This window comes from Bos taurus, chromosome 8 (genome assembly GCF_002263795.3).
Source record: "Bos taurus isolate L1 Dominette 01449 registration number 42190680 breed Hereford chromosome 8, ARS-UCD2.0, whole genome shotgun sequence".
NCBI classification, from domain to species: Eukaryota; Metazoa; Chordata; class Mammalia; order Artiodactyla; family Bovidae; genus Bos; species Bos taurus.
Window position 1 is genome coordinate 23172437 of NC_037335.1, and position 69971 is coordinate 23242407.

Genomic DNA, 69971 nt, shown 5'->3' on the forward strand with positions numbered 1-69971 from the left:
ATGAGACCACATTTCACGTTTTCACTATTTGTTCAAATGAAGTTCTGGTAGGAGTCAAGGGGAACAAGTATTGTTCTTGCTTGCACACACTATGTTAAAATACAATCTGACCCAAATGCTTTTTCTCCAAGTTCAGCTTTGGGGAGAACGACAAGAATGCCAGTCATAGTTCACAGTATCATCGGCTGTTTGAAAGAAATTTTCAAGCTGATTCCCAAAGGCATTGCCTACAGGAAAATATCCACAGTGTAGACACATTACAGGCTGTTTCCTTACTACCTGAGGGAGACAAGAAAAGAAGAATCAGGCAGTTCCTTGCAACTACTTGAGGATGACTGAAGAAAACGTGATGAGTGAGTCTTCCATTTGGGTCCAGGCCCAAGAGCCTCATCCTGATCTTCTAAATATTGGAAATGGAAAGTTGAAGACAGTCTTCCTAAAAATGAGCTTCAAAAACTATCTCACACATGCTGTGTGGGAGGACAAAAACAAAAACAAAAACAAATTGTTGTATCCACAAAGAGTTAAGAGAGAAAATTAATTGCAATTGATGAAACACTATATAAAATGTTTGACACATTACTATGCTTAGTCTATTAATAACACTACCAGTCACTTAATTAGTCTTCCTGCTATCCTGCTGATGAGGTAACATTTATGGTGCAGGAGAATAAATAACAGAGGATAAGATAGCAATTCAAGTAAACATTTGCTGTTCACCCTTTTATGTTAAAGTAGCAACACACGTGTGTACTTATTTAATGTATATTGTACAAGTGTGTGTGTATTTATATATGTGTATATATTTTTGTTCAGTCGCTTAGTTATATCTGACTGTGTATGACCCCATGAACTGTAGCATGCCAGGCTTCCCTGTCCTTCACTATCTCCCAAGTTTGCTCAAACTCATGTTCATTGAGTCAGTGATGCCAAGCAACCATCTCATCCTCTGTTGCCCCTTCTCCTCCTGCCCTCAACCTTCCACAGCATCAGGGTCATTTTCAAAGGGTCAGTTTCTTCTCAGCAGGTGGCAAAAGTATTAGAGCAGCAGCTTCAGCACCGGTGCTTTCAATGCATATTCAGGGTTGATCTCCTTTACACTGGTTTGATCTCCTTGCAGTCCAAAGGACTCTCAAAGCTCTTCTTCAGTACCACAGTTCAAAAACATCAATTCTTGGGTGCTCAGCTTTCTTTATGATGCAAATCACATCCATACATAACAACTGGAAAAACCCTAGTCTTGACTAGAGGGACCTTTGTTGGCAAAGTAATGTCTCTGCTTTTGAATATGCTATCTAGGTTGGTCACAACTTTCCTTCCAAGGAGTAAGCGTCTTTTAATTTTATGGTTGCAATCACCATCTGCAGTGATTTTGGAGCCCCCCAAAATAAAGTCGGACACTGTTGGAACTGTTTCCCCATATATTTGCCATGGAGGGATGATGACATGATCTTTGTTCTCTGAAAGTTGAGCTTGAAGCCAACTTTTTCACTCTCCTCTTGCATAAAGAGGCTCTTTATTTAGTTCCTCTTTACTTTCTGCCAAAGATATAGAGTCTCTTAAAGTAACTGACAGTGCAATGCACTGGATTTCAATGGACATTAAAGACTAAGCTATTTTTAAATTGATTTATGCGTTATTCATTTATTTAAACTTTTATGTGAGAAATAAATTATTTATGAAACAAAAGTCAACGTGGCGGTTTCAATCTCAACTTGATTTATGTGACAACACACATTAAAAATTGCAGAGCACCTTGGAGACATTCATTGCAAAACAAGCCTGCAGAGCAGTAGAGTTTCTGGCCCTGCCTTTGAGGCATTTAAAATACAAGGAAGCCGTGGGGAATGTCCAAGTTCTATGCATGCCCTCCATGTACCCATACAGTCTACCTGCGCTTCTCTGGGTCACTTCTTTAAATGTACCAGACAGCTCATGCTGTAGGGCCCCTCTATATGATGTGGGGCGGGGGGGGGGGGGGGTTGCCTTTTCTTTTTTTCACTTCGGGGAAAATGTACACCACTTTACATGTGAGAGTCTTACAATGTAAGCCTTCTTTATGCCAACAAAATCTGGGCAAATTCCACTTAACTTATAAAATTCTTACTAAAGTAAATGAAAAATTCGGACCTTCTAAATGTCCTCAGTTGCTTGTACACTCCAACCCCTTATTTCCAACAACGTAGTCCTCACAAAGAGGTTTCAGGAACATGAGTCAAAAATTACTTAAGACTGTCTTGGGGGTCGTTAGAAACTGTCAAACATGCTAATTCACGCAATTAAAAATAAGGGAAAAGTCATCTTGAAAATATTAAGTTTATATTCGTAAAAGATAGAAAAGTAAAACGATATTAAATACTTGTTTTGGTACACAGAAATATAGTTTTAATAAAGTTTAACAAATTGCTACAGCTATATACAAATATACTTTAATATTCTATGCTTAAGATTTAAAATACCTTCTATAAATTTATTATAAAATTGGAAAAGTGAAATATTTCATTTAAAATAAGTATATTTTATTATGAAAATATTCTATTATCGCCACGTCCAGGTTCCCCTGTGTGGACCACACTCATTCGTCGTCGGGTAGTCTCATCGCTCCGTCGGGTTTAACTCTGTCGCAAAGCTGTCCAATCGTCCCACCACCACCAGTAGTTTTTCGCCACCGTCACGTTTCACTTTGTCCGCAACGCGGACTCAGCGTCTCAAAGCCAAGCAGGGCTCCCTTGTATGAGAAACTCCCTCCCATCACCCCATAGACGATGGTCTCCCCGCTTCCGCTGTGCTTCACTTTGAGCACCAAGCCCGCCCATCGTCCGACAGCGAATAATCTCAGCCACCGCCGCATCTAAAGCGAGCGCCGCGCCGCCCCCGTTGCCCCACAGCCTCCCGTCTCCTCGTCGGCTTTCATTCTGTGCGCAACACTTTCCAGTCGTCTTATGGGCAACAGCCTCCCCCACCCCCACCCCGCAGCCCCGCCGGGTTTCACGTGGTGCAGGACTCTACCCCAGCGTCCTATCGCCAATATTCTCATCGCCTCCGCTGTTTTACACTCGCCGCAAGCCCTCCGACTTCTCAGCGCAAACATCGGTAGTTCAACCGCCACCTCAGGGTCCCCGTTTGTCCGGTCTCATCCCTACTGCAGGGCTGAAGTGCACTCCGTTCGCAACGCCTTCCCATCGTGCCCTAGGCAATACTCTGCTAGCCACCGCCGGGTTCTCTTCCGTCTGCAACGTTCCGACAAGGTCTCACCGCCAGTAGGCATCGTCCCAAAGCCAGTAGTCTCCAAGCTGTCTATCTCAACGCCGGTGCTGGCTTTCGTTTTGTCCGCAACGCAATCTATCCTCTGGAAACCAAGACTTCTAGCCACCGCCGACTTCCCCTTTTTGCCCAACGACCTCCCATGGTCCCAGCGCCGATAGATAGGCTCATCGGCAAAGCGGTGTTGCACTTCAACTCCAAGGACATCGCCCAAGGGCTCATCCCACCGTCCTGTTTCACTTTGTGCAGAACGCCGTCCCATCGTGCCATCGGGAATAGTCTCCTGGCCAGCTCCAGGCTCCCCAACCTGAGCAACGCCCTCGCACAGTCCCGGTAGACACCGTCTGTGCCGATACGTCTATACGATGAGACAGCGTCTCATCGCCGATGCTGGCTTTCACTTTGTCCGCAACGCGTTCGTCCACTCTTCTCAAAGCCACCACCAGTTTCCCCTTTATGCCCAACGTCCGCCCGTGGTCCCATCGCCTAGAGGCTCACTGCCGCCGCCGGTTTCCCCTTTGTGCACATCATTGCTGTCCTGCCTACCCATCGCCAATAGTCCCATCGCCACCGCGGTGGTTCACTTTTCTTCAAACTGCTCAGATCACCATGCTCAGATCACCCAAGGTCTCATCCCCACCGCCGGGTGTATATTTGACCTCAACAGCAAATAGCCTCATGGACACCGCGGGAATCGCCCGCGATAGGCGATACTGTCATTGCGGCCACTGTGTATCATTTTGTTCCGAACTCCCTCCCATAGTCCCACAGCGAAGAGTGTCGGATCCACCGCGGGATTCGACCGTCCATCCCGGCCCCCACTCCGCCCCCCAATCCCGGTAAAGCCAGTCGTCTCATCGCGGCCACTGTGCTCCACTTTGTGCCGAGCGCTCTCCCATCATCCCACAGCAACCGTCTCCTAGCCACCGCGGGATAGGTTGGTCATAACTTTCCTTCCAAGGAGTAAGCGTCTTTTAATCTTATGGCTGCAATCACCATCTGCAGTGATTTTGGAGCCCCCCAAAATAGAGTCGGACATTGTTGCAACTGTTTCCCCATATATTTGGCATGGAGGGATGATGTCATGATCTTTGTTCTCGGAAAGTTGAGCTTGAAGCCAACTTTTTCACTCTCCTCTTGCATAAAGAGGCTATTTAGTTCCTCTTCACTTTCTGCCAAAGTTATAGAGGCAACGAATAATTTAAATGACAAAGGAAAACTGAAAGGGAGAACTGAAAGTGGGAAATTCCTCTCCGAGGGCCATCCTATATAAGTAGCCCACACTCAAGGAGGAAGGCCATTCACTCTGCAAGCCCTTGAAGACTCAGCGTCAGCATCTACTAGCAGAACGGGCAGCCCTGTGCCTGTTTTCATCATGACCTACCGGTGCCTCCTCCGATGGTTCTCCTGTTGTGTTTCTCCACCACAGCTCTTTCCAGGAGCTACAGCTTGCTCCGATTCCAGCAAAGGCGGAGCGCTGAGGTGTGTCAGAAACTCCTGGGGCAGTTACATTCAACGCCTCAACATTGCCTCGAGGCCAGGATGGACTTCCAGGTCCCTGAGGAGATGAACCAAGCACAGCAGTTCCGGAAGGAAGATGCCATATTGGTCATCTATGAGATGCTCCAGCAGATCTTCAATATTCTCACCAGAGACTTCTCCAGCACTGGCTGGTCTGAGACCATCATTGAGGACCTCCTTGTGGAACTCTATGGGCAGATGAATCGTCTGCAGCCAATCCAGAAGGAAATAATGCAGGAGCAAACTTCACCATGGGGGACACAACCGTTCTTCACCTGAAGAAGTATTACTTCAACCTCGTGCAGTACCTGGAGTCCAAGGAGTACAACAGGTGTGCCTGGACAGTCGTGCGAGTGCAAATACTCACGAACTTTTCTTTCCTGATGAGACTAACAGCTTCCCTCCGTGACTGAACACCTCCCACCTGTGGCTCTGGGAAGGGACAATGTGACTTTGAGCTGAGATGCTTCAGCCAGCAGAGGCTCTTAAAGTAACTGACAGTGCAATGCACTGGATTTCAATGGACATTAAAGACTAAGCTATTTTTAAATTGATTTATGCGTTATTCATTTATTTAAACTTTTATGTGAGAAATAAATTATTTATGAAACAAAAGTCAACGTGGCGGTTTCAATCTCAACTTGATTTATGTGACAACACACATTAAAAATTGCAGAGCACCTTGGAGACATTCATTGCAAAACAAGCCTGCAGAGCAGTAGAGTTTCTGGCCCTGCCTTTGAGGCATTTAAAATACAAGGAAGCCGTGGGGAATGTCCAAGTTCTATGCATGCCCTCCATGTACCCATACAGTCTACCTGCGCTTCTCTGGGTCACTTCTTTAAATGTACCAGACAGCTCATGCTGTAGGGCCCCTCTATATGATGTGGGGCGGGGGGGGGGGGGGGGTTGCCTTTTCTTTTTTTCACTTCGGGGAAAATGTACACCACTTTACATGTGAGAGTCTTACAATGTAAGCCTTCTTTATGCCAACAAAATCTGGGCAAATTCCACTTAACTTATAAAATTCTTACTAAAGTAAATGAAAAATTCGGACCTTCTAAATGTCCTCAGTTGCTTGTACACTCCAACCCCTTATTTCCAACAACGTAGTCCTCACAAAGAGGTTTCAGGAACATGAGTCAAAAATTACTTAAGACTGTCTTGGGGGTCGTTAGAAACTGTCAAACATGCTAATTCACGCAATTAAAAATAAGGGAAAAGTCATCTTGAAAATATTAAGTTTATATTCGTAAAAGATAGAAAAGTAAAACGATATTAAATACTTGTTTTGGTACACAGAAATATAGTTTTAATAAAGTTTAACAAATTGCTACAGCTATATACAAATATACTTTAATATTCTATGCTTAAGATTTAAAATACCTTCTATAAATTTATTATAAAATTGGAAAAGTGAAATATTTCATTTAAAATAAGTATATTTATTATGAAAATATTCTATTATCGCCACGTCCAGGTTCCCCTGTGTGGACCACACTCATTCGTCGTCGGGTAGTCTCATCGCTCCGTCGGGTTTAACTCTGTCGCAAAGCTGTCCAATCGTCCCACCACCACCAGTAGTTTTTTCGCCACCGTCACGTTTCACTTTGTCCGCAACGCGGACTCAGCGTCTCAAAGCCAAGCAGGGCTCCCTTGTATGAGAAACTCCCTCCCATCACCCCATAGACGATGGTCTCCCCGCTTCCGCTGTGCTTCACTTTGAGCACCAAGCCCGCCCATCGTCCGACAGCGAATAATCTCAGCCACCGCCGCATCTAAAGCGAGCGCCGCGCCGCCCCCGTTGCCCCACAGCCTCCCGTCTCCTCGTCGGCTTTCATTCTGTCCGCAACACTTTCCAGTCGTCTTATGGGCAACAGCCTCCCCCACCCCCACCCCGCAGCCCCGCCGGGTTCACGTGGTGCAGGACTCTACCCCAGCGTCCTATCGCCAATATTCTCATCGCCTCCGCTGTTTTTACACTCGCCGCAAGCCCTCCGACTTCTCAGCGCAAACATCGGTAGTTCAACCGCCACCTCAGGGTCCCCGTTTGTCCGGTCTCATCCCTACTGCAGGGCTGAAGTGCACTCCGTTCGCAACGCCTTCCATCGTGCCCTAGGCAATACTCTGCTAGCCACCGCCGGGTTCTCTTCCGTCTGCAACGTTCCGACAAGGTCTCACCGCCAGTAGGCATCGTCCCAAAGCCAGTAGTCTCCAAGCTGTCTATCTCAACGCCGGTGCTGGCTTTCGTTTTGTCCGCAACGCAATCTATCCTCTGGAAACCAAGACTTCTAGCCACCGCCGACTTCCCCTTTTTGCCCAACGACCTCCCATGGTCCCAGCGCCGATAGATAGGGCTCATCGGCAAGCGGTTGTTGCACTTCAACTCCAAGGACATCGCCCAAGGGCTCATCCCCACCGTCCTGTTTCACTTTGTGCAGAACGGCCGTCCCATCGTGCCATCGGGAATAGTCTCCTGGCCAGCTCCAGGCTCCCCACCTGAGCAACGCCCTCGCACAGTCCCGGTAGACACCGTCTGTGCCGATACGTCTATACGATGAGACAGCGTCTCATCGCCGATGCTGGCTTTTCACTTTGTCCGCAACGCGTTCGTCCACTCTTCTCAAAGCCACCACCAGTTTCCCCTTTATGCCCAACGTCCGCCCGTGGTCCCATCGCCTAGAGGCTCACTGCCGCCGCCGGTTTCCCCTTTGTGCACATCATTGCTGTCCTGCCTACCCATCGCCAATAGTCCCATCGCCACCGCGGTGGTTCACTTTCTTCAAACTGCTCAGATCACCATGCTCAGATCACCCAAGGTCTCATCCCCACCGCCGGGTGTATATTTGACCTCAACAGCAAATAGCCTCATGGACACCGCGGGAATCGCCCGCGATAGGCGATACTGTCATTGCGGCCACTGTGTATCATTTGTTCCGAACTCCCTCCATAGTCCCACAGCGAAGAGTGTCGGATCCACCGCGGGATTCGACCGTCCATCCCGGCCCCCACTCCGCCCCCCAATCCCGGTAAAGCCAGTCGTCTCATCGCGCCCACTGTGCTCCACTTTGTGCCGAGCGCTCTCCCATCATCCCACAGCAACCGTCTCCTAGCCACCGCGGGATAGGTTGGTCATAACTTTCCTTCCAAGGAGTAAGCGTCTTTTAATCTTATGGCTGCAATCACCATCTGCAGTGATTTTGGAGCCCCCCAAAATAGAGTCGGACATTGTTGCAACTGTTTCCCCATATATTTGGCATGGAGGGATGATGTCATGATCTTTGTTCTCGAAAGTGAGCTTGAAGCCAACTTTTTCACTCTCCTCTTGCATAAGAGGCTATTTAGTTCCTCTTCACTTTCTGCCAAAGTTATAGAGGCAACGAATAATTTAAATTGACAAAGGAAAACTGAAAGGGAGAACTGAAAGTGGGAAATTCCTCTCCGAGGGCCATCCTATATAAGTAGCCCACACTCAAGGAGGAAGCCATTCACTCTGCAAGCCCTTGAAGACTCAGCGTCAGCATCTACTAGCAGAACGGGCCAGCCCTGTGCCTGTTTTCATCATGACCTACCGGTGCCTCCTCCCGATGGTTCTCCTGCTGTGTTTCTCCACCACAGCTCTTTCCAGGAGCTACAGCTTGCTCCGATTCCAGCAAAGGCGGAGCGCTGAGGTGTGTCAGAAACTCCTGGGCAGTTACATTCAACGCCTCAACATTGCCTCGAGGCCAGGATGGACTTCCAGGTCCCTGAGGAGATGAACCAAGCACAGCAGTTCCGGAAGGAAGATGCCATATTGGTCATCTATGAGATGCTCCAGCAGATCTTCAATATTCTCACCAGAGACTTCTCCAGCACTGGCTGGTCTGAGACCATCATTGAGGACCTCCTTGTGGAACTCTATGGGCAGATGAATCGTCTGCAGCCAATCCAGAAGAAATAATGCAGGAGCAAAACTTCACCATGGGGGACACAACCGTTCTTCACCTGAAGAAGTATTACTTCAACCTCGTGCAGTACCTGGAGTCCAAGGAGTACAACAGGTGTGCCTGGACAGTCGTGCGAGTGCAAATACTCACGAACTTTTCTTTCCTGATGAGACTAACAGCTTCCCTCCGTGACTGAACACCTCCCACCTGTGGCTCTGGGAAGGGACAATGTGACTTTGAGCTGAGATGCTTCAGCCAGCAGAGGCCTCTTAAAGTAACTGACAGTGCAATGCACTGGATTTCAATGGACATTAAAGGACTAAGCTATTTTTAAATTGATTTATGCGTTATTCATTTATTTAAACTTTTATGTGAGAAATAAATTATTTATGAAACAAAAGTCAACGTGGCGGTTTCAATCTCAACTTGATTTATGTGACAACACACATTAAAAATTGCAGAGCACCTTGGAGACATTCATTGCAAAACAAGCCTGCAGAGCAGTAGAGTTTCTGGCCCTGCCTTTGAGGCATTTAAAATACAAGGAAGCCGTGGGGAATGTCCAAGTTCTATGCATGCCCTCCATGTACCCATACAGTCTACCTGCGCTTCTCTGGGTCACTTCTTTAAATGTACCAGACAGCTCATGCTGTAGGGCCCCTCTATATGATGTGGGCGGGGGGGGGGGGGGGGTTTGCCTTTTCTTTTTTTCACTTCGGGGAAAATGTACACCACTTTACATGTGAGAGTCTTACAATGTAAGCCTTCTTTATGCCAACAAAATCTGGGCAAATTCCACTTAACTTATAAAATTCTTACTAAAGTAAATGAAAAATTCGGGACCTTCTAAATGTCCTCAGTTGCTTGTACACTCCAACCCCTTATTTCCAACAACGTAGTCCTCACAAAGAGGTTTCAGGAACATGAGTCAAAAATTACTTAAGACTGTCTTGGGGGGTCGTTAGAAACTGTCAAACATGCTAATTCACGCAATTAAAAATAAGGGAAAAGTCATCTTGAAAATATTAAGTTTATATTCGTAAAAGATAGAAAAGTAAAACGATATTAAATACTTGTTTTGGTACACAGAAATATAGTTTTAATAAAGTTAACAAATTGCTACAGCTATATACAAAATATACTTTAATATTCTATGCTTAAGATTTAAAATACCTTCTATAAATTTATTATAAAATTGGAAAAGTGAAATATTTCATTTAAAATAAGTATATTTATTATGAAAATATTCTATTATCGCCACGTCCAGGTTCCCCCTGTGTGGACCACACTCATTCGTCGTCGGGTAGTCTCATCGCTCCGTCGGGTTTAACTCTGTCGCAAAGCTGTCCAATCGTCCCACCACCACCAGTAGTTTTTCGCCACCGTCACGTTTCACTTGTCCGCAACGCGGACTCAGCGTCTCAAAGCCAAGCAGGGCTCCCTTGTATGAGAAACTCCCTCCCATCACCCCATAGACGATGGTCTCCCCGCTTCCGCTGTGCTTCACTTTGAGCACCAAGCCCGCCCATCGTCCGACAGCGAATAATCTCAGCCACCGCCGCATCTAAAGCGAGCGCCGCGCCGCCCCCGTTGCCCCACAGCCTCCCGTCTCCTCGTCGGCTTTCATTCTGTCCGCAACACTTTCCAGTCGTCTTATGGGCAACAGCCTCCCCCACCCCACCCCGCAGCCCCGCCGGGTTTCACGTGGTGCAGGACTCTACCCCAGCGTCCTATCGCCAATATTCTCATCGCCTCCGCTGTTTTACACTCGCCGCAAGCCCTCCGACTTCTCAGCGCAAACATCGGTAGTTCAACCGCCACCTCAGGGTCCCCGTTTGTCCGGTCTCATCCCTACTGCAGGGCTGAAGTGCACTCCGTTCGCAACGCCTTCCCATCGTGCCCTAGGCAATACTCTGCTAGCCACCGCCGGGTTCTCTTCCGTCTGCAACGTTCCGACAAGGTCTCACCGCCAGTAGGGCATCGTCCCAAAGCCAGTAGTCTCCAAGCTGTCTATCTCAACGCCGGTGCTGGCTTTCGTTTTGTCCGCAACGCAATCTATCCTCTGGAAACCAAGACTTCTAGCCACCGCCGACTTCCCCTTTTTGCCCAACGACCTCCCATGGTCCCAGCGCCGATAGATAGGCTCATCGGCAAAGCGGTGTTGCACTTCAACTCCAAGGACATCGCCCAAGGGCTCATCCCACCGTCCTGTTTCACTTTGTGCAGAACGCCGTCCCATCGTGCCATCGGGAATAGTCTCCTGGCCAGCTCCAGGCTCCCCAACCTGAGCAACGCCCTCGCACAGTCCCGGTAGACACCGTCTGTGCCGATACGTCTATACGATGAGACAGCGTCTCATCGCCGATGCTGGCTTTCACTTTGTCCGCAACGCGTTCGTCCACTCTTCTCAAAGCCACCACCAGTTTCCCCTTTATGCCCAACGTCCGCCCGTGGTCCCATCGCCTAGAGGCTCACTGCCGCCGCCGGTTTCCCCTTTGTGCACATCATTGCTGTCCTGCCTACCCATCGCCAATAGTCCCATCGCCACCGCGGTGGTTCACTTTTCTTCAAACTGCTCAGATCACCATGCTCAGATCACCCAAGGTCTCATCCCCACCGCCGGGTGTATATTTGACCTCAACAGCAAATAGCCTCATGGACACCGCGGGAATCGCCCGCGATAGGCGATACTGTCATGTGCGGCCACTGTGTATCATTTTGTTCCGAACTCCCTCCATAGTCCCCACAGGCGAAGAGTGTCGGATCCACCGCGGGATTCGACCGTCCATCCCGGCCCCCACTCCGCCCCCCCAATCCCGGTAAAGCCAGTCGTCTCATCGCGGCCACTGTGCTCCACTTTGTGCCGAGCGCTCTCCCATCATCCCACAGCAACCGTCTCCCTAGCCACCGCGGGACTAGGTTGTCATAACTTTCCTTCCCAAGGAGTAAGCGTCTCTTTAATCTTATGGCTGCAATCACCATCTGCAGTGATTTTGGAGCCCCCCAAAATAGAGTCGGACATTGTTGCAACTGTTTCCCCCTATATATTTGGCATGGAGGGATGATGTCATGATCTTTGTTCTCCGGAAAGTTGAGCTTGAAGCCAACTTTTCACTCTCCTCTTGCATAAAGAGGCTATTTAGTTCCTCTTCACTTCTGCCAAAGTTATAGAGGCAACGAATAATTTAAATGACAAAGGAAAACTGAAAGGGAGAACTGAAAGTGGGAAATTCCTCTCCGAGGGCCATCCTATATAAGTAGCCCACACTCAAGGAGGAAGGCCATTCACTCTGCAAGCCCTTGAAGACTCAGCGTCAGCATCTACTAGCAGAACGGGCCAGCCCTGTGCCTGTTTTTCATCATGACCTACCGGTGCCTCCTCCCGATGGTTCTCCTGCTGTGTTTCTCCACCACAGCTCTTTCCAGGAGCTACAGCTTGCCTCCGATTCCAGCAAAGGCGGAGCGCTGAGGTGTGTCAGAAACTCCTGGGGCAGTTACATTCAACGCCTCAACATTGCCTCGAGGCCAGGATGGACTTCCAGGTCCCTGAGGAGATGAACCAAGCACAGCAGTTCCGGAAGGAAGATGGCCATATTGGTCATCTATGAGATGCTCCAGCAGATCTTCAATATTCTCACCAGAGACTTCTCCAGCACTGGCTGGTCTGAGACCATCAGTTGAGGACCTCCTTGTGGAACTCTATGGGCAGATGAATCGTCTGCAGCCAATCCAGAAGGAAATAATGCAGGAGCAAAACTTCACCATGGGGGACACAACCGTTCTTCACCTGAAGAAGTATTACTTCAACCTCGTGCAGTACCTGGAGTCCAAGGAGTACAACAGGTGTGTGCCTGGACAGTCGTGCGAGTGCAAATACTCACGAACTTTTCTTTCCTGATGAGACTAACAGCTTCCCTCCGTGACTGAACACCTCCCACCTGTGGCTCTGGGAAGGGACAATGTGACTTTGAGCTGAGATGCTTCAGCCAGCAGAGGCTCTTAAAGTAACTGACAGTGCAATGCACTGGATTTCAATGGACATTAAAGACTAAGCTATTTTTAAATTGATTTATGCGTTATTCATTTATTTAAACTTTTATGTGAGAAATAAATTATTTATGAAACAAAAGTCAACGTGGCGGTTTCATCTCAACTTGATTTATGTGACAACACACATTAAAAATTGCAGAGCACCTTGGAGACATTCATTGCAAAACAAGCCTGCAGAGCAGTAGAGTTTCTGGCCCTGCCTTTGAGGCATTTAAAATACAAGGAAGCCGTGGGAATGTCCAAGTTCTATGCATGCCCTCCATGTACCCATACAGTCTACCTGCGCTTCTCTGGGTCACTTCTTTAAATGTACCAGACAGCTCATGCTGTAGGGCCCCTCTATATGATGTGGGGCGGGGGGGGGGGGGGTTGCCTTTTCTTTTTTTCACTTCGGGGAAAATGTACACCACTTTACATGTGAGAGTCTTACAATGTAAGCCTTCTTTATGCCAACAAAATCTGGGCAAATTCCACTTAACTTATAAAATTCTTACTAAAGTAAATGAAAAATTCGGACCTTCTAAATGTCCTCAGTTGCTTGTACACTCCAACCCCTTATTTCCAACAACGTAGTCCTCACAAAGAGGTTTCAGGAACATGAGTCAAAAATTACTTAAGACTGTCTTGGGGGTCGTTAGAAACTGTCAAAACATGCTAATTCACGCAATTAAAAATAAGGGAAAAGTCATCTTGAAAATATTAAGTTTATATTCGTAAAAGATAGAAAAGTAAAACGATATTAAATACTTGTTTTGGTACACAGAAATATAGTTTTAATAAAGTTTAACAAATTGCTACAGCTATATACAAATATACTTTAATATTCTATGCTTAAGATTTAAAATACCTTCTATAAATTTATTATAAAATTGGAAAAGTGAAATATTTCATTTAAAATAAGTATATTTTATTATGAAAATATTCTATTATCGCCACGTCCAGGTTCCCCTGTGTGGACCACACTCATTCGTCGTCGGGTAGTCTCATCGCTCCGTCGGGTTTAACTCTGTCGCAAAGCTGTCCAATCGTCCCACCACCACCAGTAGTTTTTCGCCACCGTCACGTTTCACTTTGTCCGCAACGCGGACTCAGCGTCTCAAAGCCAAGCAGGGCTCCCTTGTATGAGAAACTCCCTCCATCACCCATAGGACGATGGTCTCCCCGCTTCCGCTGTGCTTCACTTTGAGCACCAAGCCCGCCCATCGTCCGACAGCGAATAATCTCAGCCACCGCCGCATCTAAAGCGAGCGCCGCGCCGCCCCCGTTGCCCCACAGCCTCCCGTCTCCTCGTCGGCTTTCATTCTGTCCGCAACACTTTCCAGTCGTCTTATGGGCAACAGCCTCCCCCACCCCCACCCCGCAGCCCCGCCGGGTTTCACGTGGTGCAGGACTCTACCCCAGCGTCCTATCGCCAATATTCTCATCGCCTCCGCTGTTTTACACTCGCCGCAAGCCCTCCGACTTCTCAGCGCAAACATCGGTAGTTCAACCGCCACCTCAGGGTCCCCGTTTGTCCGGTCTCATCCCTACTGCAGGGCTGAAGTGCACTCCGTTCGCAACGCCTTCCCATCGTGCCCTAGGCAATACTCTGCTAGCCACCGCCGGGTTCTCTTCCGTCTGCAACGTTCCGACAAGGTCTCACCGCCAGTAGGCATCGTCCCAAAGCCAGTAGTCTCCAAGCTGTCTATCTCAACGCCGGTGCTGGCTTTCGTTTTGTCCGCAACGCAATCTATCCTCTGGAAACCAAGACTTCTAGCCACCGCCGACTTCCCCTTTTTGCCCAACGACCTCCCATGGTCCCAGCGCCGATAGATAGGCTCATCGGCAAAGCGGTGTTGCACTTCAACTCCAAGGACATCGCCCAAGGGCTCATCCCACCGTCCTGTTTCACTTTGTGCAGAACGCCGTCCCATCGTGCCATCGGGAATAGTCTCCTGGCCAGCTCCAGGCTCCCCAACCTGAGCAACGCCCTCGCACAGTCCCGGTAGACACCGTCTGTGCCGATACGTCTATACGATGAGACAGCGTCTCATCGCCGATGCTGGCTTTCACTTTGTCCGCAACGCGTTCGTCCACTCTTCTCAAAGCCACCACCAGTTTCCCCTTTATGCCCAACGTCCGCCCGTGGTCCCATCGCCTAGAGGCTCACTGCCGGCCGCCGGTTTCCCCTTTGTGCACATCATTGCTGTCCTGCCTACCCATCGCCAATAGTCCCATCGCCACCGCGGTGGTTCACTTTTCTTCAAACTGCTCAGATCACCATGCTCAGATCACCCAAGGTCTCATCCCCACCGCCGGGTGTATATTTGACCTCAACAGCAAATAGCCTCATGGACACCGCGGGAATCGCCCGCGATAGGCGATACTGTCATTGCGGCCACTGTGTATCATTTTGTTCCGAACTCCCTCCCATAGTCCCACAGCGAAGAGTGTCGGATCCACCGCGGGATTCGACCGTCCATCCCGGCCCCCACTCCGCCCCCCAATCCCGGTAAAGCCAGTCGTCTCATCGCGGCCACTGTGCTCCACTTTGTGCCGAGCGCTCTCCCATCATCCCACAGCAACCGTCTCCTAGCCACCGCGGGATAGGTTGGTCATAACTTTCCTTCCAAGGAGTAAGCGTCTTTTAATCTTATGGCTGCAATCACCATCTGCAGTGATTTTGGAGCCCCCCAAAATAGAGTCGGACATTGTTGCAACTGTTTCCCCATATATTTGGCATGGAGGGATGATGTCATGATCTTTGTTCTCGGAAAGTTGAGCTTGAAGCCAACTTTTTCACTCTCCTCTTGCATAAAGAGGCTATTTAGTTCCTCTTCACTTTCTGCCAAAGTTATAGAGGCAACGAATAATTTAAATGACAAAGGAAAACTGAAAGGGAGAACTGAAAGTGGGAAATTCCTCTCCGAGGGCCATCCTATATAAGTAGCCCACACTCAAGGAGGAAGGCCATTCACTCTGCAAGCCCTTGAAGACTCAGCGTCAGCATCTACTAGCAGAACGGGCAGCCCTGTGCCTGTTTTCATCATGACCTACCGGTGCCTCCTCCCGATGGTTCTCCTGCTGTGTTTCTCCACCACAGCTCTTTCCAGGAGCTACAGCTTGCTCCGATTCCAGCAAAGGCGGAGCGCTGAGGTGTGTCAGAAACTCCTGGGGCAGTTACATTCAACGCCTCAACATTGCCTCGAGGCCAGGATGGACTTCCAGGTCCCTGAGGAGATGAACCAAGCACAGCAGTTCCGGAAGGAAGATGCCATATTGGTCATCTATGAGATGCTCCAGCAGATCTTCAATATTCTCACCAGAGACTTCTCCAGCACTGGCTGGTCTGAGACCATCATTGAGGACCTCCTTGTGGAACTCTATGGGCAGATGAATCGTCTGCAGCCAATCCAGAAGGAAATAATGCAGGAGCAAAACTTCACCATGGGGGACACAACCGTTCTTCACCTGAAGAAGTATTACTTCAACCTCGTGCAGTACCTGGAGTCCAAGGAGTACAACAGGTGTGCCTGGACAGTCGTGCGAGTGCAAATACTCACGAACTTTTCTTTCCTGATGAGACTAACAGCTTCCCTCCGTGACTGAACACCTCCCACCTGTGGCTCTGGGAAGGGACAATGTGACTTTGAGCTGAGATGCTTCAGCCAGCAGAGGCTCTTAAAGTAACTGACAGTGCAATGCACTGGATTTCAATGGACATTAAAGACTAAGCTATTTTTAAATTGATTTATGCGTTATTCATTTATTTAAACTTTTATGTGAGAAATAAATTATTTATGAAACAAAAGTCAACGTGGCGGTTTCAATCTCAACTTGATTTATGTGACAACACACATTAAAAATTGCAGAGCACCTTGGAGACATTCATTGCAAAACAAGCCTGCAGAGCAGTAGAGTTTCTGGCCCTGCCTTTGAGGCATTTAAAATACAAGGAAGCCGTGGGGAATGTCCAAGTTCTATGCATGCCCTCCATGTACCCATACAGTCTACCTGCGCTTCTCTGGGTCACTTCTTTAAATGTACCAGACAGCTCATGCTGTAGGGCCCCTCTATATGATGTGGGGCGGGGGGGGGGGGGGTTGCCTTTTCTTTTTTTCACTTCGGGGAAAATGTACACCACTTTACATGTGAGAGTCTTACAATGTAAGCCTTCTTTATGCCAACAAAATCTGGGCAAATTCCACTTAACTTATAAAATTCTTACTAAAGTAAATGAAAAATTCGGACCTTCTAAATGTCCTCAGTTGCTTGTACACTCCAACCCCTTATTTCCAACAACGTAGTCCTCACAAAGAGGTTTCAGGAACATGAGTCAAAAATTACTTAAGACTGTCTTGGGGGTCGTTAGAAACTGTCAAACATGCTAATTCACGCAATTAAAAATAAGGGAAAAGTCATCTTGAAAATATTAAGTTTATATTCGTAAAAGATAGAAAAGTAAAACGATATTAAATACTTGTTTTGGTACACAGAAATATAGTTTTAATAAAGTTTAACAAATTGCTACAGCTATATACAAATATACTTTAATATTCTATGCTTAAGATTTAAAATACCTTCTATAAATTTATTATAAAATTGGAAAAGTGAAATATTTCATTTAAAATAAGTATATTTTATTATGAAAATATTCTATTATCGCCACGTCCAGGTTCCCCTGTGTGGACCACACTCATTCGTCGTCGGGTAGTCTCATCGCTCCGTCGGGTTTAACTCTGTCGCAAAGCTGTCCAATCGTCCCACCACCACCAGTAGTTTTTCGCCACCGTCACGTTTCACTTTGTCCGCAACGCGGACTCAGCGTCTCAAAGCCAAGCAGGGCTCCCTTGTATGAGAAACTCCCTCCCATCACCCCATAGACGATGGTCTCCCCGCTTCCGCTGTGCTTCACTTTGAGCACCAAGCCCGCCCATCGTCCGACAGCGAATAATCTCAGCCACCGCCGCATCTAAAGCGAGCGCCGCGCCGCCCCCGTTGCCCCACAGCCTCCCGTCTCCTCGTCGGCTTTCATTCTGTCCGCAACACTTTCCAGTCGTCTTATGGGCAACAGCCTCCCCCACCCCCACCCCGCAGCCCCGCCGGGTTTCACGTGGTGCAGGACTCTACCCCAGCGTCCTATCGCCAATATTCTCATCGCCTCCGCTGTTTTACACTCGCCGCAAGCCCTCCGACTTCTCAGCGCAAACATCGGTAGTTCAACCGCCACCTCAGGGTCCCCGTTTGTCCGGTCTCATCCCTACTGCAGGGCTGAAGTGCACTCCGTTCGCAACGCCTTCCCATCGTGCCCTAGGCAATACTCTGCTAGCCACCGCCGGGTTCTCTTCCGTCTGCAACGTTCCGACAAGGTCTCACCGCCAGTAGGCATCGTCCCAAAGCCAGTAGTCTCCAAGCTGTCTATCTCAACGCCGGTGCTGGCTTTCGTTTTGTCCGCAACGCAATCTATCCTCTGGAAACCAAGACTTCTAGCCACCGCCGACTTCCCCTTTTTGCCCAACGACCTCCCATGGTCCCAGCGCCGATAGATAGGCTCATCGGCAAAGCGGTGTTGCACTTCAACTCCAAGGACATCGCCCAAGGGCTCATCCCACCGTCCTGTTTCACTTTGTGCAGAACGCCGTCCCATCGTGCCATCGGGAATAGTCTCCTGGCCAGCTCCAGGCTCCCCAACCTGAGCAACGCCCTCGCACAGTCCCGGTAGACACCGTCTGTGCCGATACGTCTATACGATGAGACAGCGTCTCATCGCCGATGCTGGCTTTCACTTTGTCCGCAACGCGTTCGTCCACTCTTCTCAAAGCCACCACCAGTTTCCCCTTTATGCCCAACGTCCGCCCGTGGTCCCATCGCCTAGAGGCTCACTGCCGCCGCCGGTTTCCCCTTTGTGCACATCATTGCTGTCCTGCCTACCCATCGCCAATAGTCCCATCGCCACCGCGGTGGTTCACTTTTCTTCAAACTGCTCAGATCACCATGCTCAGATCACCCAAGGTCTCATCCCCACCGCCGGGTGTATATTTGACCTCAACAGCAAATAGCCTCATGGACACCGCGGGAATCGCCCGCGATAGGCGATACTGTCATTGCGGCCACTGTGTATCATTTTGTTCCGAACTCCCTCCCATAGTCCCACAGCGAAGAGTGTCGGATCCACCGCGGGATTCGACCGTCCATCCCGGCCCCCACTCCGCCCCCCAATCCCGGTAAAGCCAGTCGTCTCATCGCGGCCACTGTGCTCCACTTTGTGCCGAGCGCTCTCCCATCATCCCACAGCAACCGTCTCCTAGCCACCGCGGGATAGGTTGGTCATAACTTTCCTTCCAAGGAGTAAGCGTCTTTTAATCTTATGGCTGCAATCACCATCTGCAGTGATTTTGGAGCCCCCCAAAATAGAGTCGGACATTGTTGCAACTGTTTCCCCATATATTTGGCATGGAGGGATGATGTCATGATCTTTGTTCTCGGAAAGTTGAGCTTGAAGCCAACTTTTTCACTCTCCTCTTGCATAAAGAGGCTATTTAGTTCCTCTTCACTTTCTGCCAAAGTTATAGAGGCAACGAATAATTTAAATGACAAAGGAAAACTGAAAGGGAGAACTGAAAGTGGGAAATTCCTCTCCGAGGGCCATCCTATATAAGTAGCCCACACTCAAGGAGGAAGGCCATTCACTCTGCAAGCCCTTGAAGACTCAGCGTCAGCATCTACTAGCAGAACGGGCAGCCCTGTGCCTGTTTTCATCATGACCTACCGGTGCCTCCTCCCGATGGTTCTCCTGCTGTGTTTCTCCACCACAGCTCTTTCCAGGAGCTACAGCTTGCTCCGATTCCAGCAAAGGCGGAGCGCTGAGGTGTGTCAGAAACTCCTGGGGCAGTTACATTCAACGCCTCAACATTGCCTCGAGGCCAGGATGGACTTCCAGGTCCCTGAGGAGATGAACCAAGCACAGCAGTTCCGGAAGGAAGATGCCATATTGGTCATCTATGAGATGCTCCAGCAGATCTTCAATATTCTCACCAGAGACTTCTCCAGCACTGGCTGGTCTGAGACCATCATTGAGGACCTCCTTGTGGAACTCTATGGGCAGATGAATCGTCTGCAGCCAATCCAGAAGGAAATAATGCAGGAGCAAAACTTCACCATGGGGGACACAACCGTTCTTCACCTGAAGAAGTATTACTTCAACCTCGTGCAGTACCTGGAGTCCAAGGAGTACAACAGGTGTGCCTGGACAGTCGTGCGAGTGCAAATACTCACGAACTTTTCTTTCCTGATGAGACTAACAGCTTCCCTCCGTGACTGAACACCTCCCACCTGTGGCTCTGGGAAGGGACAATGTGACTTTGAGCTGAGATGCTTCAGCCAGCAGAGGCTCTTAAAGTAACTGACAGTGCAATGCACTGGATTTCAATGGACATTAAAGACTAAGCTATTTTTAAATTGATTTATGCGTTATTCATTTATTTAAACTTTTATGTGAGAAATAAATTATTTATGAAACAAAAGTCAACGTGGCGGTTTCAATCTCAACTTGATTTATGTGACAACACACATTAAAAATTGCAGAGCACCTTGGAGACATTCATTGCAAAACAAGCCTGCAGAGCAGTAGAGTTTCTGGCCCTGCCTTTGAGGCATTTAAAATACAAGGAAGCCGTGGGGAATGTCCAAGTTCTATGCATGCCCTCCATGTACCCATACAGTCTACCTGCGCTTCTCTGGGTCACTTCTTTAAATGTACCAGACAGCTCATGCTGTAGGGCCCCTCTATATGATGTGGGGCGGGGGGGGGGGGGGTTGCCTTTTCTTTTTTTCACTTCGGGGAAAATGTACACCACTTTACATGTGAGAGTCTTACAATGTAAGCCTTCTTTATGCCAACAAAATCTGGGCAAATTCCACTTAACTTATAAAATTCTTACTAAAGTAAATGAAAAATTCGGACCTTCTAAATGTCCTCAGTTGCTTGTACACTCCAACCCCTTATTTCCAACAACGTAGTCCTCACAAAGAGGTTTCAGGAACATGAGTCAAAAATTACTTAAGACTGTCTTGGGGGTCGTTAGAAACTGTCAAACATGCTAATTCACGCAATTAAAAATAAGGGAAAAGTCATCTTGAAAATATTAAGTTTATATTCGTAAAAGATAGAAAAGTAAAACGATATTAAATACTTGTTTTGGTACACAGAAATATAGTTTTAATAAAGTTTAACAAATTGCTACAGCTATATACAAATATACTTTAATATTCTATGCTTAAGATTTAAAATACCTTCTATAAATTTATTATAAAATTGGAAAAGTGAAATATTTCATTTAAAATAAGTATATTTTATTATGAAAATATTCTATTATCGCCACGTCCAGGTTCCCCTGTGTGGACCACACTCATTCGTCGTCGGGTAGTCTCATCGCTCCGTCGGGTTTAACTCTGTCGCAAAGCTGTCCAATCGTCCCACCACCACCAGTAGTTTTTCGCCACCGTCACGTTTCACTTTGTCCGCAACGCGGACTCAGCGTCTCAAAGCCAAGCAGGGCTCCCTTGTATGAGAAACTCCCTCCCATCACCCCATAGACGATGGTCTCCCCGCTTCCGCTGTGCTTCACTTTGAGCACCAAGCCCGCCCATCGTCCGACAGCGAATAATCTCAGCCACCGCCGCATCTAAAGCGAGCGCCGCGCCGCCCCCGTTGCCCCACAGCCTCCCGTCTCCTCGTCGGCTTTCATTCTGTCCGCAACACTTTCCAGTCGTCTTATGGGCAACAGCCTCCCCCACCCCCACCCCGCAGCCCCGCCGGGTTTCACGTGGTGCAGGACTCTACCCCAGCGTCCTATCGCCAATATTCTCATCGCCTCCGCTGTTTTACACTCGCCGCAAGCCCTCCGACTTCTCAGCGCAAACATCGGTAGTTCAACCGCCACCTCAGGGTCCCCGTTTGTCCGGTCTCATCCCTACTGCAGGGCTGAAGTGCACTCCGTTCGCAACGCCTTCCCATCGTGCCCTAGGCAATACTCTGCTAGCCACCGCCGGGTTCTCTTCCGTCTGCAACGTTCCGACAAGGTCTCACCGCCAGTAGGCATCGTCCCAAAGCCAGTAGTCTCCAAGCTGTCTATCTCAACGCCGGTGCTGGCTTTCGTTTTGTCCGCAACGCAATCTATCCTCTGGAAACCAAGACTTCTAGCCACCGCCGACTTCCCCTTTTTGCCCAACGACCTCCCATGGTCCCAGCGCCGATAGATAGGCTCATCGGCAAAGCGGTGTTGCACTTCAACTCCAAGGACATCGCCCAAGGGCTCATCCCACCGTCCTGTTTCACTTTGTGCAGAACGCCGTCCCATCGTGCCATCGGGAATAGTCTCCTGGCCAGCTCCAGGCTCCCCAACCTGAGCAACGCCCTCGCACAGTCCCGGTAGACACCGTCTGTGCCGATACGTCTATACGATGAGACAGCGTCTCATCGCCGATGCTGGCTTTCACTTTGTCCGCAACGCGTTCGTCCACTCTTCTCAAAGCCACCACCAGTTTCCCCTTTATGCCCAACGTCCGCCCGTGGTCCCATCGCCTAGAGGCTCACTGCCGCCGCCGGTTTCCCCTTTGTGCACATCATTGCTGTCCTGCCTACCCATCGCCAATAGTCCCATCGCCACCGCGGTGGTTCACTTTTCTTCAAACTGCTCAGATCACCATGCTCAGATCACCCAAGGTCTCATCCCCACCGCCGGGTGTATATTTGACCTCAACAGCAAATAGCCTCATGGACACCGCGGGAATCGCCCGCGATAGGCGATACTGTCATTGCGGCCACTGTGTATCATTTTGTTCCGAACTCCCTCCCATAGTCCCACAGCGAAGAGTGTCGGATCCACCGCGGGATTCGACCGTCCATCCCGGCCCCCACTCCGCCCCCCAATCCCGGTAAAGCCAGTCGTCTCATCGCGGCCACTGTGCTCCACTTTGTGCCGAGCGCTCTCCCATCATCCCACAGCAACCGTCTCCTAGCCACCGCGGGATAGGTTGGTCATAACTTTCCTTCCAAGGAGTAAGCGTCTTTTAATCTTATGGCTGCAATCACCATCTGCAGTGATTTTGGAGCCCCCAAAATAGAGTCGGACATTGTTGCAACTGTTTCCCCATATATTTGGCATGGAGGGATGATGTCATGATCTTTGTTCTCGGAAAGTTGAGCTTGAAGCCAACTTTTTCACTCTCCTCTTGCATAAAGAGGCTATTTAGTTCCTCTTCACTTTCTGCCAAAGTTATAGAGGCAACGAATAATTTAAATGACAAAGGAAAACTGAAAGGGAGAACTGAAAGTGGGAAATTCCTCTCCGAGGGCCATCCTATATAAGTAGCCCACACTCAAGGAGGAAGGCCATTCACTCTGCAAGCCCTTGAAGACTCAGCGTCAGCATCTACTAGCAGAACGGGCAGCCCTGTGCCTGTTTTCATCATGACCTACCGGTGCCTCCTCCCGATGGTTCTCCTGCTGTGTTTCTCCACCACAGCTCTTTCCAGGAGCTACAGCTTGCTCCGATTCCAGCAAAGGCGGAGCGCTGAGGTGTGTCAGAAACTCCTGGGGCAGTTACATTCAACGCCTCAACATTGCCTCGAGGCCAGGATGGACTTCCAGGTCCCTGAGGAGATGAACCAAGCACAGCAGTTCCGGAAGGAAGATGCCATATTGGTCATCTATGAGATGCTCCAGCAGATCTTCAATATTCTCACCAGAGACTTCTCCAGCACTGGCTGGTCTGAGACCATCATTGAGGACCTCCTTGTGGAACTCTATGGGCAGATGAATCGTCTGCAGCCAATCCAGAAGGAAATAATGCAGGAGCAAAACTTCACCATGGGGGACACAACCGTTCTTCACCTGAAGAAGTATTACTTCAACCTCGTGCAGTACCTGGAGTCCAAGGAGTACAACAGGTGTGCCTGGACAGTCGTGCGAGTGCAAATACTCACGAACTTTTCTTTCCTGATGAGACTAACAGCTTCCCTCCGTGACTGAACACCTCCCACCTGTGGCTCTGGGAAGGGACAATGTGACTTTGAGCTGAGATGCTTCAGCCAGCAGAGGCTCTTAAAGTAACTGACAGTGCAATGCACTGGATTTCAATGGACATTAAAGACTAAGCTATTTTTAAATTGATTTATGCGTTATTCATTTATTTAAACTTTTATGTGAGAAATAAATTATTTATGAAACAAAAGTCAACGTGGCGGTTTCAATCTCAACTTGATTTATGTGACAACACACATTAAAAATTGCAGAGCACCTTGGAGACATTCATTGCAAAACAAGCCTGCAGAGCAGTAGAGTTTCTGGCCCTGCCTTTGAGGCATTTAAAATACAAGGAAGCCGTGGGGAATGTCCAAGTTCTATGCATGCCCTCCATGTACCCATACAGTCTACCTGCGCTTCTCTGGGTCACTTCTTTAAATGTACCAGACAGCTCATGCTGTAGGGCCCCTCTATATGATGTGGGCGGGGGGGGGGGGGGGGTTGCCTTTTCTTTTTTTCACTTCGGGGAAAATGTACACCACTTTACATGTGAGAGTCTTACAATGTAAGCCTTCTTTATGCCAACAAAATCTGGGCAAATTCCACTTAACTTATAAAATTCTTACTAAAGTAAATGAAAAATTCGGACCTTCTAAATGTCCTCAGTTGCTTGTACACTCCAACCCCTTATTTCCAACAACGTAGTCCTCACAAAGAGGTTTCAGGAACATGAGTCAAAAATTACTTAAGACTGTCTTGGGGGTCGTTAGAAACTGTCAAACATGCTAATTCACGCAATTAAAAATAAGGGAAAAGTCATCTTGAAAATATTAAGTTTATATTCGTAAAAGATAGAAAAGTAAAACGATATTAAATACTTGTTTTGGTACACAGAAATATAGTTTTAATAAAGTTTAACAAATTGCTACAGCTATATACAAATATACTTTAATATTCTATGCTTAAGATTTAAAATACCTTCTATAAATTTATTATAAAATTGGAAAAGTGAAATATTTCATTTAAAATAAGTATATTTTATTATGAAAATATTCTATTATCGCCACGTCCAGGTTCCCCTGTGTGGACCACACTCATTCGTCGTCGGGTAGTCTCATCGCTCCGTCGGGTTTAACTCTGTCGCAAAGCTGTCCAATCGTCCCACCACCACCAGTAGTTTTTCGCCACCGTCACGTTTCACTTTGTCCGCAACGCGGACTCAGCGTCTCAAAGCCAAGCAGGGCTCCCTTGTATGAGAAACTCCCTCCCATCACCCCATAGACGATGGTCTCCCCGCTTCCGCTGTGCTTCACTTTGAGCACCAAGCCCGCCCATCGTCCGACAGCGAATAATCTCAGCCACCGCCGCATCTAAAGCGAGCGCCGCGCCGCCCCCGTTGCCCCACAGCCTCCCGTCTCCTCGTCGGCTTTCATTCTGTCCGCAACACTTTCCAGTCGTCTTATGGGCAACAGCCTCCCCCACCCCCACCCCGCAGCCCCGCCGGGTTTCACGTGGTGCAGGACTCTACCCCAGCGTCCTATCGCCAATATTCTCATCGCCTCCGCTGTTTTACACTCGCCGCAAGCCCTCCGACTTCTCAGCGCAAACATCGGTAGTTCAACCGCCACCTCAGGGTCCCCGTTTGTCCGGTCTCATCCCTACTGCAGGGCTGAAGTGCACTCCGTTCGCAACGCCTTCCCATCGTGCCCTAGGCAATACTCTGCTAGCCACCGCCGGGTTCTCTTCCGTCTGCAACGTTCCGACAAGGTCTCACCGCCAGTAGGCATCGTCCCAAAGCCAGTAGTCTCCAAGCTGTCTATCTCAACGCCGGTGCTGGCTTTCGTTTTGTCCGCAACGCAATCTATCCTCTGGAAACCAAGACTTCTAGCCACCGCCGACTTCCCCTTTTTGCCCAACGACCTCCCATGGTCCCAGCGCCGATAGATAGGCTCATCGGCAAAGCGGTGTTGCACTTCAACTCCAAGGACATCGCCCAAGGGCTCATCCCACCGTCCTGTTTCACTTTGTGCAGAACGCCGTCCCATCGTGCCATCGGGAATAGTCTCCTGGCCAGCTCCAGGCTCCCCAACCTGAGCAACGCCCTCGCACAGTCCCGGTAGACACCGTCTGTGCCGATACGTCTATACGATGAGACAGCGTCTCATCGCCGATGCTGGCTTTCACTTTGTCCGCAACGCGTTCGTCCACTCTTCTCAAAGCCACCACCAGTTTCCCCTTTATGCCCAACGTCCGCCCGTGGTCCCATCGCCTAGAGGCTCACTGCCGCCGCCGGTTTCCCCTTTGTGCACATCATTGCTGTCCTGCCTACCCATCGCCAATAGTCCCATCGCCACCGCGGTGGTTCACTTTTCTTCAAACTGCTCAGATCACCATGCTCAGATCACCCAAGGTCTCATCCCCACCGCCGGGTGTATATTTGACCTCAACAGCAAATAGCCTCATGGACACCGCGGGAATCGCCCGCGATAGGCGATACTGTCATTGCGGCCACTGTGTATCATTTTGTTCCGAACTCCCTCCCATAGTCCCACAGCGAAGAGTGTCGGATCCACCGCGGGATTCGACCGTCCATCCCGGCCCCCACTCCGCCCCCCAATCCCGGTAAAGCCAGTCGTCTCATCGCGGCCACTGTGCTCCACTTTGTGCCGAGCGCTCTCCCATCATCCCACAGCAACCGTCTCCTAGCCACCGCGGGATAGGTTGGTCATAACTTTCCTTCCAAGGAGTAAGCGTCTTTTAATCTTATGGCTGCAATCACCATCTGCAGTGATTTTGGAGCCCCCCAAAATAGAGTCGGACATTGTTGCAACTGTTTCCCCATATATTTGGCATGGAGGGATGATGTCATGATCTTTGTTCTCGGAAAGTTGAGCTTGAAGCCAACTTTTTCACTCTCCTCTTGCATAAAGAGGCTATTTAGTTCCTCTTCACTTTCTGCCAAAGTTATAGAGGCAACGAATAATTTAAATGACAAAGGAAAACTGAAAGGGAGAACTGAAAGTGGGAAATTCCTCTCCGAGGGCCATCCTATATAAGTAGCCCACACTCAAGGAGGAAGGCCATTCACTCTGCAAGCCCTTGAAGACTCAGCGTCAGCATCTACTAGCAGAACGGGCAGCCCTGTGCCTGTTTTCATCATGACCTACCGGTGCCTCCTCCCGATGGTTCTCCTGCTGTGTTTCTCCACCACAGCTCTTTCCAGGAGCTACAGCTTGCTCCGATTCCAGCAAAGGCGGAGCGCTGAGGTGTGTCAGAAACTCCTGGGGCAGTTACATTCAACGCCTCAACATTGCCTCGAGGCCAGGATGGACTTCCAGGTCCCTGAGGAGATGAACCAAGCACAGCAGTTCCGGAAGGAAGATGCCATATTGGTCATCTATGAGATGCTCCAGCAGATCTTCAATATTCTCACCAGAGACTTCTCCAGCACTGGCTGGTCTGAGACCATCATTGAGGACCTCCTTGTGGAACTCTATGGGCAGATGAATCGTCTGCAGCCAATCCAGAAGGAAATAATGCAGGAGCAAAACTTCACCATGGGGGACACAACCGTTCTTCACCTGAAGAAGTATTACTTCAACCTCGTGCAGTACCTGGAGTCCAAGGAGTACAACAGGTGTGCCTGGACAGTCGTGCGAGTGCAAATACTCACGAACTTTTCTTTCCTGATGAGACTAACAGCTTCCCTCCGTGACTGAACACCTCCCACCTGTGGCTCTGGGAAGGGACAATGTGACTTTGAGCTGAGATGCTTCAGCCAGCAGAGGCTCTTAAAGTAACTGACAGTGCAATGCACTGGATTTCAATGGACATTAAAGACTAAGCTATTTTTAAATTGATTTATGCGTTATTCATTTATTTAAACTTTTATGTGAGAAATAAATTATTTATGAAACAAAAGTCAACGTGGCGGTTTCAATCTCAACTTGATTTATGTGACAACACACATTAAAAATTGCAGAGCACCTTGGAGACATTCATTGCAAAACAAGCCTGCAGAGCAGTAGAGTTTCTGGCCCTGCCTTTGAGGCATTTAAAATACAAGGAAGCCGTGGGGAATGTCCAAGTTCTATGCATGCCCTCCATGTACCCATACAGTCTACCTGCGCTTCTCTGGGTCACTTCTTTAAATGTACCAGACAGCTCATGCTGTAGGGCCCCTCTATATGATGTGGGGCGGGGGGGGGGGGGGGTTGCCTTTTCTTTTTTTCACTTCGGGGAAAATGTACACCACTTTACATGTGAGAGTCTTACAATGTAAGCCTTCTTTATGCCAACAAAATCTGGGCAAATTCCACTTAACTTATAAAATTCTTACTAAAGTAAATGAAAAATTCGGACCTTCTAAATGTCCTCAGTTGCTTGTACACTCCAACCCCTTATTTCCAACAACGTAGTCCTCACAAAGAGGTTTCAGGAACATGAGTCAAAAATTACTTAAGACTGTCTTGGGGGTCGTTAGAAACTGTCAAACATGCTAATTCACGCAATTAAAAATAAGGGAAAAGTCATCTTGAAAATATTAAGTTTATATTCGTAAAAGATAGAAAAGTAAAACGATATTAAATACTTGTTTTGGTACACAGAAATATAGTTTTAATAAAGTTTAACAAATTGCTACAGCTATATACAAATATACTTTAATATTCTATGCTTAAGATTTAAAATACCTTCTATAAATTTATTATAAAATTGGAAAAGTGAAATATTTCATTTAAAATAAGTATATTTTATTATGAAAATATTCTATTATCGCCACGTCCAGGTTCCCCTGTGTGGACCACACTCATTCGTCGTCGGGTAGTCTCATCGCTCCGTCGGGTTTAACTCTGTCGCAAAGCTGTCCAATCGTCCCACCACCACCAGTAGTTTTTCGCCACCGTCACGTTTCACTTTGTCCGCAACGCGGACTCAGCGTCTCAAAGCCAAGCAGGGCTCCCTTGTATGAGAAACTCCCTCCCATCACCCCATAGACGATGGTCTCCCCGCTTCCGCTGTGCTTCACTTTGAGCACCAAGCCCGCCCATCGTCCGACAGCGAATAATCTCAGCCACCGCCGCATCTAAAGCGAGCGCCGCGCCGCCCCCGTTGCCCCACAGCCTCCCGTCTCCTCGTCGGCTTTCATTCTGTCCGCAACACTTTCCAGTCGTCTTATGGGCAACAGCCTCCCCCACCCCCACCCCGCAGCCCCGCCGGGTTTCACGTGGTGCAGGACTCTACCCCAGCGTCCTATCGCCAATATTCTCATCGCCTCCGCTGTTTTACACTCGCCGCAAGCCCTCCGACTTCTCAGCGCAAACATCGGTAGTTCAACCGCCACCTCAGGGTCCCCGTTTGTCCGGTCTCATCCCTACTGCAGGGCTGAAGTGCACTCCGTTCGCAACGCCTTCCCATCGTGCCCTAGGCAATACTCTGCTAGCCACCGCCGGGTTCTCTTCCGTCTGCAACGTTCCGACAAGGTCTCACCGCCAGTAGGCATCGTCCCAAAGCCAGTAGTCTCCAAGCTGTCTATCTCAACGCCGGTGCTGGCTTTCGTTTTGTCCGCAACGCAATCTATCCTCTGGAAACCAAGACTTCTAGCCACCGCCGACTTCCCCTTTTTGCCCAACGACCTCCCATGGTCCCAGCGCCGATAGATAGGCTCATCGGCAAAGCGGTGTTGCACTTCAACTCCAAGGACATCGCCCAAGGGCTCATCCCACCGTCCTGTTTCACTTTGTGCAGAACGCCGTCCCATCGTGCCATCGGGAATAGTCTCCTGGCCAGCTCCAGGCTCCCCAACCTGAGCAACGCCCTCGCACAGTCCCGGTAGACACCGTCTGTGCCGATACGTCTATACGATGAGACAGCGTCTCATCGCCGATGCTGGCTTTCACTTTGTCCGCAACGCGTTCGTCCACTCTTCTCAAAGCCACCACCAGTTTCCCCTTTATGCCCAACGTCCGCCCGTGGTCCCATCGCCTAGAGGCTCACTGCCGCCGCCGGTTTCCCCTTTGTGCACATCATTGCTGTCCTGCCTACCCATCGCCAATAGTCCCATCGCCACCGCGGTGGTTCACTTTTCTTCAAACTGCTCAGATCACCATGCTCAGATCACCCAAGGTCTCATCCCCACCGCCGGGTGTATATTTGACCTCAACAGCAAATAGCCTCATGGACACCGCGGGAATCGCCCGCGATAGGCGATACTGTCATTGCGGCCACTGTGTATCATTTTGTTCCGAACTCCCTCCCATAGTCCCACAGCGAAGAGTGTCGGATCCACCGCGGGATTCGACCGTCCATCCCGGCCCCCACTCCGCCCCCCAATCCCGGTAAAGCCAGTCGTCTCATCGCGGCCACTGTGCTCCACTTTGTGCCGAGCGCTCTCCCATCATCCCACAGCAACCGTCTCCTAGCCACCGCGGGATAGGTTGGTCATAACTTTCCTTCCAAGGAGTAAGCGTCTTTTAATCTTATGGCTGCAATCACCATCTGCAGTGATTTTGGAGCCCCCCAAAATAGAGTCGGACATTGTTGCAACTGTTTCCCCATATATTTGGCATGGAGGGATGATGTCATGATCTTTGTTCTCGGAAAGTTGAGCTTGAAGCCAACTTTTTCACTCTCCTCTTGCATAAAGAGGCTATTTAGTTCCTCTTCACTTTCTGCCAAAGTTATAGAGGCAACGAATAATTTAAATGACAAAGGAAAACTGAAAGGGAGAACTGAAAGTGGGAAATTCCTCTCCGAGGGCCATCCTATATAAGTAGCCCACACTCAAGGAGGAAGGCCATTCACTCTGCAAGCCCTTGAAGACTCAGCGTCAGCATCTACTAGCAGAACGGGCAGCCCTGTGCCTGTTTTCATCATGACCTACCGGTGCCTCCTCCCGATGGTTCTCCTGCTGTGTTTCTCCACCACAGCTCTTTCCAGGAGCTACAGCTTGCTCCGATTCCAGCAAAGGCGGAGCGCTGAGGTGTGTCAGAAACTCCTGGGGCAGTTACATTCAACGCCTCAACATTGCCTCGAGGCCAGGATGGACTTCCAGGTCCCTGAGGAGATGAACCAAGCACAGCAGTTCCGGAAGGAAGATGCCATATTGGTCATCTATGAGATGCTCCAGCAGATCTTCAATATTCTCACCAGAGACTTCTCCAGCACTGGCTGGTCTGAGACCATCATTGAGGACCTCCTTGTGGAACTCTATGGGCAGATGAATCGTCTGCAGCCAATCCAGAAGGAAATAATGCAGGAGCAAAACTTCACCATGGGGGACACAACCGTTCTTCACCTGAAGAAGTATTACTTCAACCTCGTGCAGTACCTGGAGTCCAAGGAGTACAACAGGTGTGCCTGGACAGTCGTGCGAGTGCAAATACTCACGAACTTTTCTTTCCTGATGAGACTAACAGCTTCCCTCCGTGACTGAACACCTCCCACCTGTGGCTCTGGGAAGGGACAATGTGACTTTGAGCTGAGATGCTTCAGCCAGCAGAGGCTCTTAAAGTAACTGACAGTGCAATGCACTGGATTTCAATGGACATTAAAGACTAAGCTATTTTTAAATTGATTTATGCGTTATTCATTTATTTAAACTTTTATGTGAGAAATAAATTATTTATGAAACAAAAGTCAACGTGGCGGTTTCAATCTCAACTTGATTTATGTGACAACACACATTAAAAATTGCAGAGCACCTTGGAGACATTCATTGCAAAACAAGCCTGCAGAGCAGTAGAGTTTCTGGCCCTGCCTTTGAGGCATTTAAAATACAAGGAAGCCGTGGGGAATGTCCAAGTTCTATGCATGCCCTCCATGTACCCATACAGTCTACCTGCGCTTCTCTGGGTCACTTCTTTAAATGTACCAGACAGCTCATGCTGTAGGGCCCCTCTATATGATGTGGGGCGGGGGGGGGGGGGTTGCCTTTTCTTTTTTTCACTTCGGGGAAAATGTACACCACTTTACATGTGAGAGTCTTACAATGTAAGCCTTCTTTATGCCAACAAAATCTGGGCAAATTCCACTTAACTTATAAAATTCTTACTAAAGTAAATGAAAAATTCGGACCTTCTAAATGTCCTCAGTTGCTTGTACACTCCAACCCCTTATTTCCAACAACGTAGTCCTCACAAAGAGGTTTCAGGAACATGAGTCAAAAATTACTTAAGACTGTCTTGGGGGTCGTTAGAAACTGTCAAACATGCTAATTCACGCAATTAAAAATAAGGGAAAAGTCATCTTGAAAATATTAAGTTTATATTCGTAAAAGATAGAAAAGTAAAACGATATTAAATACTTGTTTTGGTACACAGAAATATAGTTTTAATAAAGTTTAACAAATTGCTACAGCTATATACAAATATACTTTAATATTCTATGCTTAAGATTTAAAATACCTTCTATAAATTTATTATAAAATTGGAAAAGTGAAATATTTCATTTAAAATAAGTATATTTTATTATGAAAATATTCTATTATCGCCACGTCCAGGTTCCCCTGTGTGGACCACACTCATTCGTCGTCGGGTAGTCTCATCGCTCCGTCGGGTTTAACTCTGTCGCAAAGCTGTCCAATCGTCCCACCACCACCAGTAGTTTTTCGCCACCGTCACGTTTCACTTTGTCCGCAACGCGGACTCAGCGTCTCAAAGCCAAGCAGGGCTCCCTTGTATGAGAAACTCCCTCCCATCACCCCATAGACGATGGTCTCCCCGCTTCCGCTGTGCTTCACTTTGAGCACCAAGCCCGCCCATCGTCCGACAGCGAATAATCTCAGCCACCGCCGCATCTAAAGCGAGCGCCGCGCCGCCCCCGTTGCCCCACAGCCTCCCGTCTCCTCGTCGGCTTTCATTCTGTCCGCAACACTTTCCAGTCGTCTTATGGGCAACAGCCTCCCCCACCCCCACCCCGCAGCCCCGCCGGGTTTCACGTGGTGCAGGACTCTACCCCAGCGTCCTATCGCCAATATTCTCATCGCCTCCGCTGTTTTACACTCGCCGCAAGCCCTCCGACTTCTCAGCGCAAACATCGGTAGTTCAACCGCCACCTCAGGGTCCCCGTTTGTCCGGTCTCATCCCTACTGCAGGGCTGAAGTGCACTCCGTTCGCAACGCCTTCCCATCGTGCCCTAGGCAATACTCTGCTAGCCACCGCCGGGTTCTCTTCCGTCTGCAACGTTCCGACAAGGTCTCACCGCCAGTAGGCATCGTCCCAAAGCCAGTAGTCTCCAAGCTGTCTATCTCAACGCCGGTGCTGGCTTTCGTTTTGTCCGCAACGCAATCTATCCTCTGGAAACCAAGACTTCTAGCCACCGCCGACTTCCCCTTTTTGCCCAACGACCTCCCATGGTCCCAGCGCCGATAGATAGGCTCATCGGCAAAGCGGTGTTGCACTTCAACTCCAAGGACATCGCCCAAGGGCTCATCCCACCGTCCTGTTTCACTTTGTGCAGAACGCCGTCCCATCGTGCCATCGGGAATAGTCTCCTGGCCAGCTCCAGGCTCCCCAACCTGAGCAACGCCCTCGCACAGTCCCGGTAGACACCGTCTGTGCCGATACGTCTATACGATGAGACAGCGTCTCATCGCCGATGCTGGCTTTCACTTTGTCCGCAACGCGTTCGTCCACTCTTCTCAAAGCCACCACCAGTTTCCCCTTTATGCCCAACGTCCGCCCGTGGTCCCATCGCCTAGAGGCTCACTGCCGCCGCCGGTTTCCCCTTTGTGCACATCATTGCTGTCCTGCCTACCCATCGCCAATAGTCCCATCGCCACCGCGGTGGTTCACTTTTCTTCAAACTGCTCAGATCACCATGCTCAGATCACCCAAGGTCTCATCCCCACCGCCGGGTGTATATTTGACCTCAACAGCAAATAGCCTCATGGACACCGCGGGAATCGCCCGCGATAGGCGATACTGTCATTGCGGCCACTGTGTATCATTTTGTTCCGAACTCCCTCCCATAGTCCCACAGCGAAGAGTGTCGGATCCACCGCGGGATTCGACCGTCCATCCCGGCCCCCACTCCGCCCCCCAATCCCGGTAAAGCCAGTCGTCTCATCGCGGCCACTGTGCTCCACTTTGTGCCGAGCGCTCTCCCATCATCCCACAGCAACCGTCTCCTAGCCACCGCGGGATAGGTTGGTCATAACTTTCCTTCCAAGGAGTAAGCGTCTTTTAATCTTATGGCTGCAATCACCATCTGCAGTGATTTTGGAGCCCCCCAAAATAGAGTCGGACATTGTTGCAACTGTTTCCCCATATATTTGGCATGGAGGGATGATGTCATGATCTTTGTTCTCGGAAAGTTGAGCTTGAAGCCAACTTTTTCACTCTCCTCTTGCATAAAGAGGCTATTTAGTTCCTCTTCACTTTCTGCCAAAGTTATAGAGGCAACGAATAATTTAAATGACAAAGGAAAACTGAAAGGGAGAACTGAAAGTGGGAAATTCCTCTCCGAGGGCCATCCTATATAAGTAGCCCACACTCAAGGAGGAAGGCCATTCACTCTGCAAGCCCTTGAAGACTCAGCGTCAGCATCTACTAGCAGAACGGGCAGCCCTGTGCCTGTTTTCATCATGACCTACCGGTGCCTCCTCCCGATGGTTCTCCTGCTGTGTTTCTCCACCACAGCTCTTTCCAGGAGCTACAGCTTGCTCCGATTCCAGCAAAGGCGGAGCGCTGAGGTGTGTCAGAAACTCCTGGGGCAGTTACATTCAACGCCTCAACATTGCCTCGAGGCCAGGATGGACTTCCAGGTCCCTGAGGAGATGAACCAAGCACAGCAGTTCCGGAAGGAAGATGCCATATTGGTCATCTATGAGATGCTCCAGCAGATCTTCAATATTCTCACCAGAGACTTCTCCAGCACTGGCTGGTCTGAGACCATCATTGAGGACCTCCTTGTGGAACTCTATGGGCAGATGAATCGTCTGCAGCCAATCCAGAAGGAAATAATGCAGGAGCAAAACTTCACCATGGGGGACACAACCGTTCTTCACCTGAAGAAGTATTACTTCAACCTCGTGCAGTACCTGGAGTCCAAGGAGTACAACAGGTGTGCCTGGACAGTCGTGCGAGTGCAAATACTCACGAACTTTTCTTTCCTGATGAGACTAACAGCTTCCCTCCGTGACTGAACACCTCCCACCTGTGGCTCTGGGAAGGGACAATGTGACTTTGAGCTGAGATGCTTCAGCCAGCAGAGGCTCTTAAAGTAACTGACAGTGCAATGCACTGGATTTCAATGGACATTAAAGACTAAGCTATTTTTAAATTGATTTATGCGTTATTCATTTATTTAAACTTTTATGTGAGAAATAAATTATTTATGAAACAAAAGTCAACGTGGCGGTTTCAATCTCAACTTGATTTATGTGACAACACACATTAAAAATTGCAGAGCACCTTGGAGACATTCATTGCAAAACAAGCCTGCAGAGCAGTAGAGTTTCTGGCCCTGCCTTTGAGGCATTTAAAATACAAGGAAGCCGTGGGGAATGTCCAAGTTCTATGCATGCCCTCCATGTACCCATACAGTCTACCTGCGCTTCTCTGGGTCACTTCTTTAAATGTACCAGACAGCTCATGCTGTAGGGCCCCTCTATATGATGTGGGGCGGGGGGGGGGGGGGGGTTGCCTTTTCTTTTTTTCACTTCGGGGAAAATGTACACCACTTTACATGTGAGAGTCTTACAATGTAAGCCTTCTTTATGCCAACAAAATCTGGGCAAATTCCACTTAACTTATAAAATTCTTACTAAAGTAAATGAAAAATTCGGACCTTCTAAATGTCCTCAGTTGCTTGTACACTCCAACCCCTTATTTCCAACAACGTAGTCCTCACAAAGAGGTTTCAGGAACATGAGTCAAAAATTACTTAAGACTGTCTTGGGGGTCGTTAGAAACTGTCAAACATGCTAATTCACGCAATTAAAAATAAGGGAAAAGTCATCTTGAAAATATTAAGTTTATATTCGTAAAAGATAGAAAAGTAAAACGATATTAAATACTTGTTTTGGTACACAGAAATATAGTTTTAATAAAGTTTAACAAATTGCTACAGCTATATACAAATATACTTTAATATTCTATGCTTAAGATTTAAAATACCTTCTATAAATTTATTATAAAATTGGAAAAGTGAAATATTTCATTTAAAATAAGTATATTTTATTATGAAAATATTCTATTATCGCCACGTCCAGGTTCCCCTGTGTGGACCACACTCATTCGTCGTCGGGTAGTCTCATCGCTCCGTCGGGTTTAACTCTGTCGCAAAGCTGTCCAATCGTCCCACCACCACCAGTAGTTTTTCGCCACCGTCACGTTTCACTTTGTCCGCAACGCGGACTCAGCGTCTCAAAGCCAAGCAGGGCTCCCTTGTATGAGAAACTCCCTCCCATCACCCCATAGACGATGGTCTCCCCGCTTCCGCTGTGCTTCACTTTGAGCACCAAGCCCGCCCATCGTCCGACAGCGAATAATCTCAGCCACCGCCGCATCTAAAGCGAGCGCCGCGCCGCCCCCGTTGCCCCACAGCCTCCCGTCTCCTCGTCGGCTTTCATTCTGTCCGCAACACTTTCCAGTCGTCTTATGGGCAACAGCCTCCCCCACCCCCACCCCGCAGCCCCGCCGGGTTTCACGTGGTGCAGGACTCTACCCCAGCGTCCTATCGCCAATATTCTCATCGCCTCCGCTGTTTTACACTCGCCGCAAGCCCTCCGACTTCTCAGCGCAAACATCGGTAGTTCAACCGCCACCTCAGGGTCCCCGTTTGTCCGGTCTCATCCCTACTGCAGGGCTGAAGTGCACTCCGTTCGCAACGCCTTCCCATCGTGCCCTAGGCAATACTCTGCTAGCCACCGCCGGGTTCTCTTCCGTCTGCAACGTTCCGACAAGGTCTCACCGCCAGTAGGCATCGTCCCAAAGCCAGTAGTCTCCAAGCTGTCTATCTCAACGCCGGTGCTGGCTTTCGTTTTGTCCGCAACGCAATCTATCCTCTGGAAACCAAGACTTCTAGCCACCGCCGACTTCCCCTTTTTGCCCAACGACCTCCCATGGTCCCAGCGCCGATAGATAGGCTCATCGGCAAAGCGGTGTTGCACTTCAACTCCAAGGACATCGCCCAAGGGCTCATCCCACCGTCCTGTTTCACTTTGTGCAGAACGCCGTCCCATCGTGCCATCGGGAATAGTCTCCTGGCCAGCTCCAGGCTCCCCAACCTGAGCAACGCCCTCGCACAGTCCCGGTAGACACCGTCTGTGCCGATACGTCTATACGATGAGACAGCGTCTCATCGCCGATGCTGGCTTTCACTTTGTCCGCAACGCGTTCGTCCACTCTTCTCAAAGCCACCACCAGTTTCCCCTTTATGCCCAACGTCCGCCCGTGGTCCCATCGCCTAGAGGCTCACTGCCGCCGCCGGTTTCCCCTTTGTGCACATCATTGCTGTCCTGCCTACCCATCGCCAATAGTCCCATCGCCACCGCGGTGGTTCACTTTTCTTCAAACTGCTCAGATCACCATGCTCAGATCACCCAAGGTCTCATCCCCACCGCCGGGTGTATATTTGACCTCAACAGCAAATAGCCTCATGGACACCGCGGGAATCGCCCGCGATAGGCGATACTGTCATTGCGGCCACTGTGTATCATTTTGTTCCGAACTCCCTCCCATAGTCCCACAGCGAAGAGTGTCGGATCCACCGCGGGATTCGACCGTCCATCCCGGCCCCCACTCCGCCCCCCAATCCCGGTAAAGCCAGTCGTCTCATCGCGGCCACTGTGCTCCACTTTGTGCCGAGCGCTCTCCCATCATCCCACAGCAACCGTCTCCTAGCCACCGCGGGATAGGTTGGTCATAACTTTCCTTCCAAGGAGTAAGCGTCTTTTAATCTTATGGCTGCAATCACCATCTGCAGTGATTTTGGAGCCCCCCAAAATAGAGTCGGACATTGTTGCAACTGTTTCCCCATATATTTGGCATGGAGGGATGATGTCATGATCTTTGTTCTCGGAAAGTTGAGCTTGAAGCCAACTTTTTCACTCTCCTCTTGCATAAAGAGGCTATTTAGTTCCTCTTCACTTTCTGCCAAAGTTATAGAGGCAACGAATAATTTAAATGACAAAGGAAAACTGAAAGGGAGAACTGAAAGTGGGAAATTCCTCTCCGAGGGCCATCCTATATAAGTAGCCCACACTCAAGGAGGAAGGCCATTCACTCTGCAAGCCCTTGAAGACTCAGCGTCAGCATCTACTAGCAGAACGGGCAGCCCTGTGCCTGTTTTCATCATGACCTACCGGTGCCTCCTCCCGATGGTTCTCCTGCTGTGTTTCTCCACCACAGCTCTTTCCAGGAGCTACAGCTTGCTCCGATTCCAGCAAAGGCGGAGCGCTGAGGTGTGTCAGAAACTCCTGGGGCAGTTACATTCAACGCCTCAACATTGCCTCGAGGCCAGGATGGACTTCCAGGTCCCTGAGGAGATGAACCAAGCACAGCAGTTCCGGAAGGAAGATGCCATATTGGTCATCTATGAGATGCTCCAGCAGATCTTCAATATTCTCACCAGAGACTTCTCCAGCACTGGCTGGTCTGAGACCATCATTGAGGACCTCCTTGTGGAACTCTATGGGCAGATGAATCGTCTGCAGCCAATCCAGAAGGAAATAATGCAGGAGCAAAACTTCACCATGGGGGACACAACCGTTCTTCACCTGAAGAAGTATTACTTCAACCTCGTGCAGTACCTGGAGTCCAAGGAGTACAACAGGTGTGCCTGGACAGTCGTGCGAGTGCAAATACTCACGAACTTTTCTTTCCTGATGAGACTAACAGCTTCCCTCCGTGACTGAACACCTCCCACCTGTGGCTCTGGGAAGGGACAATGTGACTTTGAGCTGAGATGCTTCAGCCAGCAGAGGCTCTTAAAGTAACTGACAGTGCAATGCACTGGATTTCAATGGACATTAAAGACTAAGCTATTTTTAAATTGATTTATGCGTTATTCATTTATTTAAACTTTTATGTGAGAAATAAATTATTTATGAAACAAAAGTCAACGTGGCGGTTTCAATCTCAACTTGATTTATGTGACAACACACATTAAAAATTGCAGAGCACCTTGGAGACATTCATTGCAAAACAAGCCTGCAGAGCAGTAGAGTTTCTGGCCCTGCCTTTGAGGCATTTAAAATACAAGGAAGCCGTGGGGAATGTCCAAGTTCTATGCATGCCCTCCATGTACCCATACAGTCTACCTGCGCTTCTCTGGGTCACTTCTTTAAATGTACCAGACAGCTCATGCTGTAGGGCCCCTCTATATGATGTGGGGCGGGGGGGGGGGGGTTGCCTTTTCTTTTTTTCACTTCGGGGAAAATGTACACCACTTTACATGTGAGAGTCTTACAATGTAAGCCTTCTTTATGCCAACAAAATCTGGGCAAATTCCACTTAACTTATAAAATTCTTACTAAAGTAAATGAAAAATTCGGACCTTCTAAATGTCCTCAGTTGCTTGTACACTCCAACCCCTTATTTCCAACAACGTAGTCCTCACAAAGAGGTTTCAGGAACATGAGTCAAAAATTACTTAAGACTGTCTTGGGGGTCGTTAGAAACTGTCAAACATGCTAATTCACGCAATTAAAAATAAGGGAAAAGTCATCTTGAAAATATTAAGTTTATATTCGTAAAAGATAGAAAAGTAAAACGATATTAAATACTTGTTTTGGTACACAGAAATATAGTTTTAATAAAGTTTAACAAATTGCTACAGCTATATACAAATATACTTTAATATTCTATGCTTAAGATTTAAAATACCTTCTATAAATTTATTATAAAATTGGAAAAGTGAAATATTTCATTTAAAATAAGTATATTTTATTATGAAAATATTCTATTATCGCCACGTCCAGGTTCCCCTGTGTGGACCACACTCATTCGTCGTCGGGTAGTCTCATCGCTCCGTCGGGTTTAACTCTGTCGCAAAGCTGTCCAATCGTCCCACCACCACCAGTAGTTTTTCGCCACCGTCACGTTTCACTTTGTCCGCAACGCGGACTCAGCGTCTCAAAGCCAAGCAGGGCTCCCTTGTATGAGAAACTCCCTCCCATCACCCCATAGACGATGGTCTCCCCGCTTCCGCTGTGCTTCACTTTGAGCACCAAGCCCGCCCATCGTCCGACAGCGAATAATCTCAGCCACCGCCGCATCTAAAGCGAGCGCCGCGCCGCCCCCGTTGCCCCACAGCCTCCCGTCTCCTCGTCGGCTTTCATTCTGTCCGCAACACTTTCCAGTCGTCTTATGGGCAACAGCCTCCCCCACCCCCACCCCGCAGCCCCGCCGGGTTTCACGTGGTGCAGGACTCTACCCCAGCGTCCTATCGCCAATATTCTCATCGCCTCCGCTGTTTTACACTCGCCGCAAGCCCTCCGACTTCTCAGCGCAAACATCGGTAGTTCAACCGCCACCTCAGGGTCCCCGTTTGTCCGGTCTCATCCCTACTGCAGGGCTGAAGTGCACTCCGTTCGCAACGCCTTCCCATCGTGCCCTAGGCAATACTCTGCTAGCCACCGCCGGGTTCTCTTCCGTCTGCAACGTTCCGACAAGGTCTCACCGCCAGTAGGCATCGTCCCAAAGCCAGTAGTCTCCAAGCTGTCTATCTCAACGCCGGTGCTGGCTTTCGTTTTGTCCGCAACGCAATCTATCCTCTGGAAACCAAGACTTCTAGCCACCGCCGACTTCCCCTTTTTGCCCAACGACCTCCCATGGTCCCAGCGCCGATAGATAGGCTCATCGGCAAAGCGGTGTTGCACTTCAACTCCAAGGACATCGCCCAAGGGCTCATCCCACCGTCCTGTTTCACTTTGTGCAGAACGCCGTCCCATCGTGCCATCGGGAATAGTCTCCTGGCCAGCTCCAGGCTCCCCAACCTGAGCAACGCCCTCGCACAGTCCCGGTAGACACCGTCTGTGCCGATACGTCTATACGATGAGACAGCGTCTCATCGCCGATGCTGGCTTTCACTTTGTCCGCAACGCGTTCGTCCACTCTTCTCAAAGCCACCACCAGTTTCCCCTTTATGCCCAACGTCCGCCCGTGGTCCCATCGCCTAGAGGCTCACTGCCGCCGCCGGTTTCCCCTTTGTGCACATCATTGCTGTCCTGCCTTCCCATCGCCAATAGTCCCATCGCCACCGCGGTGGTTCACTTTTCTTCAAACTGCTCAGATCACCCAAGGTCTCATCCCCACCGCCGGGTGTATATTTGACCTCAACAGCAAATAGCCTCATCGACACCGCGGGAATTGCCCTGTAGGCGATACTGTCATTGCGGCCACTGTGTATCATTTTGTTCCGAACTCCCTCCCATAGTCCCACAGCGAAGAGTGTCGGATCCACCGCGGGATTCGACCGTCCATCCGGGCCCCCACTCCGCCCCCCAATCCTGGTAAAGCCAGTCGTCTCATCGCGGCCACTGTGCTCCACTTTGTGCCGAACGCTCTCCCATCATCCCACAGCAACCGTCTCCTAGCCACCGTAGGATTCGGCCGTGTGAGGGACGCCCCAGCAGGGTCCCACAGCGAATAGTCTCTGAAACACCGCGCTCTGTGTGCGCAACGCCCACTCCCCCGCATTTCCCCTGGTGCACGACGCCCTCCCATCCTTCCACAGCTTATGGTCTTCAAGCCAACGCGGGATCCAGCGTGTTCGCCACGCTCGCCCCTACACCCCATCAACGCGGCACACCTAGTTGTCTCATTCAAGATACCATGTTTCACTTAGTCAGCAATGGCCCATATGAGCCGGCAACCAGTAGTCTCTTGCTCAACCTCTAGTTTCACTTTGGGCACAACCCTGTCCATCCTCGCATCGCCAAGAATCCCATCACCGCTGCCCGGTGCCTTTCTCTGAGCTGTGGCTTCCCTCGCGCCGGAAGCGAGCGCCAATCTGTAAAATCAGCCTCATCTCGCTCAGAAGCCCCGCCTTGGGGGTTCTTTTCCTCAAACATGGCCAGTTCGGGTTGACATGTGGAAAGAAAGCCCACTACTCAGGCGATCTTTCCGAAAATGCAATATTCTGGCTCCCTACTCAGGACAGGGGAAACCAGCCCTTTTCCATCAAAGGGCTAATGATATGCGCACCCTTGAATCAGTGCTCCTATAAAATCTCTGTGGAACCTTTGAGTCCTGTCTCTCCAGCGGCCCCACGAGAATCAATGCAAACTCTCCCAAGACTGCCATTCGAAAGCAAAAACGATGGAACCACAGTGTGCCTTCTCTCGCGGTGGCCGGGAGAAGCAGGCAGTCTGCGTGCCCATCTCAGCGCTCTTGGCTCATCGTTTCGCGGTGCTCGCGAGTCGCCTCCCGGCCATCTGCAGAATCACTGACATTCTCTATGGCCCACATCCACTTGCTGGTGGAAGGAGTGATGCTCTGCTGCATCCGTGCTCACTCTCTTCGCTGGACCGTGCCTGGGATCCCCTGCTAGAAAAACAAGACATCTTCAAACACTTGAAATAGATGCAAAGGATCCGCTCTCAGTCGCGCCTAAAGGACAAAGTCGACTTCAGATTTCCTTGGAAAAGAGACATGATCACTCCAGTGCAGATTACTCAGGCCCCTGCAACCACTATCTGATGCTCCAGCAGAGCTTCCAATTCTTCACCACGGAGGACAGCCGTGCTACTCTGCAGCCAGGATCAGAGCCTGAAACAACTGGAGCCAATGGAAGAGACAATCTGTGCTGTTCTCATTGGGACTTCCTGCCCGGGAGCATTTTCATGGCATCCATCTCTACCTCAGGGAGCTGGAATACAGCCACTTTGCCCGAGGGGCTGTCAGAGTGGAAATTAAAAGTGCCTTTCCCTCATGTAAGAATCCTCAAAGAAATGGCAACAATAAAGACGTCTAATTTGTAACACTCGCTAATGAATTCCATTATTGTTTGCTTCCTGTTCCAAAGCAATTGCAACTCATACTGCCTCAGGCACTGAAAACTGAAATGAAAATCGTGATTTTTCAGGAACAGTTGTGGACAGCAAAACAAAATGTCTTTTCTTGTATAAATATCTTTTGATCATCGTTTAAAAGGTTTCTTGATGTCTGAGGGGCTGGTATTTTCTATACTGAGAGGTCAGTGTTACTTTCTCATGGACAGGTTTCCAGGATCCTCTGTTCTTAGAGATCCTTTTCAGTTAAGTCTAGATGCTATAGAGATAAAGAATAAATTGTGCAGATTTTCATCATAATAGAAACTTATCTTTCCTTCTCTGAAGAGTACAATACAGGCCTTCCGGATCAGGTGAATCTTCTGGTTTGCTCGCATTCAAAGGGTGATTCAGGGACATGGGTACCTTCTGTTCTGTGGCTTTTTCCATCATCAATATGTGACTCCAAGTTTGTCTGTGGTGCTTGGATCTAGTACACCCGGCAGTAAAGGGATGATGTCTGGTGGCTCACAGGGAATGTTTCCAAGGGCCAGGACTATACAGGGTGAGAGCACTTCCTCTCATGTTCCATGGCCTGGATTTGTCCTCATGGGAATCTCATTGCAAGCAAGTTGGGAAACAACTGGGTGATGAATGGATGAAGAGATAAGTTCAGGGTGCTGACTTTCAAAAATGCACAACATGATAGTTGAAAGTTAAGTGTCTGGGGGGCAAAATGAGGACTGCAGCCCAGGAGACAGCACATCAGATAGCTCTGAGAAGCTGTTCCAAAGACACACAGAGGGATATATGTGATTTTGGTGAAGGGGCAATACATGTACTCATGTGCCTGTTTTTTGTGGAAGTTTTCCGTCAGTGTCATGGAGGTTTCTTGGAGTCACAAGAAGCAGTCATCACCATGAAGGATGGTCATGCTTTTCTAGATATGAGGAGATAGAAGAACAACTGAGTTCTTAAAACTGGCTCCTGAAAATTGCTAACCTTCTGAAGACTTGTTCTGCCAGTTTTCCCTGCACACAGCATGCCTCACTTCTGCTTTCCACCTATAGATTCCTTTCCAGGGGTGTTAAAAATCAGCAGCTGCAAGAACACGATTGAATCCTTGTAGGTAGATGGCAAGTGCCAATGGCACCTGCTAGTTTGTACTTGACAGGGCATGAGACCACGTTTCACATTTTCACTATTTGTTCAAATGAAGTTCTGGTAGGAGTCAAGGGGAACAAGTATTGTTCCTGCTTGCACACACTATGTTAAAATACAATCTGACCCAAATGCTTTTTCTCCAAGTTTCAGCTTTGGGGAGAACGACAAGAATGCCAGTCATAGTTCACAGTATCATCGGCTGTTTGAAAGAAACATTCAAGCTGATCCCCAAAGGCATTGCCTACAGGAAAATATCCACAGTGTAGACACATTACAGGCTGTTTCCTTACTACCTGAGGGAGACAAGAAAAGAAGAATCAGGCAGTTCCTTGCAACTACTTGAGGATGACTGAAGAAAACGTGATGAGTGAGTCTTCCATTTGGGTCCAGGCCCAAGAGCCTCATTCTGATCTTCTAAATATTGGAAATGGAAAGTTGAAGACAGTCTTCCTAAAAATGAGCTTCAAAAACTATCTCACACATGCTGTGTGCAGAGTACAAAAAAAAAAAAAAAAAAAAAACACACAAATTTTTGTATCCACAAAGAGTTAAGAGAGAAAATTAATTGCAATTGATGAAACACTATATAAAATATTTGACACATTACTATGCCTAGTCTATTAATACCACAAACAGTCACTGAATTAGTCTTGCTGTTATCCTGCTGATGAGGTAACATTTATGGTGCAGGAGAATAAATAATAGAGGATAAGATAGCAATTCAAGTAAACATTTGCTGTTCACTCTTTTATGTTAAAGTAGCAACACACGTGTGTACTTATTTAATATATATTGTACAAGTGTGTGTGTATTTATATGTGTGTATATATTTTTGTTCAGTCACTTAGTTATATCCGACTGTCTGTGACCCCATGAACTGTAGCATGCCAGGCTTCCCTATCCTTCACTATCTCCCAAGTTTGCTCAAACTCATGTCCATTGAGTCAGTGATGCCAAGCAACCATCTCATCCTCTGTTGCCCCTTCTCCTCCTGCCCTCAATCTTCCACAGCATCAGGGTCATTTTCAAAGGGTCAGTTTCTTCTCAGCAGGTGGCCAACGTATTAGAGCTTCAGCTTCAGCACCAGTCCTTTCAACGCATATTCAGGGTTGATCTCCTTTAGGATTGACTGGTTTGATCTCCTTGCAGTCCAAGGGACTCTCAAGACTCTTCCTCAGTACCACGGTTAAAAAACATCAATTCTTCGGCACTCAGCTTTCTTTATGGTCCATATCACATCCATACATGACTACTGGAAAAACCATAACATTGACTACATGGACTTTTTTTGGCAACATGGTATCTCTGTTTTTTAACACAGTGTCTATATTTCTCATATAATTTCTTCCAAGGAGAAAGTCTTTCAATTTTGTGGCTGCATTCACCGTCCACAGTAATTATGGACCTCAAGAAAATGAAATCTAACAGTGTTTCCACTGTTTCCCCATATAGTTGCCATGAAGTGATGGGACTATATGCCATGATCTTCATTTTTTGAATGTTGATGCAACTGTATATGTATATGTATTTTTTGGGGGGGTCTGGTTTAGCTGTGCCTCAAACTGGTTCTCTAGAAACATGGTTAATTTAGGTCAGGGAAACCATAGATGTTATAGATATTCTGTTTTACATGATGGCTGAAGATTTTCAAAATTTGAATTTTTGAAATTGCGATTATAATGGAAAGTTTATTTATTGCGATTGGCATATTCATTCCAAAAAATCCTCTCTGTTTTGTTTTCCATGCATGAAAGCTGAATTGTGATACACAGAATGAAATATTCTAAATACAAAAGAAATGTTTCAACAATTAGAACATTTAAATAAAATTTGTGACTACAACATTTCCATGTGAAATCCTGATGCTTTTCTAAGTTAAAATTAATGAAACTCTATGTGAACTTACAATTTAACAGATGAGATGGCATTAGTGGTAAAGAATCTGCCTGCCACTGCAGGAGACAGGCGATGCCGGCTCCATCCCTAGGGTGGGAAGATCCCCTCTATAAGGAAATGACAACCCACTCCAGTATTCTTGTCGGAGGACCCTGGCAGGCTACTGTTCATGGGGACACAAAGAGTCAGAAACGACTGATGGACCAAACAACAACAACCATTCGGAAAAGTATAAAACTAGAGAAACACAAAGGAAAGTTTGTGTGTGATTTTCGATGTTATTATGGTTCACATAAGAAAACAATATACGTCTTGGAGTTCGCAAGTTATCACTGGAAGTCCTAACGCTGGAATGTTTCTACATTTAGTTAAAATATAATAATGAAAATGAATCAGTGACTTATATGTGTAATAAAACTCAAAAAAATTTACAATCTTACTTGGAAACCATGTTAGATCTGAAATACTATCAAGAACATGAGAAAAGTACCTTACCGTATTTTTAAAATTATACATCATTTGTAGCTCATCAAAAACAAATATATGAGTCAAGTATGTTTCATCAAAAAAATAATAAAACAATAGAAAAATAATTTATTCACTTTATGGAAGTGAAAAAATGGATAGATTTAAGGTATGAAATTGATACATTGGAAAAAATGATATGGTCATAAAATGTCCATGGCTAAAGATATAAAAATAGAGGGAAAATGGCTAATGCATGTAATAAGGAAAATCCATTTTTTCCCATTATTGAAAAATAAGATGAATACGTGGGTCTAAGAACATACATTTCACATTACTAGAATCACTACTGTGAAATAGAATAGCTTTTTCTTCACTTCTGTATTTGCTACTTTGTGTTTAAATTGTCAGGTCAGCTAACTCTTCTTTGATTCTAATTTCCTGCCTTCCTCCCAGCTGGAGTTCAGAGGAAACCAATATAGCCAATCTCTAAGCTCAATATGCCAGGAAATTTGGAAAACTCAGCAGTGGCCACAGGACTGGAAAAGGTCAGTTTTCATTCCAATCTCTAAGAAAGGCAATGCCAAAGAATGCTCAAACTACTGCACAATTGACCTAATCTTACACGCTAGCAAAGGAATGCTCAAAATTCTCCAAGCCAGGCTTCAACAATACATGAACCATGAACTTCCAGATGTTCAAACTGGTTTTAGAAAAGGCAGAGGAATCAGAGAACAAATTGCCAACATCCACTACATCATCGAAAAAGCAAGAGAGTTCCAGAAAAAGCAAGAGAGTTCCAGAAAAAACATCTATTTCTGTTTTATTGACTATGCCAAAGCCTCTGACTGTGTGGATCACAATAAATATGGAAATTTCTGAAAGAGATGGGAATCCCAGACCACCTGACTGCCTTTTGAGATATCTGTATACAGGTCAGGAAGCAACAGTTAGAACTGGACATGGAACAACGGACAGGTTCCAAATCGGAAAAGGAGTACGTCAAGGCTGTATATTATCACCCTGCTTGTTTAACTTATATATAGAGTACATCATGAGAAACACTGGGCCAGATGAAGCACAAGCTGGAATCAAGATTGCAAGGAGAAATATCAATAACCTCAGATATGCAGGTAACACCACCCTTAAGGCAGAAAGTGAAGAACTAAAGAGCCTCTTGAGAAAGTGAACGAGGAGAGTGAAAAAGTTGGCTTAAACCTCAACATTCAGAAAACTAAGATCATGGCATCTGGTCTCATCACTTCATGGCACATAGATGGGGAAACAGTGGAAACAGTGGCAGACTTTTTTTGGGGGGGCTCAAAAATCATTGCAGATGGTGACAGCAGCCATGGAATAAAAAGCTTACTCCTTGGAAGGAAAGTTAAGACCGACCTAGATAGTATATTAAAAAGCAGAGACATACTTTGCCAACAATGGTCCATCTAGTCAAAGCTATGGTTTTTCCAGTAGTCATGTATGAACGTGAGAGTTGGACTATAAAGAAAGCTCAGCACTGAAGAATTGATGCTCTTGAGTTGTGGTGTTGGAAAAGATTCTTGAGAGTCCCTTGGACTGCAACGAGTCCCAACCAGTCCATCCTAAAGGAGATCAGTCCTGAATATTCATTGGAAGGACTGATATTGAAGCTGAAACTCCAATAATTAGGCCGCCTGATGGGAAGGGTTGACTCGTTTGAAAAGACCTGGATGCTGGGAAAGATTTATGGAGGGAGGAAAAGGGGACAACAGAAGATGAGATGGTTGGATGGCATCACCAACTCAATGGACATGAGTTTGCGTAAACTCTGGGAGTTGGTGATGGACAGGGAAGCCTGGCGTGCTGCAGTCCATGGGGTCGCAAAGAGTAGGATTCGACTGAGCTGAGCCACTGAACTGAACTAAAGCCAGTATTTGACTACAGCCCATAGATGGAAGTGTAACTCCAGTTAATGTTTGTTCATGAATGCATCACTCAGTAGTCAACCAAGACTACAAGGCTGAGGACCTAGAACACAGAGATGGAGGTTGCCTCAGCTCTTCATTCTCTCAGTACTGTAGCTTGCTCCTTGCTCTAGTCCAACCCTGGATAACGGATCCCTGAAGAAAGGCCATCAAAGACTTCCAGGAACAGATGGAGAGCCTGGTGTGATGAAGTAACCCCTGCGGCTTAAACTCTCCTCTCAGATCTCACCTGGTTCACCTGCTTTCTTGGTTAAAGCTTGCGGGGTAGTTTTATGAGAGAGTCTGTGTGACACTGAACGTAGATTTCCCCGTAGTTTCCTTAGTTGTACATGTACCTGGACGCAGTCTCAAGAGAAGTCTTGAAGAACAGGTCAGGAGACATGATGTCTAATGACGGCAAGAGCATCATCATCGTTCAAAAAGATTTTGACTCGCAGGATGAGAACTGCCTTCAGAGCAAGTTTACAAGCTAGATAAAAAGATGAAACTCATTGCTGTATTCTCATATGCTTCACCTTAAAGTGAGAATTGTTTCATGCAAATTGATTAGGGCCTTACTAACCACAAGACTCCCAAAATTTCCAATCATCATATTTGGAATATATGGCACTCATTTTGCAAACTGTATCCAACTTTCCATCATTCTAACAGCATTCAAACTTAATGTGTTTTCATTTTCTTAAGTAAACAATGTGTTTTCCTTTAACTTTTAGACATTCCCCTGGGTTTACACTTGAACATAACTTCACATGCATCTCTAGTCCTATCAAGTCTCTTGTGAGCATTTGCTGTGTTGATTAAAAGCAACAGTACTAGTAAGAACTAGAAGTGAATAGTCACATGAGTGGAAGGTACTTTAAAGAGTTTGTTATTATTTTGGCTGTGCTACGTGGCTTAAGAGGCATTAGTTTCCTGACTGGGGATCGAACCCAGGCCCACAGCAATGAAAACATAGGGTCCTAACCACTGACAGCCAAGGAAGTCTCAATTACTTTAAATTTTGCAGTTTTCGTTCTTCAGTTTTTCATTCAAGGATTCAGAGAAAGTCTAAATTGCTTTAACATTATATATTTACTAAAATAAATGACTGTTGGAGAACTGAATGGAGTATGACAAAAGTAAAAACCATGTAAAAGTCATGTTAAAATAAAGCATAAATCCAACACATTTGAGACACAAAATGATAAAGGTTAAAATAATAAAAAATAGAATCTGCTTAAACATAAAAGATGCTATCGATTGATTTAATACACAACCTCCATTATCACTTGGAAGAGGTAGAAAAACCTAAAATCAAATAATACTAAATACTTAAACCAAAATAGGGGCAACAGAAGGCAGCCAATACAGAGCACGAAAATATAATGTAGGAAATAATTAGAGGTGGCAATGTTAACATCAATGAGATCTTTGTCATTAATATCAATATTCATACACATGAGAATTCCAGAAATAAACACATGAGAAAGAAATTATTCTTTGTTAGAAAGAAGTTCAATATACATAGGAAACACGTTGAATCTATAATTAAATTTTAAAAATGCTTGAGCTAAATTTCAAATAGTATAAAACAATGAGTAAAAAATATAACATTATATAGCAATGTGAACAGAAACACCGGAGCACTGAAGTTTTACCTCAATGCTGTGCTAGTTGCTAGCCTAGTTGCTTCAGTCGTGTCTGACTCTCTGTGACTCTGTAGACCATAGGCTGCCAGGCTCTTCTGTCCATGGGATTCTCCAGGCAAGAATACTGGAGTGGGTTGCCATGCCCTCCTCCAGGGGATCTTCCTGACCCAGGCATCAAACTGGTGTCTCCTCTTGTCTCCTGAATTGGCAGGCAGGTTCTCTACCATTAGCTCCACTAGGAAGTCCAGTACAATGCTACTAGTCTGTAAAACACCATACATAAAGTAGTAAAGAGAATTGAAACTATCATTTAGAGGAGGAAATTAGCGATTAACACTCTTGGGCCCTTAACCTACAATAGGAAATATAACTTGTTTCAAATATCTATAAACCATCCATGAAAATTATCATACATTAGACTTCACAGATGGAGAAGGCAATGGCACCCCATTCTAGTATTCTTGCCTGGAAAATCCCATGGACAGAGGAGCCTGGTAGGCCGCAGTCCATGGGGTCGCTAAGAGTCGGACACGACTGAGCGACTTCACTTTCACTTTTCACTTTCATGCATTGGAGAAGGAAATGGCACCCCACTCCAGTGTTCTTGCCTGGAGAATCCCAGGGACTGTGGAGCCTGGTGGGCTGACGTCTATGGAGTCGCACAGAGTCGGACACGACTGAAGTGACTTAGCAGCAGCTTAGCAGCAGTTGACTTCACAGAAAATATCCATGATTCCTCCAGGGGAAAAATATTTGTATAAGTTGTGTGCCCAGATCAAAATGCACGCAATTAATTTTAATATTATTTAAAGCACCATTTAAAGATATAACATCATCCTGATAAATTATGTCAAGTAAAAATTAAACCATAAAATTAGCAATTTTGTAAGTAACGGAAATTAAATCGCTATTCCTCAAATTTTCAGAAGCAAAGATACACATTGAGGTGAATTCATATGCTGGAAACATGAATTGAAAATAGATTAGCCTCATTCATTAAAGTCGACAAGAATATTCATATAACATTAATAGAAATAGTATAAGAAAGTATCTGTCAAATGCGCACTTCTGAGTGACTGTGATTTGACTGTCATTCTGTGGAGTAAAGCTTGCTCTTCTCAAGAGAGTGGTAGTCTAGCTCATAACTCACATAATCATTATCCAAGTGCTTCTCCTCAGAACAATCACCAGGCATGCAGCAGACGTGCCTGTCACACAACATGCTAAAAAGACTACAACGGAGAATATTTTTAAATGTGTACTCCAAAGTTAAGATTTCGTAAAATTCATCATCTTGCTGTTTCACGAAGGATCTTCTTATGTGAAACTGTCGTTTTTTCGAACTTCAAGTATATGATACGTAAAAGCATGACAATGACTAGGCACTGAGGTGCCCCTGCTCAGATCCACACTGCAGCTCTGTAGTCTTGCCCAGCGCTGTATTTGCACCACCAGCAGAAGTTGTTACTGTGGTGGAAAAGACAGATAAGATCTTGATATCACTATAGGAATTATTTTTCCTCATGAATCCCTGTAGAGTGTCCTGGGGATCTGCAGGGGCCCACAGACCACACTTTGAGAACTGCTGGTTTCATGAATTTCCCTGCATCTGCTTTGGTCCGAGTGGCTCTGTAGCTTTAAATTCACAAGTAATTTCCTTGGTTCTTAAGATCAAATCTAACACCATTCAAAAGTCTATCACTGGGCCCTTTTCCATGTCTCCAGGGTCATGCCATGATAGCCCCTACATGCATGAATACAGTCTACCGACTCGGTCTTGTTCACGTCTTTAAAAGTACCAGAACCATTCCTGTGCAGGGACACTCTATATGCTATGCTTTGTTTTGTATTATTAGTTTTTTTATTCTGGGAAGTTTTGCTCTTCATGAGTTACTTAACAAATTCATACTCATTCTTCAAGTCTCATACTTCGGATTACTTCCCTGGGGAGACTGCTGCTGCTGCTGCTAAGTCATTTAAAGGTGGTCTAAATGAGCTTCCCAGGATACTCACTGCCATCAGCATTTGATACTTCTGTGTAGCCCAGGTCCCAAATGTAAATACCTAATTATCTTATAACTACTTCTTTCATGGCAATGTCCTTGCTCCAGTGTGAGCTCTGTAAGGTCAGGGCCTCTGAGTCTCATACTGAAGACTCTCCACAAGGCTAGCAAATAAAGGAACGCACTGTACAACATCTTTCTATATGTAGTTTTACAGCATTAGGCCTCTGGGAAAAGATTCAAAAGGAAGAGGAAGAAACATGTCTTCAAATACATTTCATGAGTAAATAAAAGGTACATTTTATTAAAGAAAACTCTATATTCTTATGGAATAAAATGGAGAAGGAAATGGCAACCCCCCCAGTATTCTTGCCTGGAAAATCCTGTGGACAGAGGAGCCTGGGGGCTGCTATCCTTAGGGTCGCATAGAGTCGGACATGACTGAAGCGTCTCAGCATGCATAGCGTGCATGCATGTAATAAATAGAACATATAAATGTGAGTACCATAAAAGTAAATAAATTAATACAAATAAATGAATTACATTCATACAAAAACATGTTATTTCATAAGATTCAGCCACATGACATCAGATTCCTCTAATTCTAAAAACAGCTGGATGTTGATATTCTCAATATTAATGCCAATATCAAATGTCACTCAAACTATTCATGGCTGAGGTAGAAATCAGAGTTTTGGAAATGACTGAAAATGAAGAGTCTGAGCTAGGACACGAGTCACTGAGAATCAGGTTCCTTCTTACTTCCTGAGTTTTCTTAGGAACTTGTTAACACAGAAAGCGCCTCATGATTTCCACTCTGACAGGTTCCCAGCCCCAGTCACTGTGTTCGTTCTCTTTCAGGTAGACATGGATGCCCTGGAAGTACCTCTTCACGGCCAGTGTGGGGCCCGTCCTTCCCAGGGCAGGGTCTTCCTCTTCCATCACCTGCCCTAGGCAGGCGTCAAGGTCGTCCAGCTGCTGATGGAGTCCAGTGCGGAGCTGCTCCAGGAGGGTGGTGTCCCAAGCAGCAGAGGCGTGCTCTGTGTGGAAGAGGTTGAAGCTCTGCTGGAGCATCTCGTGGAGCACAGAAAAGGCCTGGGCCTCTGGAGCTGGCCGCCACTCACCTGCTCCTGAGGGAATCTGAAGTCTTTCCTGTAGCCCAGACAGGAAAGAGAGAGATTGTGTTTATTTGATGCAAATGAAGGTCTCCTGCTTTTCCAAGTCAAGGCTCTGAGGCAGTTCATGGATTCAGAGGAAGAGATGGGGTTAGAGATGAGCATCATCAGTGTCATCATTGAGGAGATGAAGAACCATTGGTCAATTCCTCAAGGAAGCATTCCAGTTGAGATGAGCGATTGTGAGCATTGCTTCATCTTCATTTCATCTAAGGATCTTCTGTTGTGTGCCTCTTAAATATTAAGTCCAAAATGTTCATATTCTGAGTTTACCAAGATACATGTACTACCTCATTTTGGGCTTGTTTTCACTTCAAGAGCCTGGAAATCTGTCATGAGTTTCTGCTCTTCTGTATCCTTACATTGAAGTAAAATGCATTCATTAAAAACGTAGATGTTCTAATTCAATGGAATGCTTATCATCTCAGTAACTTGGTACTAATGATAAATTAAGAGCTGTTGGATCTTTCTTCCTGATGCTAAGACCAACTTTTAAGGAAACTTTGTTAGACTTCTTTTTCAAATCTTCTTTTGCTGCCTCTGCATATTCCTCTTGAAAGACTTGATTAGACGTGAAAAATATCTGAGCTTTATATGCATGGATCTCACCTTATTCTCCTCTGCAGAACTTTTAATTTGTCAATTTTGGTTTTATTTACTCTCCATAACTGAGAAAATTACTAAACATTTATTATGTGCCAATCAAAATGCTGAGCTTGTTACAGAGTCCAAGTTGCTCTGCTTGCAGCTGGGTAAATCAATGAATCCAAGACGAGGTGTTGGGAGCAGGAAAGGACTTTATTCGGGAACTGGCTGACTGAGAAGAGGAAAGGCTAGTGCCTCAAAATAACCATCTTGTGGGGGTCCTGGATGTCAGACTCTTTTATGAATCAGATATGGGGGGAGGTGAGGAAACAAAGTAAAGGACGTTTAATTCCTGAAAATATCTCCCAGAACAGCCAGCAAGCCTCAGGTAGGCGGATGTGTTAGTTGCACTTCCTGATATTCATTTCATGGGTGGTGTGAAATGGAATATCTCGTGTCATGTCAACAAACAAAGATGTCATATCGATCTGTGATTCTGGCCTTCCCAAATGTGAATTTCAGACAAAAAGAATTGACGTCACAGAAGCAGATCCAGTGTAAATTCAAAATTGACCCTTCCTGGTTACAAACTAAGCCTATACAAAGATGATGAATCCTCCAAAGTCACTCTCATGAAAGTAAAGTGTAACCACCGCTCCTGTCCAAGTGTTCAAGTGGTGAGAATGTCCCTTTTTTATCCCAGGCCATTGTCCTTGCCATGTCCAAGCATCCCACTTTTTTATTAGCTCCTTTTATATGGTTTTCATATTGCTACCTCTTCTTTGACATTTGTATTTCAGTTTGTAAAAGCTGTGCTAATGCTCCTACAATCTTTTCTATTTCCACTTTGACGTTTATGGCAAAAAAAGGAACAGAAATGTAAATGAATAGAATAGTTAATGTATTTCCTTCGCGATTTTTCAAGAGATCAAAACTTTCCAGTCATTGAACATTCCTAGAAAGCAAAAGGAAGCAGTGAGTGAAGAAGTAACGCACAAAGGTAAAGAGAAAGTAAATGATGTAATGAAAAACCTATAGTGACGTCTCTGTCCAAATGACAAATGTCACTTAACTGCACAAACAGGGATGAAGCGCTCTACAGAGTGACAGATTGCAGACCAGCTTATGTGAAATGGTTTAGCTGCAGACAGAGCCAGGGGAGGGTAGCAGGCTCTTAGGCACAGTGTTACCTAAAAGGATAGTGGACGGCTTTGCTAACTCCCAGTATCTACTTATTTATCTTTATTTGTCTGTTTACATTTCTCACTCTTTGTGGATGGTATTGGATTCTGAGGATGTAAACCTATTAACTCACCCTGAAAAGAGACTGGGGTACAGACTGGACAGTCATTTTGTTCGTGTCTGAGAGGTCAGCTGTTAGCTGGAAGCTACTAGATGTAGTGTTTGGACAGCACATCATGTTCACACAAGAGATGAGATTAGATGTTATAATGTTGACCAGTGAGCTGAGCATTAAGGGAAGGGAAGCAGGTCATCTCAGGGAAATTCTATCCCGTTTCCATAGTTGGATGTGTGAATTTTCTGCCTCATGGGAACAGATACTGAAATCTTATGTGTACAAGCATTGTCAGAAGTACGTTATGTCCTACAATCTTCAGAAAAATCCAGAGAAACTTATATGATTATCAGTTCCATATAAGAGGAGACAACCGTAGTGCCGAAGGTCACACAGGCAGCGCAGGCTGCAGCTGTGACATCAACCCAGGAGTCTTGCCCCCATGTCCACTGTCTCATGCACCGGACCGAGCTGTCTGCTCTGACAATGTGCTTCCTATTTTAGAGGAACACTTAGTAAGTTCTCCTTTCCAGTTCCTATTCTTCATTGTCACAAAAGTGCCATTCGCTCATTCCAGGGACATGACAATCATTAGATGACAGCTGAGTACACAGTTCCCTTTGCACCTGATAAGTTCCAATCCTATATTTCAAGTGGTGTTTTGTTGACATCTACAGAGGAGCCTGGCAGATTATGGCAATTAAACAACAACTGAGAGTCTCTGCTTCCACCTGAGATAATATTTTGAGAAATTATCCAGAAAGTTAAAAAATCCATTTAGATTTACTCTTACTCTCTTTGTTTGCAGAAGATTATCGTTTTCTGAAACAGTCTTCAAATACTAGGTCTACTCAAACTTTGGTGTGTATAGTTCTCTTAGAACTACTTCTGGGACAGAGCTGAAGCTCCAATACTTCAGCCGCCTGATGGGAAGAGCCCACTCACTGGAAAAGACCCTGATGCTGGGAAAGATTGAGGGCAGGACGAGAAGGGGTCATCAGAGGATGAGATGCTTCGATTGCATTGGATCGACTCAATGAACATGAATTTTAACAATCTCTGAGAGATAGAGAAGGACAGGGAAGCCTGGCGTGCTGTAGTCCATGGGATCAAAGAGAGTGGACACGCCTTAGTGACGAACAACAATGGGACAGAGACCCCTCGGTGCACTTCCTCTGGGACAGACACCTTCCTGTTTCCCCACATGTGCCATTACTGCCTTTAGGGAGCTTACACTCTATCAGGGCAGTCAAATGTTACATAATTAGAGGGATTACTTAGCTCACTTCCTAGTGAAATATTTAAGGAGATGAGATTATCTGTACTATCTCACAAAGACTGAAGCAAAGGATCCTGTGAAATATTGTAGTGGTAGAGGAGAAAGAGAAATAAACACAGGCAAACATGAATGTTTTAGGACAACCAGCACCTTAAAAGGCGACTTGTGGATTCTTGTTGCAAAATAACTCATTTTTAACAAATGATATTAGTGATAGTGTTCCCTATAATGTCTCCAGGGAGCTTAAGGCCTACTGAGGTGATATCGTAAACGTACGATCACAACTGAAATTTTTTAAAGAAGGGAGAAAAGGGTAAATGAGGAAAACATGAGAAAAATCAATAGCTTCTCTCATAAGCTCTTTTCGTACTGAGCATTTCTTGGTGACCTGGAAAAGCCACGTTTTGTATGAATATTTCGTCCTTCTCTGACTTTGACCAGACTCTTCTCCCAGGAACAACTAAGGAGGTGTAAAAAGCATAACATACGGCTGTGTAGCTATGAACCACAGTGGCACGCATGATTTGATGTCCCCACGTAGGCACTCATGGAAAAATTAGCACTTTTATTGATTTCATTACAAAGAGTAGGAAAAGAAAGGAAAGGGCAAACTGTGGAAAAACCCAGAAAATGAAAGTTTCTCTACTCACTCTTTAAGAGCCACCCATCACCCCAAGCCCTCAGACCTTGCCTAGATCTCCCCTGCAGGCAGTCCTGGGAGCCCCCAGCGTCCCAATGACCCTCCCTGTCTCTGTGCTGCTGGCCCTGGTGATGCTCTGCTGCAGCCCCACGTGCTCCCTGGGCTGTGAGCTGCCTGCGAGCCACCACAGCAATCTGGAAAGCTTCACACGTTGGAGTCAGATGGAGAGACTGCCCGTTGTGTCCTGTCTGAGGGACAGGACTGACTTCAGATTTCCTCAGACCCTGGTGCATGGGACCAGGCTTGAGAAGACAGAAGCCATAGCTGTTGTACACGAGTTGCTCCAGCAGACCTTCCAGCTCTTCAGCACCACGGGCTCTTCTGCAGGTCGGGACGAGAGCCTCCTGGACAGATTCCTCGTGGGACTTGATCAGCAGCTGGAGGACTTGGACACGTGTCTGAGAGAGGGAAGGACACCGGAACAGTCACCTCTAGGGAGTGAGAACTCCAGATTGGCTGTGAAGAGTTACTTCCAGCGAATGAGTGTGTATCTCAAAGAGAAAGAATACAGCCGCTGTGCCTGGGAGGTTGTCAGCGTGGAAATCAGAAGGTGTTTGGTCTTTGCCAGCAAGCTCATCGGAAAACTCAGGAAATAAAGAAGGTGTTGAATGTGAAAACAGTTCATCTGGTCAAGTAAATGGCTATTTTCTAAGACTCAAAGTGCAAACTTTAACTCTAGTTTTGTGTCAGATGACATATAAGTAATAGCTAATATATGGGATTATTTAAATGTATGTTAAATGTTTTGTTACCATAAATTTTCAAAACAGATTTAAGAATCCATTTTCCATATCTTAAAAAGTTGTAATATTTATTTATTTATTTCAATTATCGGAAATATTTACACCGTTCATAGCATTTAAACTTTATCATTCACATTTGCTTTGTTTATATTTTGTATAAGACTACTCTTGTTTTTCAGGAGAGAAAATAAAAGTAATTTGAAAACAACAAATGGACTAGCACACACCTTTGAATAAAATCTAACCCAAAGCCTGATCCTACAAGATAAACCTATACTGAAGTCACCTGAATAAAAATGGAATGGCTTTATCCACCTAGGGTCATAGAAGGAACAATGGACAATGTGAGGAGGGATGAATGTCATTCTTGAGACATAGATTAGAAGTGGGAGGGAGATGAGTGGAGAAGAGCCCAGGTCATGGACAAAGTTTCCTGCTTGGGGCCTGTAAGAATTGGAGCGCCTTCAAGGATTAGTGGAGAACCACATACATCATGCAGAGAAGGCACTGGCGACCCACTCCAGGACTCTTGCCTGGAGAATCCCAGTAATGGGGGAGCCTGGTAGGTGCAGTCCATGGGGTCTCTAGGAGTTGGACACGACTGAATGACTTCACTTTCACTTTTCATTTTCATGCATTGGAGAAGGAAATGGCAACCCACTCCATTGTTCTTGCCTGAAGAATCCCAGCGACGGGGGAGCCTGGTGGCCTGCCGTGTATGGGGTCACACGGAGTCGGACATGACTGAAGCAACTTAGCAGCAGCAGCACATCCATCATGGGAGGTCAATCTGCATATGTGGAATCTAGGGTCCTGGAGTAGGATGTGGAAGGGAGAGTAAGTTTTCTATACTTGGTCACTCCTGAGAAAAGAGTCTTCCTAAATTGTTCAAATGGAGGCAAGAAGAACAAGGCAGCCTGGGGATTGCAGAGACAGCTAAGAGATGTGAGAACCAGTAGCTGCCATGTGACTCTAGAGAAGTAAAGAGGGTTTTTTAAGCTTATTTATATACATTAAACACACGTCATCGCTAAACTTTTAAATAACTCATACAAAGGAATGCATACCCTTGACTTCTAGGAGGATGCACCCAAATCCAGTACTGTTAACAATTTAATATGTATCCTTCTAAACATTTTCGTATGTTGTTAATAAATCTATACATATGGACATACTAATGTATATCACATAAATATCCATTTTTCATATACTTCAGTTTCTCATTTATTTATATTTCCTTGCAAATAGATCTTTGAGATTTTTCTTCATTTATACATCAAAATAGATTGCCTAGTTATAAATTGCTGCATTATGTCTTAACTGCAAAACTAAGATAATCATAAAAGCTCCTCTTGAAAGTGTGGTAAGATTAATTGCCTTAATTTATAGCACATGCTCAGAATGTGCTACCAGACACTTTCCAAGTGCTCGTGACCTACAAACTCTTTGGGTTTGAATCTGGTTAGAAGATTATTTCCTGATGTTCTGGTTCTGTGCTCAGGAAGATGAGGCAGTTCCCAGAGAGCTGTTCAGAGACAGATTCCTGCAGCTCACCCACCACTCAGTGAGAGGAGAAATAGCCATTCACTGGGATGACGAGGCCAAGCCTGTTGCAACAATACCCAGAGTTCTAGACGGAAACATTCCTACCTGGCACACAGGCCAGCTGTCTACAAGGACTCACCCCCACCCTCACTGGATTCTTTGTTTTCCCTGGACTTTAGGAGCTCAGAGTTTCAGCCAGGAAGACAGGCGTCTGGCAGGCAGTCAGGAGTATCCTCTGCTCTGTGCACTCAACTCAGCCAGGAGGCCAGGCCAGAGGGGATTCCCAGGCTGGATCCTGAAATCCCGTTTGGCAGCTTGCATTTAGTTTCCTTTTCACTTCTTGCATCAACTTCATTGCTATTTTTGCCTTCTGGGATTCATTACGCAATCTCTGATGATGTAACAAAATTCAAGTCACTTGTCAGTTTTGAGTATGCAGATGGCTTTGCTTTGGGCTGTTTCTCTTTAAGGAAGATTCAGAAACTGCCTCAGAGAAAAGGAAACTAACCCAGAACCCACATAGTGGGACTTGCTCACCTGTCAGCAGAGAGCCTCTGAAGCTTGTTCAGCAGCTGCAGCCAATGTGTTATAATTTTAACGGTTTTCTCAACCTTGGGTTAGCCTGACTCACTGCACCCCTGATAGTGATTCTGAGGATTAAAGTCCAGCTCAGAGAACGGCCTGGGATCTGAAGTAAAAGCAGGCTTGATGCTGACGGGCACTTTCTGAAAGGGCAGGTCTGAGTGTCCAGCAGCAGCGGGTCCTGGCAACAAACAGTGAAAACAAGGCCTGGGCTGCTCCTGCCTGTTCCTGGGCCATGGACCCTCTGATGGGCGCATTCTGAGAGTGACAGGGGAGCACAGTGTGGGATCCTCTGGTTGGGTATGTTCTGGAGGAGTTAGGAGAAGCTAGGCAGAGAGGCCTTCAGCCGAGTACATGGTTCCAGCTGCATCCTGAAGTGAGCTAGAAAAAAGTGCACAATGAGTCTATCCAAGGCCTGTGACAAGATGTGCAGGATGTGAGAAAAGGGAAGAAAGAAGACTGCAACCAGGGGCACTTAGATCTCTCTGCATATTGTCCCTCTCCACACCAGGTGGGAGGCCTGAGCAGAGGCTTGGGCCCATGAGTTGTTGGCTGTGAGCACAGGGCAACCCCAGCCTGGGCAGAGTCAGCCTCAGGTGCTGAGAGAGGGCGAGAGCAGGGCCGCAGCTGGAAGGTGGGAAGACACGCTCTTCCCTCAAGCTGGAGACAGACTCTCCATTGTGGTCCTGAAGCTTCACAGGAGCTCTCTAGGTTGCCCAGCAAAATGTCTCCCGTTAAGTTGGCCCATTTTTAAAATTTGTATACACTTATACAAATGGTTTGTGTTTTCTTTTGAGTTGAGTTTCTCTTACTCACTACTATGTTTGTGCATTTATTGTGCTTCTTACATCTTGTTATTAACAACCCTATTATGAGCCTAGACAACTCATTTATTTACGCCATTTTAAGGGATTTTACGTCATTTTGTGTTTGGTACTGTTATCAATAATGCTGGTATAAGAATTCTTTACTTATATCCTGATGCATATGCACTTGATTTTTTTCCCACACGGATTGCTGCAGTTACTAGATCATAGGCTATGCATATTTCAACTATGCTACAAAATGTTTTTAATTTACAATTTAGACACCAAGTAGCAGTTGCTCTATATGAACCTCACCCTTGACATTTTCAATCCTTTAAAATTTTTATTTGCAGACAATATACATTCATTTAAACATTTGAAAATCCAACCAAATACTTTTAGATATAGCATTTGTAAACTTAGCCAGATTAAAAACCAAAATTATTTTGTTATGTGTTTGTGTATGAAAATGCAAGGAAAACCCAGTCCATTAAAAAGTAGAAACTAATGAAAAAACTGTTTCATTCATTCTTGCAACAACACTAAATAATAAATATGTTAGGGAAAAAAAACACCCTAGAAAGAATGTGAAAAATATATAATCCAGCCATTAGTTAAAGTTTATTGAGAGATATTTTAAAAATAGTCCAATAAGTTGGCAGCATTTGCTTATTTATGAAGTGGTTAAGAAACATTTCTAAATAAATATTTGCTCATTAAATGACAGTGTGAGTCTCAGTAGGAGGTGGCCTTGGCAGTCTCCTATTGTAGACTCTGTACTCCCTTCTCACTGATGCTGACCACCTCATCACATGCTTACATGTCTTTTGCTCTCTCAGAAAAGAATTAGTTGGACAAGTTGCTTAATGTTTATTGATCATCAACATTGAAAAAATAAGAGAATCTGAATGGAACAGAGAAACCTTCTATTTTTCATTAGTTTCTGGCCATCTAGTTTGAATCAAATTTCAATTATAGACTTGTACTTAGAGGCCAAAAGTGAAGGTAATTGGGCCTGTCAATGCTACATTAAAAGGATTAAAGTCTGGGACTTCCCTGGTGGGCCAGTGGTTAAGAATCCACCTGCCAATGCAGGGGACATGGGTTCCACCCCCGGCCAGGGAGGATTACCTGTGCTGTGAGGCAACTAAGCCTGTGCACCCCAACTACTGAGCCCGTGCCCTAGAGTCTGTGCTCTGCAGCAAGAGAAAGCTCCACAGTGAGAAGCCTGAGCACCTCAACTAGAGATCAGCCCATGCTTGCTCCAACTAGAGAAAGCCCACCTGCTGCAACAAAGAGCCAGTCCAGTCATAAGTTAATTAATTAAAAATTACCTAGTCTACACTTTATTAAGAACTCCTTAATGCCTCTTCCCCACCCCCCACCCCCCTCCCCCACACAGTCTGGTTGGAGCAACTTTTTATTTATTTTCTTATTTTTGGTTCTGAGACTTGTGGGATCTTAGCTCTCTGACCAGGAATTGAACTCGGGCCTGCTGCCCTGAAAGCATAGAGTCCCAACCACTAGATCTCTGGGGAATTCCCAGATCTCCTTCGTTTTTTTACCTGATGTTCTTTCTCTGTTGTGGGATGTCATTTAGGATGCCCCATTACCTTTAATTGCCACGTCTTCTTAGGCACCTCTGGCTATGACAGTTTCTCAGTAGTAGACATTTTATGTTATTGTCAATGGTATCATTTTTAAATGTCGTTTTCCAACTTTAAGCTCATATAAAACGAAGTGGTTGATTTTTAATATTGATCTTGTTTTCCTACTGCTCCCTCCATCTTGAGCTGTGTTGGTCACCATGGAGCCGACAACCCCATGTGGCCAACTGAGCGCTTGCCTAGTCCAGCCTGAGCTGTACTGTGACTAAGAGCATGCACTGTATTTTGAAGGCACTACGAAAAAGAAGAATGTAACGATCTCATTGCTAGTTTTGTATTGTTTTATGTTGAAATGATAACATTTAGATATATTGTTAAAGAAAATATACTGTTCAAATTAACTTTTTTCTTTTTACTCTTTTGATGTGGCCTCCAGAAAAATTTAAATTGCACATTCATATAAAAAGAAGTGGTCTTTTAATTTCCTAGCTGCAGTCACCATCTGCACTGGTTTTGGAGCCCTAGCAAATAAAGTCTGTCATTGTTTCCATTGTTTCCCCATCTATTTACCATGAAGTGATAATGAGTTTGAACAAACTCTGGGAGGTACTGAAGGACAGGGAAGCCTGGCATTCTGCCTTCCATGGGGTTGCAAAAAGTCGGACCTGACCTAGCCACTGAAAAACAACAAGGTTGATAAAGTTATGTGATGTCTTGCTCCTTATGGCTAAGGCCTCCAAAAAAATTCAGAACAACTTAGTTTAACAGCATTCTATTTTGTTTTCTATATACATTATTTTTTCTTTTACTTAAATATATTTATTTTTAGTTGAATGATAATTGCTTTACAATATTGTGTTGGTTTCTGCCATATATCAACATGAATCAGCCATAGGTATACGTATATCCCCTCCCTCTGGAACCTCCCTGCCGCCACCCCGGCCTCTAGGAACATCACTCTATTTTAGATAGAAAAAAATAGGTATCTTTTTGAAAATCACAAACTGCAAGTATTATTGTTTGGTAATAGCAGATTTCTGAATTAAACCTAAATCCTATGAAAAAGAAAACTCTTACAAACAAGGCCCGCTCTCCCCAAAGAAAAGAAAAGAAAAAAAGAACAATCTTTTCAAAATGAAAGAATCCTGTAATAATCTAGTTATTTGGCTTATATTTTTCTTTAAGATTCAGCAATTCATTGAAATTTTAAAAAACATTAGAAGTTCTCGTTTTCTATATCCTTTTTCCCCATGGTATATATACATTAAAATAGCAAGGAGATTAAAGAAAAGAGTTTTAGAGGCAACTAATAATTTAAATGACATGGGAAAAATGAAAGCGAGAACTGAAAGTGGGAAATTCCTCTCAAATAGAAAGAATGGAGGGCCATGCTGTATAAGTAGCCCACACTCAAGGACGAAGGACATTCACTCTGCAAACCCTTGAAGACTCAGCTTCAGCACCTACTAGCAGAACAGGTAGCCGTGTGCCTGATTTCATCATGACCTACCAGTGCCTCCTCCAGATGGTTCTCCTGCTGTGTTTCTCCACCACAGCTCTTTCCAGGAGCTACAGCTTGCTTCGATTCCAACAACGTCAGAGCCTTAAAGAGTGTCAGAAACTCCTGGGGCAGTTACCTTCAACTTCTCAACATTGCCTCGAGGCCAGGATGGACTTCCAGATGCCTGAGGAGATGAAGCAAGAACAGCAGTTCCAGAAGGAAGATGCCATATTGGTCATGTATGAGATGCTCCAGCACATCTTCGGCATTCTCACCAGAGACTTCTCCAGCACTGGCTGGTCTGAGACCATCATCGAGGACCTCCTTGAGGAACTCTATGGGCAGATGAATCGTCTGCAGCCAATCCAGAAGGAAATAATGCAGAAGCAAAACTCCACTACGGGAGACACGATCGTTCCCCACCTAGGGAAATATTACTTCAACCTCATGCAGTACCTGGAGTCCAAGGAGTACGACAGGTGTGCCTGGACAGTCGTGCAAGTGCAAATACTCACGAACGTTTCTTTCCTGATGAGACTAACAGGTTACGTCCGTGACTGAACATCTCCCACCTGTGGCTCTGGGAAGGGACAATGTGACTTTGAGGTGAGACTCTTCAGCCAGCAGAGGCTCTTGAAGTAACTGACAATGCAATGCACTGGATTTCAATGGACAGTTAAAGACTAAGCTATTTTAAATTGATTTATGCATTATTTATTTATTTAAACTTTTATATGAGAAATAAATTATTTATGAAACAAAAGTCAACGTGGCAGTTTCAATCTCAACTTGATTTATGTGACAACACATATTAAAAATTGCAGAGCACCTTGGAGACATTCATTGCAGAACAAGCCTGCAGAGTAGTAGAGTTTCTGGCCCTGCCTTTGAGGCATTTAAAATACAAGGAAGCTGTGTGGAATGTCCAAGTTATATGCATGCTCTCCATGTACCCATTCAGTCTACCTGCGCTTGTCTTGTTCACTTCTTTAAATGTACCAGATAGCTCATGCCAGAGGGCCCCTCTATATGATGTGGGGGTTATTTCCTCTCTCTTTTTTCCTTCATTTTGGGGAAAATGTAGAGCACGTTACATTTGAGAGTCTTACAAAGTAAGCCTTCTTTATGCCAATAAAATTTGGGCAAATGCCACTTAATTTATAAAATTCTTACTCAAGTAAATGAAAAATTCAGACCTTCTAAATGTTCTCAGTTGCTTGTACACTCCAGCGCTTATTTCCAACAACGTAGTCCTGACAAAGAGGTTTCAGGAACATGAGTCGAATTACTTAAGACTGTCTTTGGGGGTCATTAGAAATTGTAAAAAATGCTAAGTCACTCAATTAAAAATAAGTGAAAGGTCATCTTGAAAATATTAAGTTTACATCCATGAAAGATAGAAAAGTAAAATGATATTAAATACTTGTTTTAGTACACAGAAAATATAGTTTAAATAAAGTTTAATAAAATGCTGTTATATACAAAATATATTTTAATATTCTATGCTTAGTATTTACAATACTTTCTATAAATTTATTATAAAATTGGAAACGTGAGATATTTCATTTAAAATAAGTATATAATTCAATATAAAATTATTTCGAAAAAAGAAAGTGCTGTGCTTTTTAAAATATTCCTAGTTTTCAGCTATTCAACACTTACTCCCCCCACTTCAAGGCCGAATCCTTGAAAGACCCTGAAAATTCCAGAGCATTCCAGGGGCGCACAGTTCTTTGGTCCCTGACCCAGGTGGTGGCCGCGTTCCGTCTCACCCCCAGAAAGTCCCCCAAACCGTCCCATGGTTCTTTGTCCCCTGGCCACCGCTGAGTTCTCCTCTGTCTGCAACGCACTCCCAGGGTCCCCTAGCCAGTCTCGTCGCCTTGGCTGTTTCTCACGTTGTCCAAAATGGCTCCAAGCCTGTAGTCTCACTGACTCCACCTGGCTCCGCTTTGTGCTCAAGGTCCTCCCACCGTCCCATCTCTCACAGTCTCACCCCCAACGCCGGGTTTTCTTGGTCCACACCGCGGTGCCACCACCCCAAGACGATTGTCTCATCACCTATGCGCGCTTTCACTTTGTCCGCAAAGCCGTCCCATCAACTCGAAGCCAAAAGCCTCAGCTCTGCCACCGTGTTTCATTTTGTGCCCAACGCCTTACCGTCTTGCCACAGCGAATAGTCTCGTCGCCACTTCCAGGTTCCCCTGTGTGGACCACACCCATCCATCGTCCGGCAGTCTCATCCCTTCGCCGGGTTTAACTTTGTCGCAAAGCTGTCCAATCGTCCCACCACCAGTAGTTTTTCGCCACCGTCACGTTTCACTGTGTCCGCAACGCGGACTCAGCGTCTCAAAGCCAAGCAGGTTCCCAGTATGAGAAACGCCCTCCTATCACCCCATAGCCAAGAGTCTCCTCGCTTCCGCTGTGCTTCACTTTGAGCACCAAGCCCGCCCATCGTCCGACAGCGAATAATCTTAGCCACCGCGGCATCTAAAGTGAGCGCAACACCGCCCCCAGTGCCCCACAGCCTCTGGTCTCCTGGCGACATCGGCTTTCACTCTGTCCGCAACACTTTGCAACCGTCTTAACCGCAACAGCCTCACCCACCCGCCACCCCCGCCGGATTTCACGTGGTGCAGGACTCTGTCCCAGCGTCCTCTCGCCAATATTCTCATCGCCTGCGCTGTTTTACACTTGCCTCAAGCCCTCCGACTTCTCAGCGCCTCATCTCTCTCAGAAACCCCGCCTTGGGGGTTCTTTTCTTCAAACATGGCCAGTTCGGGTTGACGTGTGGAAAGAAAGCCCACTACTCAGGCGATCTTTCCGAACATGGCAATATTCTGGCTCCCTACTGAGGACAGCGGAAACCAGCCCTTTTCCATCAAAGGGCTAATGATATGCGCACCCTTGAATCAGTGCTCCTATACAAAGCTCTGTGGAAACTGCGTTCTGTCTCTCCAGCACCACCACGAGAGTCATCTGCTAACTCTCAAGACTGCGATTCGAAAGCAAAAACGATCGAACCACAGTGTGTGCGCTCTCGCGGTCACCGGGAGAAACAGGCTGTCTGCGGTTCCATCTCAGCGCTCTTTGCTCATCGTTTCGCGGTGCTCGCGCGCCCCCTCCCGGCCATCTGCAGAATCACTGACATTCTCTAGGGCCCACATCCACTTGCTGGTGGAAGGAGTGATACTCTGCTGCATCCCTGCTTGCTCTCTTCGCTGGACTGGGATCCACTGCCAGAAAGACAAGGAAATCTTCAAACACTTGAAATAGATGCAAAGGATCCGCCATCAGTCGCGCCTAAAGGACAAAGCCGACTTCAGATTTCCTTGGAAAAGAGAGATGATCACTCCAATGCAGACGACTCAGGGCCCCAGCAACCACTATCTGAGGCTCCAGCAGAGCTTCCAATTCTTCACCACGGAGGACAGCCGTGCTACTCTGTAGCCCGGATCAGAGTCTGAAACAACTGGAGCAGATGCAAGGAGACATTCTGTGCTGTTCTCGTTGGAACTTGGTGCCCGGGAGTATTTCCATGACATCCATCTCTACCTCAGGGAGCTGGAATACAGCCACTTTGCCTGAGACGCTGTCACAGTGGAAATTAAAAGTGCTTTTCCCTCATGTAAGAATCCTCAAAGAAATGGCAACAATGAAAGTGTTTATATTTGTAACTCTCGCTAATGAATTCCATTTCGTTTCTTCCTGTTCTAAAGCAATTGCAGCTCCTATTTCCTCAGGCACTGAAAACTGAAATGAAAATCATGATTTTTCAGAAACAGGTGTGGACCACAGAAGAGAATGTCTTTTCTTCTGTAAAGATCTTTTGATCATCCTTTAAAAGATCTCTTGATGTCTGCGGGACTAGTATTTTCTATACTCAGAGTTCAGAGTTTCTTTCTCATGGACAGGTCTTCAGGATCCTCTGTTCTTAAAAATCTTTCTCAGTTAATTCTAGGTGCTATGGAGATAAAGAATAAACTGTGTGGATTTTCCTCATAATAGAAACTTATCTTTTCTTCCTGAAGAGCACCTTCTGGATCAGGTGAGTCTTCTGGTTTGTTCACATTCAAAGGGTGATTCAGGGACATGGGTACCTTCTGTTTTGTGGCTTTTTCCATCATCAATATGTGACTCCAAGTTTGTCTGTGGTACTTGGATCTAATACACCCGGCAGTAAAGGGATGAAGTCTGGTGGCTCACAGGGGATGTTTCCAAGGGCCAGGACTACACAGGGTGAGAGCACTTCCTCTCACGTTCCATGGCCTGGAATTATCCTCATGGGAACCATTGCAAGCAAGTTGGGAAACTATTGGGTGATGAATGGATGAAAAGATAAGTTCAGGGTGCTGACTTTCAAAAATGCACAACATGATAGTTGAAAGTTAAGTGTCTGGGGGGCAAAATGAGGACTGCAGCCCAGGAGACAGCACATCAGATAGCTCTGAGAAGCTGTTCCAAAGACACACAGAGGGATACATGTGATTTTGGTGAAGGGGCAATACATGTAATCATGTGCCTATTTTTTGTGGAAGTTTTCTGCCAGTGTCATGAAGGTTTCCTGGAGTCACAAGAAGCAGTCATCACCATGAAGGATTTCCATGCTTTTCTAGATATGAGGAGATAGAAGAACAATTGAGTTCTTAAAATGGGCTCCTGAAAATCGCTAACCTTCTCAAGACTTGTTCTGCCAGTTTTCCCTGCACACAGCATGCCTCACTTCTGCTTTCCACCTTAGATTCCTTTCCAGGGGTGTTAAAAATCAGCAGCTGCAAGAACACGTGATTGAATCCTTGTAGGTAGATGGCAAGTGCCAATGGCACATGCTAGTTTGTACTTGACAGGGCATGAGACCACATTCACGTTTGCACTATTTGTTCAAATGAAGTTCTGATGGGGGTCGAGGGGAATAAGTATTGTTGTTGCTTCCACACACTTCCTTAAAATACAATCTGACCCAAATGCTTTTTCTCCAAGTTCAGCTTTGGGGAGAACGACAAGAATGCCAGTCATAGTTCACAGTATCATCGGCTGTTTGAAAGAAACATTCAAGCTGATCCCCAAAGGCATTGCCTACAGGAAAATATCCACAGTGTAGACACATTACGGGCTGTTTCCTTACTACCTGAGGGAGACAAGAAAAGAAGAATCAGGCAGTTCCTTGCAACTACTTGAGGATGACTGAAGAAAACGTGATGAGTGAGTCTTCCATTTGGGTCCAGGCCCAAGAGCCTCATCCTGATCTTCTAAATATTGGAAATGGAAAGTTGAAGACAGTCTTCCTAAAAATGAGCTTCAAAAAATATCTCACATATGCTGTGTGAGAGTACAAAAAAACAAAACAAATTTTTGTATCCACAAAGAGTTAAGAGATAAAATTAATCGCAATTGATGAAACACTTTATAAAATATTTGACACATTACTATGCTTAGTCTATTAATACCGCTACCAGTCACCTAATTAGTCTTGCTGTTATCCTGCTGATGAGGTAACATTTATGGTGCAGGAGAATAAATAATAGAGGATAAGATAGCAATTCAAGTAAACATTTGCTGTTCACCCTTTTATGTTAAAGTAGCAAGACACATGTATATACTTATTTAATATATATTGTACAAGTGTGTGTATTTATATATGTGTATGTATTTTTGTTCAGTCGCTTAGTTATATCCAACTGTCTGTGACCCCATGAACTGTAGCATGCCAGGCTTCCCTGTCCTTCACTATCTCCCAAGTTTGCTCAAACTCATGTCCATTGAGTCAGTGATGCCAAGCAACCAACTCATCCTCTGTCACCCCCTTCTCCTCCTGCCCTCAATGTTCCACAGCATCAGGGTCATTTTCAAAGGGTCGGTTTCTTAGCAGGTGGCCAAAGCATTAGAGCTGCAGCTTCAGCACCCGTGCTTTCAATGCATATTCAGGGTTGATCTCTTTTAGGATTGACTGGTTTGATGTCCTTGCAGTCCAAGAGACTCTCAAGAATCTTCTTCAGTACCACAGTTCAAAAACATGAATTCTTCGGCGCTCAGCTTTCTTTTTGGTCCAAATGACATCCATACATGACTACTGGAAAAACCATAACTGACTACGTGGACGTTTGTTGGCAACATGGTATCTCTGCTTTTTAACACACTGTCTATATTTCTCATAAAATTTCTTCCAAGGAGAAAGAGTCTTTTAATTTTGTGGCTGCATTCACCATCCATCCGTAGTAATTTTGGACCCCAAGAAAATAAAATCTGACAGTGTTGCCAATTTTTCCGCAACTATTTGCCATGAAGTGAAGGGACTGTATGCCATGATCCTCGTTTTTTGAATGTTGATACAACT

At 46.3% G+C, this 69971-nt stretch overlaps 9 protein-coding genes, 1 long non-coding RNA gene and 3 pseudogenes across 10 annotated transcripts in view; all 13 read left to right on the plus strand.

The window, feature by feature from the left end:
• The first annotated feature begins 4639 nt into the window (after positions 1-4639).
• On the plus strand, positions 4640-5490 carry LOC112447874 (interferon beta-3-like; annotated as a pseudogene).
• Positions 5491-8348: 2858 nt separating this feature from the next.
• LOC112447875 (interferon beta-3-like) lies at positions 8349-8958 on the plus strand (annotated as a pseudogene).
• Positions 8959-12072: 3114 nt separating this feature from the next.
• On the plus strand, positions 12073-12783 carry LOC112447876 (interferon beta-3-like; annotated as a pseudogene).
• Positions 12784-15711: 2928 nt separating this feature from the next.
• Positions 15712-16349, plus strand: IFNB3 (interferon, beta 3). The gene is given in 1 exon segment (NM_001114297.1): positions 15712-16349. A coding segment is annotated over 1 exon segment (561 nt). The 5' UTR covers positions 15712-15788.
• A 1847-nt stretch (positions 16350-18196) lies between these two features.
• On the plus strand, positions 18197-20353 carry LOC100848709 (interferon beta-3). Its single transcript, XM_059889375.1, has one exon. It carries the CDS (start codon positions 19501-19503, stop codon positions 20059-20061), a length of 561 nt encoding a protein of 186 aa, XP_059745358.1. The 5' UTR covers positions 18197-19500; the 3' UTR covers positions 20062-20353.
• A 2565-nt stretch (positions 20354-22918) lies between these two features.
• Positions 22919-24064, plus strand: LOC112447877 (interferon beta-3). The gene has a single exon (XM_024996394.2). The coding sequence runs from the start codon at positions 23212-23214 to the stop codon at positions 23770-23772; it is 561 nt and encodes a 186-aa protein (XP_024852162.1). The 5' UTR covers positions 22919-23211; the 3' UTR covers positions 23773-24064.
• Positions 24065-25620: 1556 nt separating this feature from the next.
• On the plus strand, positions 25621-27777 carry LOC112447878 (interferon beta-3). Its single transcript, XM_059889376.1, has one exon. The coding sequence runs from the start codon at positions 26925-26927 to the stop codon at positions 27483-27485; it is 561 nt and encodes a 186-aa protein (XP_059745359.1). The 5' UTR covers positions 25621-26924; the 3' UTR covers positions 27486-27777.
• A 1556-nt stretch (positions 27778-29333) lies between these two features.
• On the plus strand, positions 29334-31490 carry LOC112447879 (interferon beta-3). Its single transcript, XM_059889377.1, has one exon. The coding sequence runs from the start codon at positions 30638-30640 to the stop codon at positions 31196-31198; it is 561 nt and encodes a 186-aa protein (XP_059745360.1). The 5' UTR covers positions 29334-30637; the 3' UTR covers positions 31199-31490.
• A 1554-nt stretch (positions 31491-33044) lies between these two features.
• Positions 33045-35201, plus strand: LOC112441480 (interferon beta-3). Its single transcript, XM_059889378.1, has one exon. It carries the CDS (start codon positions 34349-34351, stop codon positions 34907-34909), a length of 561 nt encoding a protein of 186 aa, XP_059745361.1. The 5' UTR covers positions 33045-34348; the 3' UTR covers positions 34910-35201.
• A 1557-nt stretch (positions 35202-36758) lies between these two features.
• Positions 36759-38915, plus strand: LOC112447880 (interferon beta-3). The gene has a single exon (XM_059889379.1). It carries the CDS (start codon positions 38063-38065, stop codon positions 38621-38623), a length of 561 nt encoding a protein of 186 aa, XP_059745362.1. The 5' UTR covers positions 36759-38062; the 3' UTR covers positions 38624-38915.
• Positions 38916-56785: 17870 nt separating this feature from the next.
• On the plus strand, positions 56786-57547 carry LOC787343 (interferon alpha-2). The gene has a single exon (XM_002689538.6). It carries the CDS (start codon positions 56892-56894, stop codon positions 57450-57452), a length of 561 nt encoding a protein of 186 aa, XP_002689584.1. The 5' UTR covers positions 56786-56891; the 3' UTR covers positions 57453-57547.
• A 5942-nt stretch (positions 57548-63489) lies between these two features.
• Positions 63490-65073, plus strand: LOC112441471 (interferon beta). Its single transcript, XM_024996067.2, has one exon. It carries the CDS (start codon positions 63641-63643, stop codon positions 64199-64201), a length of 561 nt encoding a protein of 186 aa, XP_024851835.1. The 5' UTR covers positions 63490-63640; the 3' UTR covers positions 64202-65073.
• A 20-nt stretch (positions 65074-65093) lies between these two features.
• The window catches only part of LOC132345933 (uncharacterized), a 5652-nt gene continuing 774 nt past the window's right edge, over positions 65094-69971 (plus strand). The window contains exons 1-2 of the long non-coding RNA XR_009495524.1: positions 65094-67685; positions 68623-69971. The exon at positions 68623-69971 is cut by the window's right edge and continues 774 nt beyond it. This is a non-coding gene — a long non-coding RNA (uncharacterized lncRNA). The remainder of the gene's footprint in view (positions 67686-68622) is intronic.

Coding starts and splice junctions, on each gene's coding strand:
- LOC100848709 (XM_059889375.1), top strand. CDS start 19,501: ATGACCTACCGGTGCCTCCTCCCGATGGTTCTCCTGCTGTGTTTCTCC.
- LOC112447877 (XM_024996394.2), top strand. CDS start 23,212: ATGACCTACCGGTGCCTCCTCCCGATGGTTCTCCTGCTGTGTTTCTCC.
- LOC112447878 (XM_059889376.1), top strand. CDS start 26,925: ATGACCTACCGGTGCCTCCTCCCGATGGTTCTCCTGCTGTGTTTCTCC.
- LOC112447879 (XM_059889377.1), top strand. CDS start 30,638: ATGACCTACCGGTGCCTCCTCCCGATGGTTCTCCTGCTGTGTTTCTCC.
- LOC112441480 (XM_059889378.1), top strand. CDS start 34,349: ATGACCTACCGGTGCCTCCTCCCGATGGTTCTCCTGCTGTGTTTCTCC.
- LOC112447880 (XM_059889379.1), top strand. CDS start 38,063: ATGACCTACCGGTGCCTCCTCCCGATGGTTCTCCTGCTGTGTTTCTCC.
- LOC787343 (XM_002689538.6), top strand. CDS start 56,892: ATGACCCTCCCTGTCTCTGTGCTGCTGGCCCTGGTGATGCTCTGCTGC.
- LOC112441471 (XM_024996067.2), top strand. CDS start 63,641: ATGACCTACCAGTGCCTCCTCCAGATGGTTCTCCTGCTGTGTTTCTCC.